Raw genomic sequence first — 72,089 nt, forward strand, 5'->3', positions numbered from 1 at the left:
GAACAACAGATTTACACACATACCACATAACAACGTGGTGCTATCCCCAAAATATATAATAAACATGAGAAGTGGAAGTGAGAATAAATGCTGTTTAACTGCAAATAAATGCTGTTTAACTGCAAAGCAATACAATTACTGTATGGACAACACATGATTGTGTTATATGTACACAAACATTTCCTCAGTCAACCAAGTGAAATCAGAAGTCTTCACTTTCTAGTCTGGTGTGATTGTTTGTAAATGACTTGGCTGTAACGGTTCCCTGCCTCGTTGATCTTGGCTTGATTCAAAGATGGGTTTTTTTAAGCTCAAGACTTTATTCTTTATATACAGAGTTTAAGTGAATAAAGGTCTTATGGGTTGTCTGCTAAATCGCAGTAATACAGGGTATGTTTGGTTATACACTGTGTTTGCAATAGGTAAATACAAATAGCGCAAATAGCGAATAAGGAAGTGTTGCATTAAATTGATACAGTATAATCATCTGGTGTGTGGTGCCTCCTGCTGAGAGACAAAGAAACAGCATTAGGGCATTAGACTTTTGATATGTATTTGTCTTATACATATTTTGATGCATGTTGGTATTCTTATTAGTATATGGTGGCCTGTAAACATGTGAGAAGTGCAATCTACAGAAAGATTTAACATCACAATCTGAATGATGTCTTAAAACCAAGTGTTAAATACAGACAGATTACTGTGATGTACATACCTGCCTACAGATTCACTTCAGGTCTGTAAACTGGAATGATTTAAAACACTGTTTAAGATTTTACTTATATAGACGTTCAGGACATACAAGCACAGACGGATATCCTGCTGTAAGTGTCTCAAACAGAAGTCTTGGCCTTTTGAAAACTGGAAATGTTCAGTGTGATACTGGAGGAAGGAAGTAGAAGAGCAGTAAATCCAGTATATCCAAAGATTTACGTACCCGTACGAGGTTCAGTAGAGCACTTCTGGACCTCTGTCAAAAAGAGAAAAAAAAAGTTACAAGACAGTATTTGGTAAAAAAAAAAAAAATTACTGTAGATATCTATACTTGTATTTTATCACCTGTATGAGACAGCTTATGATGCCTATTAAGAAAAATTATTGAAAAAGTAACCTGATTAAACTTGATTAAAGTTTACAGTAGCCTCATTTAATCCAATAAAATAACAAAAGGAGTGCATTTTCCCATCCTGAAAAAAAGGTGTTACAGGTTTTTCATCTTCACTTTAGCATTTGCCTGTAAGAATTTTCCTTCATGAGTAGCAACATTAACAGCTGAATAATGTGTTGATTAGTGGCATTTCTCAATGTTACAGTGGATACATCTAGCGAGCACCTTGTGGTAAGTTAAATTGTAAAGGAGTTTTTAAACAGTGGGTCTTGATTCTCAGAAAAACTAAAATATTAAATATGTTCAAACATCAACAATTCTGGATAGTTACATTTATTTTCTATATGTGATTCTTCTTAAAAAGACAGTTCATTTAAACAGGTGTAATCCATCAGATAAGAGAAACGAGGAACGCGTACTCACGTTGAGCTCTCCATCTGTAGAACAACAGCACACACAGCAATCCTACCATCAGTGAACCAGTTACCACCAGACGGACAACTATTTTGCAGATCTCTATTGGCTCTGGACCTTGTCCAACAACAGAAAAAAATAGTGAGCTAATCTCTAAAATTAGGAAACACAAGAATACATGATAATTGTTGGTCTTTTAGTTCTCCCTGTTATAATATACTAAACTACATTCAATGTCTCTTTACCTGTCAGAGGGGAATGTACAAATTGAGCATTTCCTTTATTTTGAAACAATAATCATGTAGAAGTAGAGAGTAAAGAAGAAACAAAATGGCAGGCATTACTTGCAGTATTGTGACGGATAATAGGATTGTGAGGAGAGCGCCTGGGATAGTTAATGAACGGGTGGGGGAATTTTCTATAAAACAACAAGCATTAGCCAGTCTGGTCTGGCCTTTAACACCAGACTGTTTTAAGTGTTCAATACGATGTTGGTCAGAAACATCTGTTTTATTTTTTTAGACGTAAAAAAGAGAATTGAAATACAATTTATATTTTTTTAAATGTGTAAACCCTTTACTGTTTTTCCCCCCTAGTTGTATATTGGTTTCTCTTCTTCTTACTTTTGCACCTTTGTGGTCCAGCTAGCCGATTTCACTGTGCAAGAAACTGCACAATGACAATAAAAAGCTCTAAGTCTATTAGAGTTTATTGTTCAATACAATCTGATGTGACACAAATACAAACTTATTCTACAGATGAATTCTCATATTTGATTGTATATCCCAGCAAATATCCCCTATCAGAGCCCTGGGCCATGCACTGGAGGCACTGTGGGGAGCCCCACAAGAACTCCTCACTGTAGCTACTCTTCATGAGCTCCCCATAGGTTTCTGTCATTAACTGTGGATGTCCACAGAATTCCCTCTTGGGAGCCCCAAAGGGCAAAACTGCTTTGGACCCTGTATGTGCACACTCACTTGAGATCCACATAGAATGTGTGGGTTTGCCCTGCTCACACAGCTGAACACACCTACCAGCTGTGGGCATGGGCATCTTTGCTGGGAATATGATATAAAGTATCACGTGTGGTGCATAATTTTGTGTAATAAAGTATACCTGAAGGAGGTGTTAGTCTTGGTGGTGCTGGCATTTCAAATATGATCTCATCCTCTTTGACTCCACTGGCATTTAACACAACACAGGTATACCTCTGGAAAGTGGATCCTCTAAACAAATGGAGTCTGCCTGTGAGTTGAAACAAACCATCGTCTGACTGTGTCACCTCCATTTCAGAGCTTCCTGTCCAGTCATGTTTCTCTTCATCAAACCAGTGAATTGTTCCCTGTGGGTAGCCTCCACGAGACTCACAGATCAGGGTACTGTCTGTATTTGGGACAATTTTCTCAGGGATGGAGTATACAGTCAAGATACTGTATCTGGCTGCAGAGACAAAATGGGAAGCACAATCACTGAGCTGAACATTGCACCTTGACATTAATAAAATAACATCTTTAAAAGATGTGATTATTATAATAGCTGATATGTAAAAGCTGTCAGCAGTAATTTTCTCAGGTGTAGTGTGCTGTATTTGGCTAAAGAAATAAAAACGTAATTACAAAGATGAAGACTGCACTTTGTTTTTAATTAAATAAAATAAGAATAATAATAATAATATGTAATAGCCATAGTCCTTTATATGTGATAAAAAATGTAATTCAATTTCTTATTTAAAATCTTGATTTAATAAGTCTGTGCTAAAATGTTGTAATATATGTCAGTTTTACCTTGGACTTCAAGGTTAGTGACTATGCTGTCATCACCACTATCTGTAATCACCATGCACTTGTAATCTCCATCATCTGCCACTGCAGTGTTGGTGATGAGCAGAGATACATTCATGTTCTTCTCGTCCCATGATGGTTCAGCAAACCTGTAGCCTCTCTTTGGCTGGTCCAATTTCCCTCTATTAAAACCCAACACGAGATCACCTTCGTCTTCTGGAGAGGTCAGTTTTTTCCAAGCAACCATACGAATATTTGGATCAGTTACAAACTGTCCTGTTTTAACGACACACTCCAGCAGTGACTGTTGGCCATAGTGTCCTACATTTTTAGTTTTGCATTCCACTTTTATAAAATCTGTAGAAACAGAAAGTAAAATTAGATGTGACGTTACATGAGTAGAGAGCACACTAAGTTCTCAGATTATGAATAAACTTACCATCAATCTTAACTGCACTGATGCAGAGGACAATGAAAATGAATAAAGGAGTGCCACCGGAGGCCATGATTATTTACCTGAAATGACAGTTAAAATTAACAGGCTCAGTTTGCAACTGTTTTACATCAAAGGGATCTGCTTTTTTTTCCATCCATCCATTCGCTTATCCTTTTCAGGGTCGCGGGGGGCGCTGGAGCCTATCCCAGCTGTCATAGGGCGAGAGGCGGGGTACACCCTGGACAGGTCGCCAGTCTGTCGCAGGGCCAACACACAGGGACAGACAACCATTCACACTCACTCGCACATTCACACCTAGTGGCAATTTGGATTATCCAATTAACCTATCCCCACAAGGTGCATGTCTTTGGATGGTGGGAGGAAGCCGGAGTACCTGGAGGGAACCCACGCAAACACGGGGAGGACATGCAAACTCCACACAGAAAGACCCCGGCCTGATGGTGGAATTGAACTCAGGACCTTCTTGCTATGCGGCAACAGTGCTAACCACCGTGCCACCGTGACGTTTTTTTTTGTTTTTTTTTACAAATTAAACAACAGGGTGCAAAATGCATTTAAGTGATTCAAAGTAAAAGCTACTTTTCCTACTCTCTTATCCAAGAGAAGTGAGAGTGTGTAGCTCTACATATTGGATTTGGCAGAATTTTGTATCTAATGGTGCATCATGTCCTTCTTGATGTAATCCCCAAGTTATTTATGTGTCCTCTTGCACTCAAACCAGGGAAAATTGTGTGTAAGCATACATTTAAACAATATTGATGCTTCTGGTGAAACAGAAAAACTGTTAAATGACTCTCTAACTATGCTAGCACTCCTCTTTATGCTTGTGTCACTTCCACACTTGCTCTTTCACTAACCTCACCTCCCATCTTGCCCATCTTTTAAGCAGAATGAGCAGATGTGGATAATTTCTTTGATTAAACCTGGTCAGGTCAAACCTGTCATCATAATATGTATGGACTCAGAAACAGAAACCTAAGAGTAAGTGAAAGTTCTCATAATGTTCCCCTGCCACTGAGAGTATACCTCTATTTCTCTGGTAAACTTTTTCAAGCGGCTAGCCAAGGCTGTGAGTCTTTGCTTTGCAGTTTCCAAGGCCTCAGGTATGGACAGCTTGCTGTACTTCTTTCTGCAGCTCCCATAGCTGGCTAACCTCCCTCTGTTCTACCTTGAGTTTGACCTCTGGTCTCCTTCTCCATGGAGGGTACTGCTCCTTGTGGCTGTTCAACTTGTAACCAAGCATCTCACTGTTCACTGCTGCCATAGTGTAGATCAGCTGGGTAGTCTTGGTATTGGTCGTGGTCCATAGTGCTGCATACACATCATCTAAGGCATAGGTGTCAAACTCTGGCCCGCGGGCCAAATTTGGCCCGCAGCCTAATTACATTTGGCCCGCGAAGCCATACCAAATTACTATTAGAGCTGGCCTACTGGTATTATACAGCTAATATATATATTGTTTAGTATTAAGCTTTGCTTGTTCCATATTCAGTTTTTCAGCAAAACGTGTTTGAGTCCATAAGAAAAGATTCATTCTTATATCTGGAGGAATAAATATATTTCAATAAATATTAACATTAGCCCGCGACTTTGTTCCAGTTTTGAATTTTGGCCCACTGTGTATTTGAGTTTGACACCCCTGATCTAAGGGTACTTCACGTAGCCTTGGTAACCAGCTACGAAGTATCCAGGTTTCAAGACCTGGATACTTCGTCCTGGCTCCCCCTTGCCATAGCATTTGTGTTGTACCTTGTCGATCTCTAGCCGTTCCTTCTTCTGAATTTTGGAACGCTGAGCTACTAGTTGTTTCAACGTCAGTAGTGTGGTATCGTGTCTACAGCAGTGACAACATATACTGACTTTTTTTTAAACCACAGAACACACACACACACATATATATATATATACACACACACACACACACACACAGGAAAGACAGCGAGCACGGTTTCCTGAATGATTTAATATGAAGTGATGATGTGTTTATTAGAAAGAGCCCTTAATTTATATGTGTAGATAGTTTGTGTCTGTTTAATTTGTTTTTTGGGTTTTGTTTTTTTTTTCAGTTTTGCAAAATTCCAAACACCACAGAGTAGTGGTCATCCCCACACTAACAGGGTAAGTGGTGTGTATATGTTTTGTTTTGTTTTTAACAAAATCTATTAAATCATTAAATCTGTGAGCTTTAACATAGCACATTCAATCTCAGAGATTAAAAAAGGTAAACATGGAATCATGTAATAAACTACATGATTCCAGCTAAGTTGGAATCTAAAGACAAGGAACTGATGTTGTGCTGAAGTAAAGTAAGTAAAACCTTATGAGTTATTTTTTTCATGTGATTATCTCATAGAGTTGAGAACATGATGACACCTATGTTTAAATTCTGTAGAAAACCATTTTCATAATTTTAAAGAAAATAGGTTTAGTGATAAGGATAAAATGCAACAGTGCCCATGCAGTTATATCCATTAGAGGGCACTATAAGTATGAACATGTCCTAAAACATGTACAAGAACATGTGCTTCACTTACTCTTACTCTTCACTTACTCTCTTAGGAATACCAAAGAGTAAGGCAAGACACAGAAAACAAGATCGTTGGCTATTTTAAGAAGGTGGTAGTGCAAGCTGGTATGAAAAAAGTTTCAGATTTACAGTGTTGTGCAAAGTTCTGAGGCAACTCATGAGTGACGTTTACACCTGACGGCATGTCCGTGTGGGTGCCGTCGGGTGCTGAAAGCAGACATCTCACATTATGAAGCAACAACTTTAGTCAGTTTCCAAAATTCACTGAACCAGAAAAAGAAGACCAGAAAAATCAATTCAAGATTTCATCAATCGTTATCGCATTATTCAAACTAAAATCAATGCAATTTTTAAAACCCACCCTTACTGACTAAATATCAGGTTTTTGGAAGTACTCTGTGAGACACATACCAAACATTAAAATTATATTAATTTAAACCACAGGGTCATTATGTAAACAAGGAAATCAAACACAAAATAAACTCTTAAATATATAAATATGAAAAGTACATGTAAGAAAAGTAAATGGACATACTACCTGAATGTCTGCAGCAGTGACAACATATACTGACTTGTTTTTTTAAACCACAGAGTATATAAATACACACAGAGACAGGAAAGACAGCGAGCACAGTTTCCTGAATGATTTAAAATGAAGTGATGATGTGTTTCATCATGCAAGACAAAAGAGTTATATTACTTTTGGCTGTAACCAAATGACACAAAGTTTAGCTGTAAGCACTGGAAGTCAGCATAAGCCGAGAAATCCTAAAAAGAACGGAAGGAATTTTATTAGAAAGAGCCAGAAAGGGACTTATTTACCTGGACGATTGAGCACGCATCAAGAAGTGCCCATGTAGTTATATCCATTAGAGGGCACTCTAAGTATGAACATGTCCTTAAGCAAGTACAAGAACATGTACTTCACTTACTCTTAGATAAGTGAAGGAAGAGAAAACAAGACTGTTGGCTATTTTAAAAAAGTGGTAGTGCAAGCTGGTATGAAAGGAGTTTATGTCTAATCATTGTCAGAGACAAGACAGATACAATGAAATGTGTAGATGAGGAAAAAAGATGATTAAATGATTTAAATTTTTTTTAAAAAAGGAAATGACTAAAATGTGTCAAACAATATAAAAGCAAAAACACAAGAATCAGATCACCATCAATTATTTTAATTCATGTCATTCATTCACATTATGAATTACGTAGAGTGCAACATGGATAATAATAAGGCCAAAGAAGTGAGGCTATTTTAGTTAATCTTTTAATTTACATAGCTTTAAGATCAGAGTTACAGTACTGTGCTGAGTTCTGCATCAGTCTTTTTTTTATATTTTGCTAAGATACATATATATGTATATGGAAATACAGTAAACAAAGCAAAAAAAAATGTTTAAACATTTCTATCGATCTTGAAAGTTATTTTTGGTATGACCACTTTTACTCTTCAACACAGCCTGAAATCTCAGTAAGAAGTAGAATTGTTAAGTGATATCAATAATGGAATCGGAATTGCTAAATTCTTATTTATTCCCATCCCTTGATATAACAGTTCAGTATGTGCATCTGGAATCTGGTGCTTCCTGCAGAGGGGGGGGCATTACAGTGAGATATTAAAAATGTATATGCCTACTATTACAAGTGTCTTACAGAGTAATAATGGAAACATTAATAAAACAAAATGTTATTTTTACACACCTGTTTCATCTTCTGATTCAGTTGTAGGAATCACACACTGATCAGTAGGGATGGGTATCGTTTAGGTTTTATCCGATACCAGTACCAAACCGGTACTTTTGAAACGGTACCGGTGCTTAAACTGTGCTCGAACCGGTGCTTAAAGAATGGAGAGCACACACTTTGTCCAAAAACCTCTCATGTTTAGCTGTTCTTTTTGTAAAAAGATAACAATGTTAGCCTTTTCTGCAGCTATAGGGCATATATGGTATCACTCTTGGCTGGAAGCAGTGCTTAAACAATGGAGAAAAACCACAAACTTTAATCAAAAACCTCTCATGTTTAGCTGTTTCCCTCTTTTTCTTTGGTCATTTTAGCCTTTTTGGCCAGGGTGAAGGGAGCATCTGCCATCAAACAAGAAGACAGCCGCATGTAACTACAACGGTGTTTGCTAGTTCACCTTACATGCATTAATTTAATAACGTGGTTAGCCTACTCAATGTAAATTACACACAGACAACATTAAGCTAGTCACACAGAGAAGAACGGCTGCTAACTCCGGGTCCGATAACAGACACGACACACGAAGTAGATGTGCTCGGTGTGAGGTCTCGCAGCAAGCTATCAAATACGGCGCATTTCTCGGCTTTTAAAAAAACGCTATGCGTCGCCAGGTGTTTCATCAGATTCGAGGTGTTACCTCCTTTGCACAGTATCACCTTAAAGCATTTGTTGCAGGCTGCTGAGTTTGCATCTTTTGCTGTGGAGTACAGCCAGACTTTTGACCGCTTCGCCTTGGGCATTTTTAATCTGTAGCTCTGCTCTAAAAGAACGTACGTACCTGGGCCTGCCTACTACCCTTGGAAAGGTAAAATGATTGGCTAGAATTCAAAGTGTGTGACATCTCAGGGAAAAAAAGCACCGAAATGTGCATTGCTTTTCGGTCTGGTTACTACCGTTTATGTCAGAACCATAATGGCACCGGATACCGGTACCCATCCCTACTGATCAGCTTTAAAGATTTATAACACTATGTAAGTGTTTACCATAGGGAGATGTAAAAACCATGAAAAAACAAGTTCATGACATGCAAAGTGACTGGATACCCACTGTAAGTGTCTGAAATGGAGCCAGATGACCTTTAAGTGTTCATGATATGTGACCAAAACAAAATGTTTTCCCAAGATCAAGAAAGTGGATGTCCAGTGTGAAACTTTACTTTCTGAAAGGACAAATCAGAAGAAACAGTAAAGTTTGTTGCACAAATGGCTTGTTAGTCCATAGTGTCAATCGTTGGTAATGAGCAGCATGTAAAGCTGGTGAATTTAGGGGCTAAATTCCAAACACTTATTTCAAGAAGCTCAAAAAGATTTGAGATCATAAATCTTTCACTTGTGAGTTTAGCTATATATCTCAAAGTGTTACTGAACTAGTCAAACATTTCATGATGTAAAACTGTTCTGAAAATCAAATCAAGCAAAAGACTTTAAATAATTTAAATTACTTGTAGACGGATAAACCCAAACACTGGTGTTGAGATCTGTTTGTTTTTTGTTGTTATTCTATAGCTTTAGTTTTGTTTATTATTGTTGGCTTAATTTTGTTCATGCGTTTATCGTTCTGCGTTGAATAAGAGTCATTTTCTGTCTTGAGCTCATTGCAGAGGTGGCTCTCGGGTGTTGTTGTGTATAACTGTATAATTGAAACCATGCTGGTCATGGCACCAACATGAGGAGCCATGGGTGAACACGGCTGGTGGGGAAAATCACCAGGCTGAAGAAAAAAGGAGAATTTCTGCAGGTTTGCTGCAGGTTTAGCCTTTGTGGAAGCAAAAACTCATGTGTGGCAGGAGTTCAGGGAGGGAGGGTAAAGGGCTTTAAGCCTTAAAGGAGTTCTCGGAATTTGTCTGGTGACTTCAAAAGGGAAAATCAGCGCTTGGCTCAGGCCTTGTTTGGTCAGGGAGGAGAAGTGCTGAGTGGGGATATTGCCCATTGTATATGGGAACACCTTGCTTAGCCTTATGCCAAAACAACCAGATTTCAGATAAGTGATGGATGGATGGATGAATTGTTAAAACATCAGTAGTTCTACATGTGGTTTTGTCTGTCAGTAGATGCAGTTCATTTAATGACATACAACGCATCAATTCATTTTAACCAAAACAAAGAACAAGTGATCTGTACTCACATTGAAATCACCTTCTATAGGAGGGTATAATGGACATACAACTGTTCTGAAATCAAGATTGACTTTGCTGTTGCTAACTTTGTATGTCATTGTTGAAATCAATAAAACAAAGTTGGAAAAAGAAAAAAAAGCAGAAATCACCTTCTATAGAACAGCAGTGCAACCAACCATTCTACGATCAACAATCCAAAGCCTGTTAGGATGCCTGGGTCGTTGACCCAGGGTTTTTGAGTTTATTATATTATTTATATTTTCTAGTCTTTGGTTTCTTTGAGTTCTGTCTTATGGTTTATGTCTCTGTCTTCTTTAGTTGCTCTGTCTCCCCTATCACCTGTATCCCCTTGTCTAGTTCACGTCTCTGTGTATCCTTAGTTCCTATATCCCCGTGTTCAGTCAGTGTTTGTGTCTGCCCTGGTCCCACATCTCTGTTCCCTCTGTAGTGCCTGCATGTGAGTCTGTGTTATGTTTCCTGTTTTACTTTGAAAGTCCATGTCTGATGTTAATGTGTCTGGTTTTGCTTCCCCTTGTCTCGTTAGGCCTGATTTGTCCCAGCTGTGTTTCCCTCCTGTTACCCATTCCCTGATTGCTCCCTCTGTGTATTTAAGCCCTGTGTTTCTTAGTGTCTGCGTCGCGATCTACTGTTTATTTTGCTGTGTGTTTTGTCAATCCGCCGGTGTTAGTTTATTTTTGACCTTTTTCTAGTTATGTTATGTTTGAGTTCAGCATTAAAGCTGTTTTGGTTTAAGTTTCTCTCTGGAGTCTGCATCTTGGGTCCTATCCCTGTCCGCACACAGCCGTCACCTAACAGAAGATCGCGACCAGAACATGGACCCTGCAGACTCCTTTTTCTCAGAGTTCAGCGGCGAGATGGAGCGGCTGGTTAGCCTGCTCGACCGCATCGCCCAGTCCTCGGATTTAAGGACCATGGCAGTGGGGCTGAGCGCGGTGGAGGCCATCATTCGGCATAATCCCCGGCTTAGCCAGTTTGCTAAGGACACTGAGTTGGGGAACACCATAACTGCCTGGAGAGAGCAAGTCAGGGCTAGTGAGCTTGCTCTCTCCCTCACTACATCTTCCCCACCGCTGCCGCAGGGCAACGCACACTCTGCCTCATCGCCACTGCAGGCTTCCTCCCCTTTCTCACGCCAGCCGGGACCTTGTTCGCCTGTCCGTTCGCCTGCCTTTTTTCTGGCGGCTGTGTGGTCGGAGGATGAGGAGGAGGTCTCCGTTTCTCCACCGGTTCCTGTTCCCTCGTCTAAAAGGAAGCGACGCCACCGTCGCTCTTCTCCTCGGTCATCCGTTCGGCCTCACGCCTCGTCAGCTGGAGGACCCGAGGAGCCCGTTCAGTCTCACGCCACGTCACCTGGAGGGCCCGAGGAGCCCGTTCAGCCTCACGCCATGTCAGCTGGAGGGCCCGGGGAGCCCGTTCAGCCTCACGCCTCGTCAGCTGGAGGGCCCGGGGAGCCCGTTCAGTCTCACGCCACGTCAGCTGGAGGGCCCGAGGAGCCCGTTCAGTCTCACGCTTCGTCAGCTGGAGGGCCCGAGGAGCCCGTTCAGCCTCCTGTCTCCGCTGGAGGGTCCGAGGGGCCCGTTCAGCGTCCTGTCTCCGCTGGAGGGTCCGAGGGGCCCGTTCAGCGTCCTGTCTCCGCTGGAGGGTCCGAGGGGCCCGTTCAGCCACCTGTCTCCGCTGGAGGGTCCGAGGGGCCCGTTCAGCCACCTGTCTCCGCTGGAGGGTCCGAGGAATCGCTTCAGCCGTCTCTTCCTGCTGGAGGATCCGAGGGGCCAGTTCAGCCTCCTGTCTCTGCTGGAGGGTCCGAGGAACCGCTTCAGCCGTCTCTTCCTGCTGGAGGATCCGAGGGGCCCGTTCAGCCTCTTGCCTCGTCAGCTGGGGGTCTGGGAGGACCCAGCCAGCACGTCCCAGTGTCTGCTGATGGTTCTGGCGAGGCCGTTCAGCCACCACCGGCTCCACCGCCTGGTCCGGCCTCCGAGTCTGCAGTTCCGTCTGGTCCTGCATCTGCAGCTCCGCCTGGTCCGGCCCCCGAGTCTGCAGCTCCGCCTGGTCCGGCCCCCGAGTCTGCAGCTCCGCCTGGTCCGGCCCCCGAGTCTGCAGCACCGCCTGGTCCGGCCTCCGAGTCTGCAGCTCCGTCTGGTCCGGCATCTGCTGTTCCGCCTGGTCCAGCCTCCGAGTCTGCAGTTCCGTCTGGTCCGGCATCTGCAGTTCCGTCTGGTCCGGCATCTGCAGTTCCGTCTGGTCCGGCATCTGCAGTTCCGCCTGGTCCGGCCCCCGAGTGTTAGGATGCCTGGGTCGTTGACCCAGGGTTTTTGAGTTTATTATATTATTTATATTTTCTAGTCTTTGGTTTCTTTGAGTTCTGTCTTATGGTTTATGTCTCTGTCTTCTTTAGTTGCTCTGTCTCCCCTATCACCTGTATCCCCTTGTCTAGTTCACGTCTCTGTGTATCCTTAGTTCCTATATCCCCGTGTTCAGTCAGTGTTTGTGTCTGCCCTGGTCCCACATCTCTGTTCCCTCTGTAGTGCCTGCATGTGAGTCTGTGTTATGTTTCCTGTTTTACTTTGAAAGTCCATGTCTGATGTTAATGTGTCTGGTTTTGCTTCCCCTTGTCTCGTTAGGCCTGATTTGTCCCAGCTGTGTTTCCCTCCTGTTACCCATTCCCTGATTGCTCCCTCTGTGTATTTAAGCCCTGTGTTTCTTAGTGTCTGCGTCGCGATCTACTGTTTATTTTGCTGTGTGTTTTGTCAATCCGCCGGTGTTAGTTTATTTTTGACCTTTTTCTAGTTATGTTATGTTTGAGTTCAGCATTAAAGCTGTTTTGGTTTAAGTTTCTCTCTGGAGTCTGCATCTTGGGTCCTATCCCTGTCCGCACACAGCCGTCACCTAACAAAGCCAACCAGAAAAGCAACTACTCTGGGTGTGTCTGTGGGTTTTAAACATTTAAAGGAAAGACACATGGACTGCTAACTCTGAAAGGAAATAAAGTGTGATTTAAGTCACTCATTAACTCACAATAATACATGAACTCAGGACACTCAACAGAAACTCACCTCAGCTGCCACCCCATGTGGGAGTGAAGGTAGGTAATGGAGCAGGGCTTGTCTCTGGCTGGATTTCTACCTCTTGGGCAAGATCCTGCAGCCCATCTGTGTCAATATGCTGGCATTCAGTTTGACTATCTCGAGATAAACCTTTTAACTCAACTTTAAAGCTATTCTACAGTTGAATTATGAATTATGGCATTTGATTGTTCAAATCCTTAACCAATACATGTCTATGCAACATGTTTCAAATTTAACTTAAAGCATGGTCTTGAATTTAACTGTGGCTGAAATTATTGAACAGTATTTCATTGTATTACTGAACATTGCGTTGTCTATTATATTGGACACAAAATCCCACTGTCTCTGAAATGTGTTATCAGTGCTGTTCTCCTGTAATGCTCGATTGTCAGAGACATTTGACGATGTCACGGTTTATTGCTGACACAGATCAAGCGCATGGAGTGGCCAGTGGAAAAACGGTTATGGAATACTGTATGTATAAGTAGAAAATATTTAAATGTTTCTTTCAACTATTTAGTAGCTCATAAACCTAAATATAAAGGTAAATAACACAACAAAATCTGATCGTAACCCTGCACTGTAACAACATACCTTGCAGAAATAACTCTGATCAGAAATATAATGCTGAAATACTACATTGACACTACTAATATGAATAATATGAATACTAGCATGTAAATACCATTGAATACTAATGTGAAAACTAATATGAATACTAATACTGAAACACAGTACACACAAAGTTAACTTATAGTTCCATGCCAGCATCAGTCCGACTCTGCCGGAAAATCCAATAAACTTGCTGCAGCTCCGTTACCTACAGACTGAGCAATCAGTTGCCACGCAGGGGAACATATGACAGCCAGGGCTTTATAGCAGTGTCAATAAACTGAACATGAAACCTTAAAAAGATGTGGGTTGGACTGGTAATCTGGGATACCCACTGGTGGACTGACGGGTCAATATCATTTGCCAGTAATCATACAGGCTTAAAGCCTGTTTGAAGAGGCACTCTGCACTGGTGGAGAATATGTGCAGATATTTAAATGGACTAAAAAATACCAGGACATGTCCCAGCCCAGACCTGGTGATAGCGATAGTAGCTGACATGTAATAAGAAGTTGTCACCAATCAAACTTCATTTCATCTGAAGTTGTTAAAAGGTTTAATTTCTTGTATAAATTATTCATTTAAAAAGATAATTAGTCTGTGCTAAAACCTTGTAAAATGTTTCAGTTTTACCTTGAACTTTAAGGGTGGTGACCGCTTTGTCATCACCGCTGTCTGTGATCACCATGCAATTGTAAAGTCCTTCGTCTGCTACTGAGGTTTTGGCGATGAGCAGAGATACATTCATGTTTTTCTCGTCCCAGGATGGATCAGCAAACCTGTAGCCTGGCTTTTTCTCTAATTTCCCTTTGACAAAAGCCACTAAGGGAAGGCCGTCTTCATCTTTTGGAGAGGCCAGTTTTTTCCAACTGACCACACGTATAATTGGATCATGTACGTCTTTTGTTGTCCGGATGATACACTCTAACAGTGACTGTTGGCCGTGGAATCCCACATTTTCAGTTTTGCATTCCACATTTATAAAACCTGTAGAAAAAGACAGATGGGGTGATATGAGCAGGACACACCTTTCATGCTTGTTCTCAAATAATGAAAGAACTTACCACCACTCTTGACTGCAGTGACACAGAGGGCAGTGAAACTGAAAACAAGGATGCCACTAGAAGCCATGTTTCTTTACCTGAAATAATAGTTTAAAAAGTAACAGTTATCATATGGTGATAAGTTCACATTTGTTTTGATGTACAGCGATCTGCCCCTATGAATCAAACTGAAGGGTGAAAAATTACTTTTGATGTTTTGTGTCCTGGGATTTGGAGAGATGGAGATAAATCTATTATAGTTAATTAATACTATCTTTTGAAGACTAGTAAAGGTCTAACAAATGCAAGTGCATAAACACACACACACACACACACACACACACACACACACACACACACACACACAAAGAATATAAGGAATTCTAACTTTATTCCTGGACTCTACCTGTTTGCTGCTACCTCAGATTTCCTGATCCCTTCTAAACATCACAGGTTTCATTGCAAGCTCTGAAAATATGTTTCAGTAACTTCATTCAGCTATTGCCTGAAATTTAGCTGATTCGCTTGGTTATCAGGAGCAAATGTTTTTATGCATGTAACACAATGTAAAACTTCGCTTTGAGGTTAGTGTGAATGCACCACCAGCCATTTTCACACCTTGAAACCATGAAATGTGCAAAATGAGTTTGTCTTTCATGAAAGAGAAAGACTGTTTGAACAGAGGGTGTAAATATATAATAAGATAGACATCTGTCCATCAGAAAGATGTCACTGATTAAATATCAGGTTATGGAGCTACTATGTGAGACACATGTCAAACATTAAAATGACATTAATTTAAACCACAGGGCCAGTATGTGAACAAGGAAGTCAAACAAAGAGGCACGCTTTAAAAAATCCCTGTTGGCTGGTCTTGTGAGGATTACAAGTACACTACATTTAAAAAGTACATGTAAGAAAAGCAAATGGACATACTACCAGAGAGATATCGTAGCTGCAGCAGTGCCAACATATACTGGCTCTTTTTTCAAACCACAGAGTATATATACACAGAGACAGGAAAGACAGCGAGCACGACTTCCTGTATGGTTTGTGTAATGGAAATGTCTTTTTGTTTTATAATATTGGTTACTTGTTTTGTAATATCTCTTTTGGGTCATTTAAAGGGTACACATGTGGAAGAGCATTGAATTTTAACTTTATTGCACACACAGCTACGCCTCTGAGAAAGCGGGTGACACCCCGTGTGGGGGAATCCCACAGGTTGTGAAGCCTCTTGATCATGTATATGAGGATGGGAGAAGAGGCAAGGAGCAGTCTCTAGATGACCCTGTAAGAGGAGACAGGGGACTGTAAAATCTCCCCTGTTTCTATAGAGGGTCAAAGGTGTAAAAAACAGGGGGCGCCAGTGAGCACCGAATAGAGTAGACGTGTTTCTGTGGAGCTCTTTATACTCTCTTTACATCTTGGACTTTTATTGCTTTATACTTCACTACTCCCAGTTTTACTGAAGAATACTTATGCCAAAATGTTTGTGCCTCTATTCTAAGCTCATGAAAAAAAAACAACAACATTTGCAATGGGATGGCTGTAGCTCAGGAGGCAGGGTGCTCAAGTAGAGTAGAAAAGCACTATGTAAGAGTTAGTCTGTTTACCAACTACATTACTGCTAGATTGACCCCCGATAATCAAAGTCTTCAATATTTTTTAGCTTGAAGATAAGTATGACAAAGTCATTTAAATGTTTGATTCTGATATTCCCTCATGACAGAGAAGAGTCATCTATAAAAGATGCATTGAAACCATAGTTCTGTGTAAAGGTCTTGGTAGCAGTTGTTTAACTCGCTCTGTAGTCTGTTGGTATGAAACACAAGCAAGACGATGAACAAAATGGATTGTGACAAACATTTAGATGATTGGCTTTTAGTTGCTTTCTGAGTTTTGTGTTTGCTTTTTCCTCTGTCAGCTCGGCTCTATGGAGATCCAAGTCATCTTCTTCAGGCAAGAAACTCAACTGACTGGTTCGGTGGATTAACAGCTTGAACGCTAAGGACATCGCCACCCGAATCTTTGAAGAGTTAACATTGTCATATCCGTGGATCATCATGTGTGAACTTAAGCTCTGAAATACTTTATCACATGTTCTGTCTTAATAAGAAAACCAACAGAATACATTCACTGACAATCATTCTTCTTAACATGCGAATATATGAGTATTTTAGTATACTTGTCAGTGATTTCAGATAATGTGTTTGTTATCAAAAAGGTCCCAAGCTATTATCTAAAACATGTGGTTATCAGCATATATTTACCACCCTCTTCATAAGGAACACCTGCACAGTGTAATTAAATTCAATAAGAACCTTGACACGAATTCTGCTTTTACATGATCTCTGCATTTCCTTTTTGCCATGTAGGTTAATAATTTGGAGTAAATATTAAGAGCATTTTTCAGTGCAAATACTCTACTGCCCTCACAATAACCTCAGCAGCCAATATAAAATGTTACCTATTGGACAGTGCTAGCGAAAAAGTAAATGGTACCAGTAGAAATTGTGGCAGAGGCTTTGTATGAGATTGCATAAGTTGGATACATGTGAATGAATATAACATCTTTGTTATGGCTTCATTTTCTCTTTAAAATTGATGCTGTAATGTCTTATAAATGTCCTAACTGTCCCTCCATCCTGTCCACCTGTCCTGTCTCAGTGGTTTGGTGAAAGCCAAGCTTGTCAGTCTGTTGTATGCGCTGCTGTTGGGGTGCTTATCTTTGGAGTGTCGGCCGCTGGGGCTTATGGTAAATACTCACCTGGATATTCACCTGTGTTTAAATCAGCCACACAGAGATGCAGGGATGTCTGGATGCAAAGAGGAACTAGTTATTTTATCTCTTGAAATATAAACTGTCATGGTCCTAGGTCTTTTAACCCAGTGTTTTGAGTTTCTTGTGTTTTTTGTCATTTTGTATTATGTTAGTTTACTGTGTTATTCTAGGGTTGATTCTGTAGTCCCTTGGTTATTCTGTTTAGCTTTTGTTTATTAGATTCCCTTTTGTGTCTTTGCTCTCTGTGTTTCCCTGTGGGCGTCTGTATTTATTTAATTGTGTGAGTTCTTGTGCCGTGTTTCTCCTTGTGTTTTATTACGTCATGTTTATCTATGTTCCCCAGCTCGTCATGTCCTCTCTCTCCCTCGTGCTCCTCCGTGTTCTCTCTCCCCCTCCAGTCAGCATCTCCGTGTACTTCCCGTATAACTATGATATTCTCCCATCAGTCACATGGCGTTTGCTCTTCCCCTTTCTCGTTATGACTATTTATATCAGCTGTGTTCCCCGTGTGCTCACATGTCCCTCGTTATCTTTCTGTGTATTTATGTCAGGGTCTCCCTCAGTTTGGTATCACGCCCTCCCTCATGGCTGTGTGTCTCTCTCTATGCTTCCACAAGTGTATTATTAGTAGAACTTTCCCAGTTTAGTTTTGTATCGCCTTTCATCCAGCAAATAAAGCTCAGATGTTTTGAGTTCATGTTCTGCCTCAGTGACTCTGCTTTTGTGTCCCATTCCTGCTTGCACACAGCAGATCATGACACAAAGTGAGTGAGTTAAATGAAATAATTTTGCCTTCAGATTTTTTTTTCCAGGAATATGGCACTGCTCTTGGGAATATCAAAACTACAAAGAAAACTCTGCTGCCATCGCTACAATTGGATTGACCACAATTTTCCAGAGTTATCTGGAAGTCCAAGAGACATTCTGTCAGTGCCATTATAATGCTATATAGTTCCAGTCTTTGCTTGCTTTCTCAGTCTCGTCTTCTTAATGTACTCAGAGGTTGAGAGAGAGAGAGAGAGAGCTGTGTGTGCATTAATAAGCTAATTGGGTCAAATGCTGGATATAAAAGTAAATAATATAGCTCTGGAAATGATATATCTACACTAGAAAATAAAGCTCCCTTCTTTATGCACAGCAGCTATACTGTGGTATTTTACAAATAGGAGTAAAGAGGAAATGAGATTTAGGAAATGGAAATAAACAAGAACCTTCACAGACAAATAAACAAGGACAATATTGGCACATATTGTGTGTACTGAAATCTCTGCATCTAAAACTAAATGCAATAAAACGATTGTTGGCATGTAGGAATTGCATGTCATGTTTACAACATCTCTTGATTAATGACATTGTAAAACAGAAGTAGTTACATAGATTAATAATACACATGATGAAATATTTAATAGCATAATAGCAGTTTTCACAGTTCTAAAACTGTTGGTTTTTAAACAACAATTAACTTTAAGGTCCTCCAGCTTGTAGAGATGTTGCATCCAAATAATCCGTTCCTGCATGACTACATTAGGTAATGCATCATCCCATCCAATCTTTCTTCGACATAGTTTTTGCAGAATCTTCTTAGCAATCAAATTACTGGTGCCAATAGGGGGTCATAATCAGAGCTGACCGCAGAGAGGATCCCAGAGAGAGGATCCCATGAGAGAAAGAAGATCCCATGTCAATGTCAAAGGTCAATCTTCCAAAGTGATTCTGAACTTTGGGCTCAACACACCATTGCACACCCAAAACTCTTTCCCTTGGAAGCCCATCACTGTTACGGGCAGGCATCAAGTCTAGACCCTTTATTTCGTTTGCTCTGTTAGTTCAGGTATTACAGCCAACACATTACGACTGTTACTTATCCACTTGTTGAGTAGAAAGCCAGCTTTCAAGCATATTGCACAGAATTCATGATAGGGAGCTATTGCATCCTCTTCTGTGGCAGCTGAGATAATCGTCGACGTAAAAGTTGTTCAAGATGGTATCCACAGCTTGAAGGTAAAACTGTAGTTTATGATCTTCAGCACATTTCCTTAGTGCAAAATGTGAGTTTTGCACTAAGATAAAAGATGATGTTGCTCCAAACACATGTACTGTCGTTCTATATTCAACCATTGTTTAAGTGAAGTCTCCAGCGGGCCACCAAAGGAACCTTAACACATCTCAATCCTCCTCTGGCACTTTAACCTGGTGAAACATTTAAACGTTTAATTGATTTAATGTCTGCTGCAATGACAATAGGTTCTCTATGGAATCTTGTTAGAACTCTGATCAATGTGCTGGTCAAGTCAAGACCTTCTAAAAGCTGGCTATTTAGTGACACTCCTCTGCTTCACAGTCAAACACCACTCTAATTTTTTGTGGATGCAGAACACCATGATGTGACAAATATCATTTCCTGCCATCATTGCGTTCCAAGTTTCTGTCTGAGACTTTTTCTCCATAATAATAATAATAATAATAATAATAATGGATTGGATTTATATAACGCTTTTCAAGGCACCCAAAGCGCTTTACAATACCACTATTCATTCACTCTCACATTCATAACCTTTACAGATTATATCTGACATGAAGCTTTTCTTCAGATTCTGAAGGCATTGTTCAGCAACACTTCTATTATCTGGCATGCAGACTTTTAAATCTTTAAATGGAAATTCAATGTAATACTGAACATTAAGTAGCTTGGCAGTACTGGAAACTTTAATCAAAAACTGCTGGTCTTCTTTAGAAAGTTCCTTTTCATCTCTGGCACACTCTGGAAATCAGTTTTAAACTGCTGATTCCACAGATTGTCAAGTTTCACCACAGATAGAGGCACAGAGCAAAGAAACAAGCTTGTAGACCACAATTTGACCTCTAAGAGCAGCAGTAACAATGAGCAACTTGTTTAGCTTAGTAAAAAGTAAACAGCTGGTCACTTAGGTGAATGTAAAAAAAAAAAAAACTGGAACAGGATATCATCACAAGTTTAAGCTCTAAGATAATTTTGAACAGTACCATATCACAATTATTCTGCATGCTGGCTAAAGACGTATGCTCCAATCATAAGAACTGAACAGGAATGCAGTGCTTTTTCAGATACCAGCTGCAAGAAGTATTTAAAACAGATGTGGAAACTTAAACCAGAGTAGAAACTGGTGGCCCTAGTTTTAAACTTAGTTATTAACTTTGAACAAGCATGTGAGCTTTACATTACAAAGGGTCCCCACACCTTCAATTACGCTTAAAATAAATTATATGGCACAATATACATATAATATGAAACAAAGCACAAGGGTTCAACAAATATTGGCAACACATTTTTGTTTTATTGTACAACTTTATAGTCATTACATTGCATTTTTTAATGTTCTGAATTGTTTTCTTATAAACTGTTTTGAAACATGACATTTTACAATTTTAATTTTATATACAAAAAACAAAACGAAAATAAACAAAAAACAAAGACACTTAAGGCTTAAAAAAAATAACAAATGCATTGCAATAAAAATCCAAAATAACAATTAAATGTTGATTTAAACAGAAAGTACAATAACAGCAAGGCCAACATTTCCTCACTGCTCTGCCAAACCACACATCAAACATAGTCTCAGACAGTTCTACATATCATTGTCTAAGTAAACGTATTATATTTTGTAAAGGATTATAAAACCATAAACAGATCATTAAGCTCCATTGGTAACATTTGAGAACAACACACACAGATTGACACACTGTTAATGGAAAATTGTATTTAGTAGTCAGTATAATCTTTTAGTGATATAAGTTTGCATATGGTAGAATACTGCATGTAGTTATTTGTATTAGGAAATATTCAACCATGTAGACTTAGAGGCATATAATCAATTGTGTGTGATCTCTAACAGGCTGCAGGCTTGGGGTGCACTCCAGGAATGCGCCCCCACACCCTGGGAGCATGGGAAAGTTCGTACCTTGTTTTATTGTTTTATGGTAGGATTAACGTAGTTACGTCTGTTTTAGTCTAAGTGCTTTAACTGTTTGACTTCCTCACCAATGTTATCTAGGGTGAGGGAGGTCTACCCTCTTCCTGACCAAGGATGTGCCTTTTATGACCCTTTGATCACACACACACACACACACACACACACACACACACACACACACACACACACACACACACCACTGAAGTATAAATAAAGACCAGGGCAAAGCTCAGCGCGAGTCTCAGTCTGGAGGCTGCCCTTGCTAGCAAGAAGTTCTGTGTGTTTCTCTTCTCTGAGTCTTTACTGAAGAAGTGTTTTAGAATATTGTCCCTAACACACACATACATAAACACATAACAATGTGGTGCTATCCCCAAGATATATTATAAACATGAGAAGCTAAAGTGAGAATAAATGCTGTTAAAGTGCCAAGAGTTACAATTACTGCATGGACTCAACACAACTGTGTTATATGTACACAAACATTTCCTCACTCAACCAAGTGAAATCAGAAGTCTTTCATTTCTAGTCTGGTGTGATTGTTTGTAAATGACTTGGCTGTAATGGTTCTCTCATTGATCTTGGCTTGATTCAAAGATGTTTTTTAGCTCAAGACTTTACTTTATTCTTTATTACAGAGTTTAAGTGAATAAAGGTCTTGTGGCCTGTCTGATAAATCACAGTAATACAGGGTATGCCTGGTTGTCTTATACATACAGACGCATGTTCTTATTCTTATCGTTATACGGTGGCCTACAAACACGAGAGATGTGCAATTTACAGAAAATTAAATTTGAGGGGAGAGAATGAGAGAAGAAGAGGCAGCTGACAGCATAAAGACGCAGAAAAATTCCAGCTTTGTGTTTTTTTCCATTCTAGCTGAAGTACGGGACAAACTGCATTCCTTTTCAGCTCAATACGAAACGCGTAATATTTTCTCTAATTACGGGACGATTCCGTCTTTTACGGGACGGTTGGCAACTCCCCCCCAGCTGTATAGAAACTCTGTCATGCTAGCTAGTACGCATTATTGTAACTGACTGTAAAAAGTCAACGCAACGAAAATAAACTCCACCTAAACTTGGTTTATATCTGACCCAGATAGACTGCAGGTCATAACTTTTTACCTGAAGTTCAATTCACCTGACACTCGGACCGGGGGCCGCCTCGGGTCTCTCCTCCTCCTGCCTCCCCTTTCCCTCATCCACCTGCTGGCCTCTGTGGAAGCTCTGCCATAGCCACCACCAAACAACTGAGTTATTTTTACACATCTCCCAGCATCTGGCCAATTCTCCACCTTTCATTGTTTATACCGTTACAAAAAATCCCAAAACAACAAACAAAAAACCAAACCATCGGCCCATAAATACGAAAAATCACATCGGCCCACTGGGCATTTGCCCGGTATGCACGATGCCTAGTCCAGCTATGGTCGCCGGGCATAAAGGCTGTGGTAACTGGACTCCACTTTCATACCTGACTGCTTTCTATCCATCAGCATCCCCTGAGTTAAAGGCAGAGGTCCGCACCTTGAGCTTAGCATGAATGTCTTACCCAGGGTTTCTGATTTGGCTATTTGCAGACGGTGGTTTTGGCGATGATATCATCTATGCATTTTCCAATATATCCATTGACAGAGTCTGTGAGTTCATTAATGTTGCCATCAGCTGCATCCTCAAATATCTGCCAGTCAGTGGTCTCAAAGCAGTCTTTAAGTATCTCATTAAAGTTTGAAAACAGTTTTCTGAATCTGACCACATAACAACTACAGCCACTCACCACTGATTATCCCACTTTCTTTGCTTTAAAATTACGAATGGCAATATTAACACTAGAATAACAGGTGAATAATGTGTTGATTAGTGGCATTTCTTAATGTTACAGTGCATACATCTAGCAAGCACCTTAAGGTAAGTTAAATTGTAACTGAGTCTTTAAACAGCTGGTCAAACAAATAAAATGTCAAATATGTTCCAACATCAACTATTCTGGATAGTTACATTTATTTTTCTATTCAGTTCAATTCAATTTTATGTATATAGCGCCAAATTGCAACAACAGTCGCCTCAAGGCGCTTTATGTTGTACAGTAGATCGTACAATAATAGATATAGAGGAAAAACCCAACAATCATATGACCCCCTATGAGCAAGGACTTTGGCGACAGTGGGAACGAAAAACTCCCTTTAAACAGGAAGAAACCTCTGGCCGAACCAGACTAGGGGAGGTGTAGCCATCTGCTTTGACCGGTCGGGGGGAGAGATGGAAATTAATAAGATCTTCTGTGGAAGAGAGACAGAGATTAATAACAGGTATGATTCAATGCAGAGAGGTCTATTAACACATAGTGAGTGAGAAAGGTGACTGGAAAGGAAAAACTCAATGCATCATGGGAATTCCCAGCAGCCTACGTCTATCCGGTTGTTCAGTGATGACACGACGAATCCTACTTCCGGGCCTAAAGTAGTCTGCGTTTAATATGGCTTTTGTGTTGTTAACATGTTTAATGTTTTGTACTTTCTTCTATTTAATCTCAAAAAGCTCCTAAAACAGTCAGTGATCACTGTTGACCTCCCTCGGCTTTTATTACCGCTAATCATTTATTTAAGCTCAGTTTTTAAAACCTTAGGATGTAACTACAGCCCAGCCCATGCAGCAGTATATGAATGACTAACCTCGTATTATGGATGGATTATCTCAGTTGTTCTCCTGGCTGAAGTTTGGTCCTTTTACAGCATCCTGCCATGCAATTACATTTGTTCCTGACCACCGAGAACACTCACGTTAACTTTTATCGAGTGGAAAAAAAAGTTAGCTTGTTTATGTTATGCTAACATAGAATAGAATAGAATAGAATAGAATAGAATTCAACTTTATTGTCATTGCACATGCACAGGTACAGGGCAACGAAATGCAGTTTGCATCCATCCAGAAGTGCTTTAGTGATATAGATATATTACAATATATATTAGCAATAGTATAGATATGTAAGTATATTCCAGAAATGGGTCTATTATGGTATGTTATAATGTACACGATATGAAGTATGTTGTGAATGTTCTATAACTATAAGTATGTACAGGCTGTAGTGAGTACAAGCTATGTACAGGCTATGAACAGGATATAAATATGAAAAACTATACAGAATATGAAATAAATAACTTTACAGAATCTGAGATATACAGCTATACAGAAATGGGAACTATGCAAGTTGTAAACAGTTGTAGGATTAAAAATTATCGAATGTACAGAATGATTATTTACACAGAGCTATACAGTAGTGCAGTTAAGATAAGTTAGGGTGTAGATAGTTTCTACAGAGGCTATATAAAGTGCTAGTGGTTGAGAGTGGTGGTTCAGTCCATGTTATTATTGTGTGTTTGAGGGTACAGTTGTCCATTGTGGGTGTGTGTATGTTCAGTCCGTGTGTTAACGTGGGTCAGATGTCAGGAGGCAGAGTTCAGGAGTCTGACAGCTGTGGGGAAGAAGCTGTTCCGGTACCTGGTGGTCTTAGTCCGGAGGCTCCTGTGGCGCCTCCCAGAGGGCAGGAGGGTGAAGAGTCCATGTGATGGGTGACTGGGGTCTTTGATGATTTTCCCAGCCCTTTTCAGACACCGCTTCCTGTAGATGTCTTTTATGGCAGGAAGTGGTGCTCCGGCGATGCGCAGGGCAGTTTTCACGACCCTCTGCAACGCCTTCCGGTCCGAGGCAGAGCAGTTCTCGTACCAGACTGTTATACAGTTGGTCAGGATGCTCTCGATGGTGCAACGATAGAAGTTCACCAGGATGTCTGAGGACAGGTGGTTCTTCCTCAGAGTCCTCAAGAAGAAGAGGCGCTGGTGAGCCTTCTTGACCAGCTTGGAGCAGTTGGTCGTCCAGATGAGATCCTCGGAGATGTGGACTCCCAGGAACTTGAAGCTGCTCACACGCTCCACAGCCGTCCCCTTAATGTGGATGGGTGGATGTGGGTCAGCATTCCTCCTGTAGTCCACGATGAGCTCCTTGGTCTTCTCGGTGTTAAGCAGCAGGTTGTTCCTGTCGCACCACTCAGCCAGACGATCCACCTCCTCCCTGTAGGCGGCCTCATCGTTGTCACTGATGAGGCCAATCACCGTGGTGTAATCTGCAAATGTAATGATGGTGTTGGAACCATCAGCAGGTCTGCAGTCGTGGGTGAAGAGGGAGTAGAGGAAAGGGCTCATCACACAGCCTTGTGGTACACCGGTGTTCATCGTGATGGTAGATGAGCAGTGGTTATCCAGCCGGACATGTTGGGGGCGGTTGGTCAGGAAGTCCAGTAACCATTTGCAGATGAGGGAACTGATACCCAGGTCTGTCAGTTTCCTGATGAGTTGTGAGGGGTGGATTGTATTGAACGCTGAACTGAAGTCTATAAACAGCATTCTGGCGTAGGTGTTGTTGTTGTCCAGGTGTGAGAGGACAGAGTGCAGTGCGATGGAGACTGCATCCTCTGTGCTCCTGTTCTGGCTCCTGTTCTCCTGAACATAGCTGTGTCGCTAGTGGTCATGTAGCACATCATTATATACCAGCTAGCCCAACTTCAGTAACCCTACAAACATCACTGCTGTTTAGTTTTCTGTCTTCATTTATGCTGGAAGTGATAACGGAGCTGTACGTTTTAATTTGTTTCCAAAACCCGGCAGTCAGGACATGCTATATTGTATTTAGATAGAAGCTAGCGAGCTAACTCCCTGCTAACTTCTAACTCCGTTAAATGTCATAAATTCCGTTTTCATGGATGCCTGGATGTTAAACTCAATTGTTACACCTGGTAGAGCAGAACGCTGATCATTTTATTAAAGATGAAAGACTTTAGACAGTTTTTCAACTCTCAGTAATGCCATAGTGATCGTTTGATATATGGACCTGCAGCGGAGTTTAGACCCAGACACGGCTAGTGACGTCAGACTGAACAACCGGATTGCAGGATAACTAAGGGAGGATTCAGGGTCACCTGGTCCAGCCCTAACTATATGCTTTAGCAAAAAGGAAAGTTTTAAGCCTGATTTTAAAAGTAGAGATAGTGTCTGTCTCCCGAATCCAAACTTGAAGCTGGTTCCACAGAAGAGGGGCCTGAAAACTGAAGGCTCTCCCTCCCATTCTACTTTTAAATACTCTAGGAACAACAAGTAGGCCTGCAGAGCGAGAGCGAAGTGCTCTAATAGGGTGATATGGTACTACAAGGCCATTAAGATAAAATGGGGCCTGATTATTTAAGACCTTGTATGTGAGGAGCAGGATTTTGAATTCAATTCTGGATTTAACAGGAAGCCAATGAAGGGAAGCCAAAACAGGAGAAATGTTAATCCAAAATGCTGCAGCATTTTGGATTAACTGAAGGCTTTTCAGGAAGTTTTTGGGACTTCCTGATAATAATGAATTACAGTAGTCCAGCCTAGAAGTAATAAATGCATGAACTAGTTTCTAAATGATGAAGACAGGATATTTAAAGAGGTATAATCCATCAGGTAGGAAACGAGGAGCATGTACTCACCTCGAGATCGCCATCCGTAGATCAACAGCCCACATACGATCAGTGAACCAATGACCACCAGAGGGACAACTATTTTGTAGATCTCTACCTTATATGAGCATTGTTCTATAAAATAAATAAAAGAAAAAAATAGTGAGTTCATTTTTAAAATTAAGAAACACAGGAATACATGATAACTCTTTGTCTCCCTGTAATACTACAGTGAACTACATTCAATTTCTCCATTAATTTTAAAACAATAATCATGTAGAAGTAGAGTGTAAAAAAGACAAAGGGCAGGCAATACTTGCAGTATTGTGACAGATAATGAAATTATAGATTGTGAGGTGAGTGCCTGGGATAGTTACCAAGAGAACCTGAAATTCTTTTCATCAGAAACATTAAAACATGTATGTGTGGGGGGATTTTCCATAGCACAGCAAGCATTAACCAATCTGTTTTTTTTCTTGTTATTTACAGATGTAGAAAAAAAAAATAGGGCACACCTGTGGGACCCAGTATTGTGGGCCTGTTAGGGTTGAAAATTTTTCATTTTTGATTTCAATTATTAAATAAAGCTGTTTTAATTATTTTATTTATGCACAATGCAATTGTGCTTATAACAAGTTGGCGCTCCGTGTTTTGAGGGTCATGAGCTTCGTCTGGTGTTATGACTAGGCTGAAATATTGCAGGGACACGTAGATTTTTGCAGCAACGCTTACATACACACTGATAATGGTTTTCTACAAGTCTCTGTGTCAGAGAGGCAGAGCAAGATATACTGAACCAGACCGTAGAATCAGTAGAAGATAATATTATTATCAAGGTTCGGCAGGGGTTGTTTTTTGTTTTGTCTTTCAGGTTCCAGGAGGAGCAGATAGAGGCGAGGTCAGACTGAACAGAGGAAGATTTGCAGCAGACTGCCACCTCCGTGTGGGAGCAAGATAGCCATAATAATCTTTGTTATTGTCATAGTTCATGCTGTCAAAATCAATGTGTTAATGCAAATGAATGTGTGATTAAATTAGTGCATCTAGAGCGCAGAATGACTCAAAATCTCTGAAATATCTCTGTCAACGCATTTCGGGCAGTTTGTCCAAGTAGAGTTACATTTGCACATGCGCAAATGGGCAGTAGATCTGGTAGTGACGAGCAGCTGAACCCATCAACTCAATTTGGAAGACGATAAATGCACAGTGGCCCTCTCGATGGGAAATTTGAGTATTAAAAAAATAACAAGACGGAACAATCAACCGATAGAAAGTATTATGCACATTGTGCAAGAAGGAATTTTCTTTTCACCAAAGCACTTCCAGCTTAAAATATCATATTGACACGACGTATGCGTTAGTCAGGGATGCTGCTAGGACGTTGGCTAGCGCGTCACCCAGCTTGCAACAAACTGCTCATGGAGCATTGGGGACTCAGTAAGTCTACCTCAGACATATTGACTGACACAACGCCAAGTGGATTGCAACAAACTTCAGGACTTTTAATATCGTTGAGAAAACGCGCTTTACATAACATGGTTCCTCGTTTCAATTCAGCCCCCATTAAATCTCCCATATGCACAAACAAAGTGTTTAATGGTTACATAATATTTATGTAACTCTGACATCTTTTGGGGGTGGGGTGGTGGGGGGCTGGTTCAGATTTAAATTCTCTCTGATTCCACTTTGGCTGAAATTACTAAACAGTATTGTGAGCAGTAAGATGGTGCCAGCAGGCATAACAACTATCATGTGTGGTGCATAATAGCGTGTCATAAACTATACCTAGAGATTCTCTGGGTGATGATTTGTTGGTTTCAAATGTTTTCTCATTCTCTTTGCCTCCACTGGCATTGAACACAGCGCAGGTATACTTTGAGAAAGTGGATCCTCTCAACAAAGACAGTCTACTTGTGAGTTGAAACAAACCATCGTCTGACTGTTTTGCCTCCATTTTAGAGCTTTTTGTCCACTCATGTTTCTCTTCATCAAACCAGCGAATTGTTCCCTGTGGGTAGCCTCCACGAGACTCACAGACCAGGGTACTGTCTGTATTTGGGACAATTTTCTCAGGGATGGAGTATAGAGTCGAGATACTGTATTTGGCTGCAGAGACGAAATGGAAAGCACAATCACTGAGCTGAACATTGCACCTTGATGTCAAATAAAATTACCTCAATTAAGTATCTTAAGATGTGATAATCATAGTAGTTCACATGCATTAAGAAGTTACAAGTCAAACAGTACAAGCTGCTTAAGTAAATGGCTGCAAGTACTTGTACAACTAGTATTTAGAGACAGGACTCTTCCAGACACTAAACCAAGGCACAATGTACATTTCAATTCCTTTCAATTCCTTTAATTTTAAATATGTTTATATTGTCTATCCTGTAAAATAGTCAGATTCTATTCATATTAATGTACAGAATTCACCTGCTTGCTGCTACTACTGCACATTCACCCAATGTATATACTATATGTATGTATATATATATATATATATATATAATGTTCTTCCTCTACACCCCCCCCCCCCCCCCCCCCCCCCCAATTTTTGCACATGTCGAGGAGCGTGTCAGGCTACATTTCACTGTGTGTTATACTTGTATAACTATGCATGTGACAAATAAAGAACCTTGAACCTTGAACCTTGAACCTTTCTAGATGTTACTGCTGTCACAATGAAGTGAAAGTAAGCAGACAAGCCTAGAGTTGCTCAAGGGGAATACCAATCTGATTGGCCTGGAAAGTCCCCACATCTCTAGGCAATCTTGATTGCTTACAAGGTGTTTAAAAAATGTAAAAACATTCTTGATTTAAAAATATAAAAATGTTTCAGTGTTACCTTGGACTTTAAGGTTAGTGACCATCCTGTCATCACCACTGTCTGTGATCACTATGCACTTGTAATCTCCATCGTCTGCCACTGCAGTGTTGGTGATGAGCAGAGATACATTCATGTTCTTCTTGTCCCATGATGGTTCAGCAAACCTGTAGCCTCGCTTTGGCCGGTCCAATTTCCATCTATTGAAACCCAACACGGGATCACCTTCGTCTTCTGGCGAGGTCAATTTTTTCCAAGCAACCATACGGATAGTTGGATCCTTTATATCTGTTGATGTTTTGATGACACACTCCAGCAGTGACTGTTGGCTATATTGTCCCACATTTTCAGCTTTGCATTCCACTTTCACAAATCCTGTAGAAAAAGAAAGTAAAAATAGATTTGAGGTTACATGAGTACCAAACACCATTCCATGCTTAAAGTTCTCAGATTATGAATAAACTTACCACTCTTGACTGCAGTAACACAGAGGGCAGTGAAAATGAATAAAAGAGTACCACCGGAGGCCATGATTATTTATCTGAAATGACAGTTAAAATGAGCAGGATCAGTTTGCAGCTGTTTTACATCAAAGGGATTTTTTTTGCTTTTTTACTAATCAAACAAGAGGGTGCAAAGTGCACTTAAGTATAACAAAGTGAAAGCTACTTTAGCTACTCCCTTAACCCAGAGGAGTCAGAGTATGTAACTCCACATATTGGATTTGACAGATTTTTGTAGCCAATGGTGCATCATGTCCTTGATGCACTCCCCAAGGGATTCAAAGCTGGACTCAAAACAGGGAAAACTGCGTATAAGGATATATTTAATCAATATTGATGCTCATTGGGGAAACAGCATCGGTCTTAAAAAACATTAGAGCCTCCTGCTATCGTAGCACAGAGGTCCAGTTGACATGAAGAAAGAAAATGCTCTCAGTTATGGAAACGGCCAGTGGGTTTATGTTCTGTTTGATGCATGGTGTACGTGTGTGTTTGCTGGCTGTTAATAAAGTTGCGCTCTCTCGGGGGGCGTGTTCATTCATAAAAAATGGCTGAAGGCTGATGTGTGTTTATTCCTCCCTAATCATTGTCAGTGCAGTTTACTATTGATGTCAGACTTCTCTGCCCATTTTCACACTTCTGCTGACGGGCTATGGGCCCAGATAACTACGACGTTTCTAAAGGAGTTAAAGTGTTTTTGCCACCGAGAGAAGCGTCGCAATGTACAGTGTACCCGTTGAGTATCAGTATACCATGCTAGCGCCATGAGTCGACGAGCCGCTGAGTCAAACAGCCGTTGGTTTCGGCTAGTTTTTGATGGGGACGAAAAGAATTGTGAACTGTGGGAGACAGAATTTGTGGGCCACCTTCGTTTGCAAGGACTAAGAGACATTATTTTGAAGCAGCCTACCAACATGGAGGAAGAAGAAGACGCACCAAAAAATGCAGAGGTATACGCAGAGCTGATCCAGTTTCTGGATGATAAAAGCCTCGTATAATTAGTCTGTATACAGAACTGACTTCGCTACAAAAGTCCAGCAGTGAGAGTTTGACTATGTTATAGAGCAGAGACAGCTATCACTGCCCTGAAAAATGCTGGTGAAACACTGAGTGATGGGTTATTGGTTTTGAAGGTACTGCCAGAATCATTCAAACCACTTGCTATTCATATTACTGCTGAACGAAATTGGCGCACACTCTTTGATATGGCCAGGTGTATGCTAATGGAGAAAGAGTTACCAAAGGAGTTGTGGACCTATGCAGTGCAAACAGCAGCTGAAGTGAGGAAGAGATGTTTTAACAGATGCAAAAAACAGACATCATATTTAATGCTGACAGGAAGAAGGACAAATCTGCAAAGATCTGGGTCAGTGTGTTATGCCTACAAGCAGAACAAGAGAAAACTAAACTCACGGTGTGAGAAAGGAATCTTTGTTGGATATGACAAAAACAGTTCAGACTGTATGGTCTGCTACCCAAACAGTGGACAAGTACAGAAGCATTGACTCATGAAGTTTGAGACCAAAACAAGAGCAGAGAGACAAACACAACCTGACATAATGCCAGATGATGACATTGACTTTGAGATACAAAACAGGTCCAGCAGGACCAGAGAAATGACTGATGTGAGTACAGAACACACAGATACTCAGGATCAGCTGAAAAAGTCACTATATGGGCTAAAACAGTCAGGTAGAAATTGGGACAATGTGTTACATGAATATCTGAGGGAGAACAACTTTGTGCAGAATCCACTGACCATTGTGTTTACGCAAAGATGACAGAAAATAAGGTGATTTTGATCAAATGGGTAGATGACTTTATCATTCCTGCCAGTGATGGAAGTGAACTGTTTTGAAGAAAATCCTTGCAGCAAAATTCAAAATGAAGGATTTGAGTAAACTTGGACATTTCATTGGTATATATTTTGACCATGATGCTTACACAGCATGATAACTGTGTAAAAATGTAACAAAACAAAATGTAGAAAAAATACTTCAAACGTTCAACATGCAGGATTGCCAAGCTAGACTGACACCTTGTGAACAAAAACTGAACTACACTGATGGTGCAGAAAAGATGAATGATGTCAAAAGGTACAGAGTGGCAGTGGGTAGTGTGATCTACCATGCACAAGACCAGACTTGAGCAAGGCTGGACTGGGACAAAAAATCGGCCCGGGCATTTTGACTAGAGACCGGCCCACCAGGATAAAGATTGAAATGTGACGTCATTCAGGGATAAAACCGCAAAGGATTCTGGGAACTTGTGGCAAGAGGTACTAGCGCACGCAGGCTTTCAATTGAACTCACTTACACAGCGATAAAAAGAAACCCAAAAAATGGCAAGAAGCTGTTGTATTATTAACTGCAATAGCCGGTCGCATGACAGCCACGGGAAGCCGATGGGTAAAGAGATCGTTTTTTTTTATCGGATTACGTCGTTGAAGTGAAAATTTTTAAGCCATGTTTCCGAAGTAAGAGCCGACGGATGGTCTGGATATACCAAATATAACGTCGCAGAACACTCCAGCTCACATGTTAGTCTGCTCCAAGCATTCCCACAAAGGTCAGAGTTTTGTAGTAGTTAATGCGTCATTTTTCTTAACATAATTGGTGATATAGGTTACAAGCAAGTCTGGCGCTGAACAGAAATTGTCGCGCTATGCTCCTTTGTTTATTGTGCATAAATAGTGAATTGTCCTGACACAATATTGCGTTTCGCTTCTGTTATAACCATGGTACACTGACAAAACCATGTACTTTTATTCACAAGATAAAACAGTTGTTTTGTATCACTAATTGTCCATTGCGATTACAACATACAATATTATTGTCACTGCTACATTTCTGTAATGCTACTGTAACCGGTTTCTGCTTCATCCCGCTGCAACAGTTCGGCCCAGACTCCTCGACTCTGCGTTGTGTAGTGTTTTTAAAAAGACAAGGAGTCTCTGATCGATCGTTGCCACTTTATTTCCTGAATGGAAACAACGGTGTATTATCAGTGCACAGGCTCGCCACACACCACTCCGCACAGCACACTACGGCAGAACATCTCATTAGCATTCCGCTTTAGCATGCAGTTTCACACATTAATAAACAAATGAAAAGTACATAAAACTGGTGTTGGACATGTGTCCACTAAGCACTTATTACACTCGGTGCTCTTCAGCTAATCAAACATGTTTTATGTGTCTGTACTACTTAGCTATATTGTGTGCGGAACAATACAACTCACCTCTCGTATGGCTACGGCAGACTGGCAGCGATTACTGCAGCCAGCCACACCGAGAGGGGGGGCGCTGTTTCCCCATTACACTGATATTTGTGGCAAGTGGAATAATACCACATAAACACTGTTACACTACCAGAAATTATTTCCACTACTAATTAATTACCGTTGAGCTCAAAGGTCCTATTAATAAACTGTTAATGAATGTGTATTTATGAAGACGATTTGTGAGACTGGTAAACTTATGATATGTACAATGGTCTTTCGTTCTACACGGTGCGTTTCAAGGTCCTGTCCGTCGGTAAACTGTACCTGGGCTTGTTGCAGTGACCTGAAGTTACTAAACTTCATGAGTGTATGCACTCACTCCAAGAAGCGTATAATTATAAATCTGAGCGTGGTGAAAGTTGGGCAGCACGCTGACGTCTTTTGTCCACTCTTTCACTCCTTTGATTTTTTCCTCGTATCTTTTCTTTGTCTTTTCGTCGAGTCTGTCTTTGTACGGACTGGCATTGTTCTCCTTTTGTTTTGTACATTCCTTTTTTGTGCGGCAAAGAAAAAAAAGAAGGTATTGGAACCGGAGAATGAACGTTTTGCGGTGCTGCAAATGTTTGCATTTGATGCGGTACTTGGATTGTTTTGCCACGAGTTCCCGGCATGCAATGCGCGAAAATCACGTGATTGCTAAACAAGGGGGAGGGTGCATCCAGCCTCCTCGGCTGTAATTGGTCCAGCCCAGAGTCGATCATGACCAATTGGCCAATCCAACACCTTTCATTATATATACCCTTCCTAAAAAAAAAAAAAAAAAAAAAAATCCATCGGCCCATAAAAACAAAAAATCACCAGCGGCCCACCGGGCAAATGCCCGGTATGCCCGATGGCCAGTCCAGCTATGGACTTGAGTTTTATACTCAGTAAACTGTCGCAGTATTTTAGTGAGCCAACTGAAGACCAGTGGACTACAGTAAAACATGTACTGAGATATCTGAAAGGGGCATCTGAGAAAGAACTGTGTTACAGGAAATGTAACAATGAAGAACTGAGGTTGTGGGCATACAGGGATGCTGATTGGACAGGTAATGTAACAGACAGACTTAGTACAACTGGATATTGTATAAGTATGGCTGTAAATGGTTCTTTGATTTTGTGGAAAACCAAAAAGCAACCTACTGTTGCATTATCTACCTGTGAAGATGAGTTCATGGCTTTATCTACAACCTCACAGGAGTGCCTGTACTTAACTCAACTGTTACGAGGTATTGATGAACAGAAATATGCGCCGTGAAAAGTTTAAAAAGATACATTGATGCATTGGCTAAGAATCCTGTAACAGATGTAAACATGTTGACATAAGGTATCACTTTGTAAGGTCAAATGGGAGTTAAGGAAAAATAACTTCAGATTATTGTAAAACAGATGAGATGGTAGCAGATGTAATGACAAAACCTATAAGAAAACCTAAGTTCTGAAGGTTTGAAAAATGTATGTTTGGACATTGTATACGAACATGTATGTTCATTCATCCAAAATGGCCGAAAGGTGATGTGTGTTCATTCCTCCCCAATCCTCGTCTGTGCAGTTTACTATTGATGTTGGACTTCTCTGTGTATTTTCATACTTCTGCTAACAGGTCCAAGGGATCTTCTGCGAAATGGGGGCGCTATTTTGAAGATCACTTAAGTTCATTGAATGGCGATTTGGTATCTTTTCATCTTTAAACCCAACCTCAGTATAAGCCACAGTGATCCTTTATAGCAGTGGTGGAGCGGGGGGGGGGGGTGGCTTACTGGGCTTAAGCCCGGGTTGTTTTTTCAGAAGCCCGGGGTCTTTTGGAGTGTAATTTTTTCATAGTTAGATGCCTGGTTGACAACTGTATAAAACAAAAACTACACACAATATTCGAAGCACATAGTGCACACTGTGGGAATTTACAACTGTGCGTAAATCCCCCCTAATATTGGTATGATCTGAGCTCAGACACTAAGCGACTGAGTGAGGGGGCGGGGCAGCTGCTGCCTGCGAGAGCGCTGTTGGAGAAACGCAGCCAGGCAGACAGAGGAGAACTGAAGTTTGACCAGGTACCAAAGCAAATCATTCGTACCAGTGGCGGAGCGGGGGGGTGGTTTACAGGGCTTAAGCCCGGGTTGTTTTTTCAGAAACCCGGGGTCTTTTGTATGTAATTTTTTCATAGTTAGATGCCTGGTTGACAACTGTATAAAACAAAAAACGACACACAATATTCGAAGCACATAGTGCACACTGTGGGAATTTATGACTGTGTGTAAATCCCCCTAATATTGGTATGATCCCTCAGGCACTAAGCAGGGCAGCTGCTGCCTACAAGTGCGCTGTTGGAGAAATGGAGCTAGGCAGACAGAGGAGAACTGAAGTTTGACTAGATACCAAAGCAAATCATTCGTAGTCGAAGGAGCTTGCAAAGAAAAGCGTCTGGACTTCTTTAAGTTGCTTGAAGACGTTTCACCTCTCTGGCTGATTGGGTCCCACACCTTGGCTCAGGCGATTAGAGGATCATCAGGGGGTCCTTTTGTCCCTCTGTGGGGGGTCACTCCCACTAGGTTTATATCTGGGACTCTCCACCATTTGACCTTAGAACTGAAGAAGCTTCTCGGATGAGAGGTGAAACGTCTTCAAGCAACTTAAAGAAGTCCAGACGCTTTTCTTTGCAAGCTCCTTTGACTACGATGACCTGGATGACTGAGAACCTTCACAGACAAATCATTCGTACTGTACAAATAATGTAAACATGACGGTGTATCACGAAAGATTGATATCAAACTGATCACTTGACCCATATTACGTTACCGTACTTGCTCTTCAAGTGAATCAACAAATGGTGAAATGAAAAGCCGAACAACAACAATGCTGTTTCTTTAGAGAGTCTTAGCTTACATGTATGTTTATTTCATATTTTCAGTTGTTACCCTCCACGGCTAAATAAATCGGTTTCAGTAATGCACTGATATACAAGAATGGACATAAGTGGCTTCTTTCAAAGAAAAAACTCAGGTAGGTGTTATTTTATATATTATGCTTTGTATGTTGTTCAGTATATTTCTATGCAAAACAAGAGGAACTTCAATACACAGCAGTATATTCACAGTTGAAACCAGATATTTACATGCACTTTATGGAAAACACAAGAACATTTTTTTTACTGTACAACATCAATTTAGACTAAACTTGTTTTGTTTTGGATAAATAAATATTGAATTAAATTTGAATTAGTTAAATGTGAGAATAAAAAGAGGGAGCTGTCTATTTTAATCACTTTCATCAAATTTAGGAGTACATATACACTAAGTTTATTGTTAATTAATAAGAAAGCTGCAGACGATTCCATTCTGAGCTGAAGAAGCTTCTGATAGGTTAGTAGAGTCCATGTGAGTAAATTGGTGGCACAGCTGTGGATGCATATAAGGCAAAACACAGAGCCTGTTTCTGTGACATGGGAACATCAAGAGATGTCAACCAAAACACCAGGAAAAGAATTGTGGAGCTCCATGAGTGTGGCTCAATTTTGAATACAATTTGGTGCCATTTGCAATTAAGAAACACAGATAGGTTCTCTCTTTACTCTTAAAGTTAACAAATATGTTTTTTATATTTATCAATCTAAAAAAAAACATTTAGTCTGATTTGATGTTAAAATTAAAAAAGTGTTTTTATCTGAAGAGTATGTAAATATCTGGTTTCAAGTGTATATTTGATGATGTTGGTGTTTGGCTTTATTGTCAGCACAAAGAGGGAGAGAGGGGGACAGAGAGGGAGATGGAGAATGAGGACAGAACAGAGATGAACAAGAGCAGGTGAGACACACGTTAGTCAAATGGTTGTTTACCAAAAGTATCACCGTATCATAGGTCCTCATGTATCTCGTACCTAGTGTTTCTTTTTAGGTTTGTTATTTTTCAAATTCTATATTTATTAAGTTATGCAGGCTTGTTTGCACAACAAGGCTAAATAATTGTATAAACTTTTCTCAATCTAAATAGTGGACTTTGGTAGAATTAAAAAGTGTAGTGCAGGTCTATGATGATTTTTAGTGCTACTATCATCTAGTTCTGATTCTTGTTCTGTCTTGGTTAAGTCCTCAGTAGTCCTGCTTTTGAACTGTTGCAGTCCTGTTTTAATTGCGGATCAGTTCTGGGTCTGGTTGAATTGGGGTTTAGTCCTCGTGTCTTGATACAGCCCCGACTTTGTTCTGCTGTGCTGCTTAATTAAAAAACTAGTTTAAAGTGTCCTGCATATGTGATATATATTTTTCCCTATATGAAGTCATTCTTTTTTGAACAAAACTCAAAACAGAGCCTATTAATCTTTCAGTCATTTCAGACCAAAAACAAATGTCCATTACAGAGGACATATATGAAAACCCAGAGTTAACCCTCAATTACCTGGATAAGACGAAATCCTGCTGCGTAATACAGGTCCCAGTGTGATCTCAGATGGCAGCGCAACTGACGCCTGTAGTTGGGAATTTTCTCTTTTTTGGTCCACTTCTTCACCCGCATGAAACTGATTGAACTGCCACGATCAACTCCCTGTTTTACATTTTCTGCCACTTCACCGGACTAAATCACGGATTTACACACACACAAGTCCCAAACACCTTTCCCGAGAGTAGGAATACGTTGGCGGCAGTCGATTATGGCGGCCAACCAAACCGGTTTGACAGGTTTCGTACCTGTATGCATGCGTGTTCAGATATCTCCGGGGTTATCTGAGGTCATGGCGTGTCTCAACATTCAGTTATGCAGACATATGTGTTCTTAAAAGCAATTCTTTGTTTTTGCGTGGAGGAGTGGAAGCTGTTTTGTTTCACTGTGCACCTTAACAAAGCTGGAATGCTTTTTATTTACATGTAGTCAAAAGTGTTACTAATTGTGTTTTAATCACACTAATTTTGTGATTCTCACAATGTCTCAGCATGCAGTGATGCATGCATTTTATTTTAAAAACAGCACAAATGGGAATTTCTTCTGTACGGGTAATTTCAGCCTGTTCATTTAATCAAACCACTAGTTTTAATTTAACTAGTTTGTACGCATCTACTGGGGTTTCTTTCGCGGGGTGATACGATCATTATATTTAAAAATTGGGATTTCGGAATGTTGAACTAAGAGGGAGACAGAGCCAGCTAGGTTTTTATTTAACACAGTAGATGGTCGCAAATAACATTCAGGCCCTTTAGAAAAAAATACTGCAGTGATAGTTCTAAAACCAGGCGCACAGGCCCATAATAAGTCCAACTGGTGTTGGGGGCACCAACACCAGTTGGACTTATTAAAGCAACAGCAGCAGCACACAGGCAGCATCAACAACAGGCTCAGAATGAGTTGGACAAGGAGATGCTTCAAGTGTTACAAGAATCTGACATAGATGTGCATGAGAAAGCTAAAAAATATGGTGATATTCTCCAAAGATACCTTACGCATGTAAGACAAGGTACCCGTGAAAAGAATGTATTGTCTTTATCACTACCCGAATAATTTAACAGGGATGCGCAAACCCAGCCGGCGGACACTCTGCCTGTTTATGGTGATGCAGGGGTGAGGGATTTTGCTGCGGAGAATGTTTTGACACACATACCTAAAAGGAGTAGGAGGAATGCAGAACTTGCCGTGAGCAGTAAGCCGTTCGCCAGACTTCATTTCTTACAATGACAAAGGTGAAATTGTTGTTGATAAACACACCATCCCAGGTTCACATATTCATGATCTGATTAAAGCCATCACAACCACGCACACACCTTCTGAGGGTTTAAGATCTATGGGCTGGACAGAGTTTTTAAAGGCTGTTTCAGATTTAAACATACCGTTATCAGCCATATCCAACACTGGCATAAGTAAGACCATCGCCATGTATAAAACCAATCACACACTGCCTGAAGACACTAGTTTTTTTAAAACACGCCAAAAAAGAACACCCCTGGCGGACCACTGTGACATAGTACATAAAAAAAAAGAATAAAAAAAAACAAATTAAAGGGGTGTCCTGTAGAGTGGTTAGATTTTTGAATTTAGACTTTTTTCTTATCACAGCTGAAATGGGTTTTTTTTAAATTTCTTTATTATATTTATATTTATATCTACTTGGGAAAATAATGTACAGCCGGGATAATTAACAAATCCTATGTCAGCTTCCCTGCTGTTTTTAGGTGGGGTTTGACTATGCTGACTCCGTTTTTAAACAGTGGTACTGTCATGGTCCGGAGTCTATGACTCTATGTTTATGTTAAGTTTATTATTATTCTGTGGTTTTGGTTATCTTGGGTTTTTGTACTCTCCTGTTTCACGTTTCATGTTCCTATGTCGGTGTCCCCCAGTCTGTGTTTAGTTGGTGTGTGTTGTGTTCAGTCGGTGTGTTTCCTGTTTTACTTTGAAGGTCTCTGTCTGATGTCAGTGTGTTCTGTTTACGTTTCCCCTGCCTTGTCAGCTGTGATGTCTTCTAGGTGTGTTCCCCTCCTGTTTCCCATCCCCTGATTACTGGTGTGTGTATTTATAGTGTGTGTTCCCTCGTCCTCGTTGCTGGTTCGTCTGCTTCTCTCCGTCCGTCTTCCCGTGTATTTTCCTGTGCCTCCCTGCATCTTCATTTCTGGTTAGTTTTGCCCAGTTTAGGTTTTCTTAGTTTCATGTTCACCCTCGCCATTTCTGTTTGTATCGACTTTTGTTTATTAAACTCACTTGCACCAGAGCTGCCGCTTCCTGGGTCCTAAATCATTCTCACACGGTACAGCAAATCTAAACATGCTGCGGAACAAGCCCCCCCAGCCCTGCCCCATATTGCATCCTGGTCCCGATATACCTTTCGAGCTCTCCTCCAGCCTGCGATACGTAGTATTTTACATATTTTGCTTCATCTGGGTTGTAGACGGCCATCCTTTTTAAAAAAATGCTGGGTTATTGGTCGGAAGTGGAGCTTGACAAACACCTTGCTGTATAAAAAGGGTATGTGTTGATTTTGGTGTCTTTCAAATCAATTTCTATGTCTATGTGTAGTGTGGGCGGTCATCGTCTGTAATATTTATAGCCCTTAATAGCCACGTGTGGGCGACGCCCACAAGCTGGTAACCAACGATATCTGCATAAATAAAGATGTTATATTTTCCACCGTATATGGATGCGGGGCGTATGTGTTTTTGTAATGAAGTACAAACGAGTCTCTTGTTTTGAATCCTAGGATTTCTACCAGCCTCCCTCTAAATGTGAGAATGGTCCCCCCAAGATGGGGGCAAGATGGCGGCGCGTGAATAACGCAAGGCTCAGTGTCTCTCCAGAATCTGCTATTTAGCGGTTTTTTTTTTTGTTTGTTTGTTTTTAATCTACTTTTATCTACTTTTAACCGGATTATTCATCCAGAATTGCTGTGCGTTGCTGACCTACAGCAGACAAGAGCTTCTGGACATCTGGACTCATAACTCCAACAGTTTTATCGCCGATCTCCGACTCATCCCAGAGATCTCCAGAACACCGGAGGCTACCCACTCTCCCCGGCCGGGCGGAAGTGCAGACGACGCCGAGAACGTAAACAAAGGCGAGGTAGGCACGGAGGGCTACTGGCTAAGCTAAAGCTAACACCACACCGGTTGCCTTTACCCAGTATTTTCCTCGCCAATGTCCGTTCTCTGGCAAACAAAATGAATGAGATACGGCTCTCCATCACTAACAACAGACAAATTATGGACTCAAATGTCATGTTTTTCACCGAAACATGGTTGAACAACAGCTGCCCGGACAATGCTATTGAGTTAGCAGAATGCTACACACACCGAGCCGACAGGCTAGCAGATGACTCCGGCAAGACCAGAGGTGGAGGTTTGTGCATTTATATTAACAATACTCACTGCAGTGTATATCCCCCCTGACACTAATGCTAGGTTGGCCATGAAAGAATTTTCTGCAGCCATTAAACAGCAGAATAAACACCCCGAGGCTGCTTTTATTGTTGCTGGCAACTTCAACCACACCAACTTAAAGACAGTCCTCCCCAGATTCCACCAACATGTCTCCTGCCACACCAGAGGAGACAAGACTTTAGACCATGTTTATTCCAACCTGGCTGGAGCCTACAAAGCAACACCCCTCCCCAACATTGGACAATCGGACCATCTCTCCCTGTTCCTCACACCTCGGTATTCTCTACTCATCCAACGTGTGAAACCTGCTGTGAGGACAATTAAAGTGTGGCCAGAGGGGACAGACGCAGTGCTCCAGGACAGATTTAAAAACACAGACTGGAATACGTTCACCCACACAGACCTGGACCAGTACGCCTCATCTGTACTGGATTACATCTCCAAAACCACAGACAGTGTCACCACCCTGAAATGGGTCACCATGTACCCCAACCAGAAGCCTTGGATGAACCGGGATGTTCATCTCCTCCTGAAGGCCCGCAACACCGCCTTTATGTCAGGAGATGCACACGCCTACAGTACAGCCAGGGCTAATCTAAAGAAGGTAAATAAATGGTAAATGGCCAGTATTTGTATAGCGCTTTACTAGTCCCTAATGACCCCAAAGCGCTTTACACATCCAGCCATCCACCCATTCACACACTGGTGATGGTAAGCTACATTGTAGCCACAGCCACCCTGGGGCGCACTGACAGAGGCCGGACACTGGCGCCACTGGGCCCTCTGACCACCACCAGTAGGCAACGGGTGAAGTGTCTTGCCCAAGGACACAACGACCGAGACTGTCCAAGCCAGGGTTCGAACCGGCAACCTTCCGATTACAAGGCGAACTCCCAACTCTTGAGCCACGGTATCAAAAAAGCCAAACACCATTACAAAAAGAAGGTAGAAGAACACTTCTCCAACCCCCGACGCATGTGGCAAGGACTCCAGACCATTACAGACTACAGGACCACCAACCCCTCCCCCGCATCCTCTGATGTCTCCTTCCTCAACGAGCTCAACAACTTTTATGCTTGTTTTGAGCGAGGGAACCCCCAACCACAACCAAAGCAGACATGACGCCAGACCACCAACCTCTGACTCTCTCCCCCACCGATGTAGGAGTGGTGCTGAGCAGGATCAATGTCCACAAGGCTGCAGGTCCTGATGGCATCCCCGGGCATGTTATCAGAGTGTGTTCTGGGGAGCTTACAGGAGTGCTGACAGACATATTCAACCTGTCCTTGGCCCACGCTGTGATACCGGCCTGCTTCAAATCCACCTCCATCATCCCAATACCCAAAAACTCCAACCCATCTAGCCTAAATGACTACGCCCAGTAGCACTGACCCCCATCATCACAAAGTACTTAGAGCAGCTGGTCCTAACACACTTCAAATCCTGTCTCCCCCCCACCTTGAAACCCCACCAATTCGCATACCGCCAGAACAGGAGCACAGAGGATGCAGTCTCCATCGCACTGCACTCTGTCCTCTCACACCTGGACAACAACAACACCTACGCCAGAATGCTGTTTATAGACTTCAGTTCAGCATTCAATACAATCCACCCCTCACAACTCATCAGGAAACTGACAGATCTGGGCATCAGTTCCCTCATGTGCAAATGGTTACTGGACTTCCTGACCAACCGCACCCAACATGTCCCCTGGATAACCACTGCTCATCTACAATCACAAGGCTGTGTGATGAGCCCTTTCCTCTACTCCCTCTTGACCCATGACTGCAGACCTGCTGATGGTTCTAACACCATCATTAAGTTTGCAGATGACACCACGGTGATTGGCCTCATCAGTGACAACGATGAAGCCGCCTACAGGGAGGAGGTGGCTCGTCTGGCTGAGTGGTGCGACAGAAACAACCTGCTGCTTTACACTGAGAAGACCAAGGAGCTCATCGTGGACTACAGGACTGGACATACACATACACATGGACTGGACATACACACACCCACACCCACAACCACCTACACACACACACACACACACACACACACACACACACACACACACACACACACACACACACACACACACAATGGACAACTGTACCCTCATACACGCAATAATAACATAGACTGAACCACCACTCTCAACCACTAGCACTTTATATAGCCTCTGTAGAAATGATCCACATATCTCACTTATCTTAACTGCACTACTGTATAATTCTGTATAAATAATCATTCTGTAAAATACGATAATTTTTAATTCTACAACTGTTCATAACTTGCATAGTTAATATTTCTGTATAGCTGTATGTCTCATATTTCTGTATAGTTTTTTTTTTATATTTCTGTATACAGGGAGTGCAGAATTATTAGGCAAGTTGCATTTTTGAGGAATAATTTTATTATTGAACAACAACCATGTTCTCAATGAACCCAAAAAACTCATTAATATCAAAGCTGAATGTTTTTGGAAGTAGTTTTTAGTTTGTTTTTAGTTTTAGCTATTTTAGGGGGATATCTGTGTGTGCAGGTGACTATTACTGTGCATAATTATTAGGCAACTTAACAAAAAACAAATATATACCCATTTCAATTATTCATTTTTACCAGTGAAACCAATATAACATCTCCACATTCACAAATATACATTTCTGACTTTCAAAAACAAAACAAAAACAAATCAGCGACCAATATAGCCACCTGTCTTTGCAAGGACACTCAAAAGCCTGCCATCCATGGATTCTGTCAGTGTTTTGATCTGTTCACCATCAACATTGCGTGCAGCAGCAACCACAGCCTCCCAGACACTGTTCAGAGAGGTGTACTGTTTTCCCTCCTTGTAAAGCTCACATTTGATGATGGACCACAGGTTCTCAATGGGGTTCAGATCAGGTGAACAAGGTGGCCATGTCATTAGTTTTTCTTCTTTTATACCCTTTCTTGCCAGCCACGCTGTGGAGTACTTGGACGCGTGTGATGGAGCATTGTCCTGCATGAAAATCATGTTTTTCTTGAAGGATGCAGACTTCTTCCTGTACCACTGCTTGAAGAAGGTGTCTTCCAGAAACTGGCAGTAGGACTGGGAGTTGAGCTTGACTCCATCCTCAACCCGAAAAGGCCCCACAAGCTCATCTTTGATGATACCAGCCCAAACCAGTACTCCACCTCCACCTTGCTGACGTCTGAGTCGGACTGGAGCTCTCTGCCCATTACCAATCCAGCCACGGGCCCATCCATCTGGCCCATCGAGACTCACTCTCATTTCATTATTCCATAAAACCTTAGAAAAACCAGTCTTGAGATATTTCTTGGCCCAGTCTTGACGTTTCAGCTTGTGTGTCTTGTTCAGTGGTGGTCGTCTTTCAGCCTTTCTTACCTTGGCCATGTCTCTGAGTATTGCACACCTTGTGCTTTTGGGCACTCCAGTGATGTTGCAGCTCTGAAATATGGCCAAACTGGTGGCAAGTGGCATCTTGGCAGCTGCACGCTTGACTTTTCTCAGTTCATGGGCAGTTATTTTGCGCCTTGGTTTTTCCACACGCTTCTTGCGACCCTGTTGACTATTTTGAATGAAACGCTTGATTGCTCGATGATCACGCTTCAGAAGCTTTGCAATTTTGAGACTGCTGCATCCCTCTGCAAGATATCTCACTATTTTTGACTTTTCTGAGCCTGTCAAGTCCTTCTTTTGACCCATTTTGCCAAAGGAAAGGAAGTTGCCTAATAATTATGCACACCTGATATAGGGTGTTGATGTCATTAGACCACACCCCTTCTCATTACAGAGATGCACATCACCTAATATGCTTAATTGGTAGTAGGCTTTCGAGCCTATACAGCTTGGAGTAAGACAACATGCATGAAGAGGATGAAGTGGACAAAATACTCATTTGCCTAATAGTTCTGCACTCCCTGTAGTTTTTCATATTTATATCCTGTTCATAGCCTGTACATAGCTTGTACTCACTACAGCCTGTACATACTTCATACTGTGTACATTATAACATACCATAATAGACCCATTTCTGTAATATACTTACATATCTATATTATTGCTAATATATATTTGTAATATATCTATATCATGGCTAAAGCACTTCTGGATGGATGCAAACTGAATTTCGTTGCCTTGTACGTCTGACATGTGCAATGACAATAAAGTTGAATTCTATTCTATTCTATGGTTACTAACTGCGTTGTATTGCATTTTAATGTCACCTGTGGCTTGGAGCTGCTGACATTTAAAATTAAATTATTTTATTATCTGTTCCACAGATGCATAATGACCCACAGACAGCTCAATCACGGTCACGGTGATTGAGCTGGTGGTTTCATCTTTGACTGAGTCATAAATTTCCACTCGTGAATCTGATTGTGGAAAGGTATCCATATGCGTGGGTACTGTATCTCCCATACGGCTGATTCAAAACAACAGGTTTTGCTAGCTTTGTTCTAAAATTAGATATCTTATTTCTGGAATCCACGAATTAAAGCTGTCGGGCCATCCTAGCCATTTCAGTAGCACCTGCTTTTTCCGACCCACTTTTTTTCTAGCCAATATGTTTTCAATTTTAAATGTTTTGTTTTTATCAACAACCACACGCTGTATCTCAGGCTCATAAAATGTCCCTTTCAATACCTCTCCTACTAGATCTGCTAGTCTGTACACGGGGGGCTGAGACAGCCCCCCGATGAGATTTTCACAGTCAATAAGCGTATAGGGTCTCCCTATACGCTTATTGACTGTGAAAATCTCATCGGTGTAGGTCTGCTCGTATCCTTTTCGAAACACTTCTCTCAGTTTTGATATTCGTATCACCAACATTAAATTCATAGCGCAGTTCCCTCTGAGGCCTCGTTTTGTACAACGCGTTGAAGACTGACTTCTCATTATCCTTATTCACCTCTGCCGGAGCCATTTGGATAGACCTGTGATAAGCATTGTTATATGCTTGTGTGAGATTGTGTATGACATCTACATATCTTCGGGAGTTGGTAGATGTTAAGTACTTCCACATTCTACCCTTGAAGCTACGATTGAATCTCTCGACAATACTGCATTTAACCTCCCTAGCTGCTGAGAAATGCTTGATATTATATCTCTTCATTAGCTTGTATTATAAAACTCTTTGCCTTCATTGTAGTTTGTAGTTTGTTTGTTGTTTCATAGGGATCCTTCCCTCACTAAGTATATCCTTGAAAGCGGCTGATACAGCGGTGCCTGTCTTGTTTGTGAGGCATCTAACCCATGCGTATTTTGAGAATACATCTATACATGTTAGCAGGTATCTCACATTATCGTTATCTGCCACATATTCAGACACGTCAACCAGATCGGCTTGAAACTGTTTGTCGAGCCCATTCACCAATACTCTATTTCTGGGGAAGTGGATCCTTGCTGGTTTATGGCGTGTGTAAGTGTTGTCTCGTTCTAAATAATGTTTGACCTGAGATAGTGGAGGCGTTACACCTGATGCCTCCCCTGCCGCTATATGTAGCTTATTTAAACTGGCCAACCCTTCAGGATGGGCAGGATCATGATATATTTAATGGAATGTGTTTTCCATGATTGGTGCAAGCCACAAATGACTAAGATGTTGATGTTAACACGTCTTTTTATTTAATTATCACACACACACCCACACACACAATGAATACTGAACAGCACACATTAAACCAGATGTAACCCAGCCCAGTAGTTTCCAATCATGCGAAGCATGGCTGGTTTAACACGGCAGGCACAACGACTTGATTCTAGCAGGTGCGCGATGTTGTCGTTAATGGCGCATACTATATGTCGCTCTGATCTCAGTTCATACATGATGTGTTCTGCAACCCTGCGGATTTGTGTTCCAGTCCCATCTATGGTGTATGAGCGTACAAACAGGCGAAAGAAATACGAAGAAATACTCAGGCAATTCCTGCAAGCAACTGTGTTGCACCTGACTGGGGTGTCCTGCTTCACATCCGTAACATGTCTCCTGTAGAAACTCATTCCGCGCCAACATCAGCAGGTGGAGAATTGCAAGCTTGATGTCGATTACTGTTTCCTCACACAGGTCTGATACGAGGGGGTCCTGCGAGCATTGTGGAGAGGGTGAAGGAGTCTGTGGGGTCTGGATTAGCAGCGCTGATGGTGGTGACTCTGAGAGGTCCCACGACTGCATGTCATGCTCTGTAAAATGAAAACCAAAAGCTCTTAATTTGTCACATAAATATATGCACAAATGCACACACCCTCACATTAAACCTACCAGTTCATTGTTTAGTTGTCGAACGGTCTTATGATTTTAGGTTTGCACAGGGTAGCAGGCAAACTAGTCTTCGGACAACTCGCCAGATCGTCAAAAACAAGGTGCTGTCTAATAACCTCATACGCAGTGTTGAGTCTGTCCCTCTTGATTGCGTCATCAATCTGGCTAAACAGACGCGACAAACCTCTTCAGTCACACCACTGTATAAAAAACAAGTCCTTAAACAATCTTGTGCGCTCGTCGAGGTTTAGAGGGTAAGGATTTAACCTCCATGGGCGATGTCCTGGCTGGGCGTCATGGTTGATACCGATGTCATCCTGAGCTCGTTAGGTTGAGGTATCGGGGCTCCTTAGGGCGATGTGTCGGTGCTCCAAGAATGTGAAAGGACCATTTTTATACCTATGCAACCTAGACCATCCCACTAGGAGGAGTCGTTACCATCCAATGGGTGTTTCCACACATGAACATGCATAACCCACACCTGAACGCGCATACGTACACGCACGAAACCTGTCAAACACATTGTCAAACCGGTTTGGTTGGCCGCCATCTTATTGCTACTCCTGAGGCCAATTATATCCATAGACCACAGATTTTAATATTTAGATGCGACATTTTCTCTTGTTGACGTGCACACTGAGAATCCCAGGACTTTTTCCCACGTAAGAATTTTGAGTTTTAATTAATTAATTTTAAACTGGTTATTTTCTGCACTTAGAGTGATGCTGCGTTTCACTTACAGTGGATGAAAGCGGTTGGAGCTGGGAGTTATGAGATATGAATTACGAGCATAATGAGATATTTTCTGGCATCCCGAGAATTATGAGCAACTCTGAGTTTTCTGTGCTCTGAAATTAGTTCTCTGGGATGATCGCTTTGGTAACTTATGGTATGCTCCGAACTTATCTCCCAGAGACGGAAGAATGAAATCACCGCCTACTGACCACAGTTCTCCGGAAAACAGTTGTCTTTGAGACCGTCACTTATTTTCAGTTCTTTCGCTTTTCACAGTTAAAGTCTAATTTGACACCTCAGGTGGAGCGCAGGATGCATCCAAAATGTGTTACAGCCTACCTGTGCAGTGTGTAGAAGAACGCAAAACACCGTCGGTTCTTGGACCATCTGTCATGACGGAAAAGGAAAAGGGAGGTCCTCTTCCATTGCTGGTAGCCAAGGAGTACAAAGCAGTCAATTTATTTACAACAACACAAGCATTAAAAAACAATAAAAACCAAAACCAAGCTAGAAGTTCAATTTATATATTATATGCACAGGTGCAGCAGCCTTGAAACAGATGCTCTAACACCACAGAAATCATCTTTTTCTCCGAATGTCTCGTTGGAAATGATCTTGTTACTGGGTCTAACTCCTTCACCGCATCCAACAACAACCTTAGCATCTGTCTGGCCTGTCAGGCCTATCCATCCTGTTGGTCCTGTTACTCTGCTGAAGCTGTGCCCTCTTTATGCTTGTGTCTCTACTGTACATGATCTGTGACTGAACTCACCTCCCATCTTTTATGCAGAATGAGCAGGTGTGGATCATTTCTTTGATTAAGATGGGTAAGAGGCAAAAAAAAAAAAGGTAAATAAATAAAAATAAAAACATTCAAACTAAAGACAAATATGCATAGAATCATACTATACAGCAAACCAATAAAACACACAGACTAAAACAATAAAACAACTTCCAGCCCATAACACATCCAGGTAATGAAATTACAGTAACTGTCTTTCTCTCTTGTCTGTCTCTCTCTCTCTCTCTTGTCTGTTTGCCAGGCAGAGGTGTTGTCCTGTCAGACTGCAACGCCACAGTCCTTTTCTTTTCCCAAGAGATGAAATGAAGTAGTCACAGTCGTCGTAATTGGAAAAAAAAGTATGTTTATGCAAGAAAGTTCATAAAAGCAAAATGAGTGGTCAAACTGTCATCATAATGTGTATGGGCTCAGAAATCCCTACAAATACATATGTAATGAGGGCAACTACAAAACTTAGCCAGATGTACTAATAAAAAAATGTGTGTTTTATTTAATTAAATCGTTAAATCTATGAGATTTAACCTAGTACATTCAATCTCAGAGATTAAAAAAAAGTAAACATGGAATCATGTAGAACTACATGATTCCAGCTAAGTTGAAATGTAAAGACAACAAAGTGATGTTGTGCTGTCGTTAAGTAAATAAAACCTTATTATGAGTTTTTTTTTCATGTGATCATCTCATAGAGTTGAGAACATGATGACACCTATGTTTAAATTCTGTAGAAAACCGTGCTCTTAATTTTAAGGAAAGGAGGTTTAGTGATAAGGATAAAATGCACCAATGTCCATGTATATCCATTAGAGGGCACCATAAGTATGAACATGTACTTAAGCACGTACAAAAACATGTACTTCACTTACTCTTAGGAAGAGTAAGTGAAGACATAGAAAACAAGACTGTTGGCTATTTTAAAAAGTGCTATTGCAAGCTGGTATGAAAGGAGTTTATGACTCATCATTCTCGCAGACAGATACAATAAAATGTGTAGATGAGGAAAAAAGATGGTACAAAAGAATAAAAACAAATGTAAAAATGAAATGAATTACCTGTGTCATACAATACAAAAGCAAAAACACAACAATCAGATCACCATCAATTATTTTAATTCATGTCATGTCATCCATTCATGTTACTATGAATTATGTAGAGTGCAACATGGATATTGAGGCTAAAGAAGTAAGGCTTTTTTTAGTTAATCTCTTAATTTGTGTAGCTTTAAGATCAGATTTACAGTAATGTGCAAAGTTTTGAGCCAGCCTTCTTTTTTATATTTTGCTAAGAAATATACATAGAAATACAGTATATAAACACAAAGTTTAAAAACAGTGCTTAAACATATTATCAGTAGATGCAGTTAATATAATGAGATACAATGCATCAATTCATTTTAACCATAACAAAAAACAAAGTATCCGTACTCACATTGAAATCTCCTTCTATAGAACAGCAGTGCAGTCAACCATTCTAGGATCAACAATCTGATGCCAACCAGAAAAGCAGCTACTCTGGGGGTGTGGCCCAATCCTGGAGCTCCTCCAGCCTCTGAATAAAAAACAAAAAACATAATTATTGAGATGAATATTGCACCTCGGTGTTAGTAAAACATCTTAATCAGATGTCATAGCCATTATAACATGTAACAAGAAGTTTTCAGCAATCCAAACTTTCATACACGTTATTAAAAAAATAACATTTCTTAGCTAAATTTACCGTGCACTTTAAGGGTAGTGACACTGGTGTGATTGCCACTGTCTGTGATCACTGTGCACCTGTAAACTCCATTGTCTGCCGCTGCAGTGTTGGTGATGAGCAGAGATACGTTCATGTTCTTCTCATTCCAGGATGTTTCAGCAAACCTGCAGCCTGACTCTTGGTCTAATTCCCCTCTGGCATACGCAAACACGCTAAGGCCATCACTGTCTTCTGAAGTGGTCAGTTTTTTCCAAGTGACCATCCTAATGGTTGCATTCCACATTTATTAAACCTGGGAAAGCTATTTAAAAAACACATTTGTCTGTGAAAAAGTTCTAGAGTTAGGTCCAGAAAGTCAGCGACAATGAGGAAGTTCAAGGGTCTACAGGTGAAAGGTTCGTCACTCATCCAAGTGACTTCTTCAGTCTCAGCTGACTGAGACTGAGTACATTTGCATAAAGACTGAAACCAGCCCGCTGAATGAACAATAGGCTGCGAGGTCAGTTCCTTCATCGTGATTGTGCAAATTCTCTTGACCATTGATCAACAACCACTGATCAAAGACCACTGATCAATGGCCATGAGTACCATGAAAGATGTACCCTTAGGCCCCCTCCTCGATTCAGAGATGGTCTTTCCCTTTTCACGTAAATGGCCTCCTTGACTCCGCGCTCAAACCAGCGTTCCTCCCTGTGCAGATGTGTACATCCTCATCATTGAAAGAGTGTCCACTGGCCTGTAGGTGTAAATAGGCTGCAGAGTCCTGGCCTGACGAGGTAGCTCTTCTTGGAGTAATCCAAGTGACTTCTCTTCTGCTGATTCCAAGGCTAAGTTCAGGACATCTTGTTCGGGCGTCATGACCCAGAGCCTATTCTACTATGTGTGTGTCAGCATGCTGCACTCTACGTCATCCTGCAATATTTCAAATCGGACGAAGATTTTGACCCTAAAAATCCGTAGCGCCTACTCGTTTATGAGCCCATTTGAATTGTGTTTATATTATAATAATAAAACAGCTTTATTTAATGATTTTATTAACGATTTAATATTGTTTCAACCCTAACACAGTCAAGAAGAGAACAGCTATTTTTAGTTGTGAACAAAAAAGGAAGGAATTAGGAATTGCTGTGTTGCCACCTGACATCACATCAACTGCCTAGCCAGTTTGAACTCATACAGACTCAGTTTGACATCCCATTTTAACCAGTCGGGTCGGATATGATATCAGCCCTCGCTTTGCAGCTATAAAAGCTTCAACTCCTCTTGGAAGGGAATTAGGTATATGTTTATGGGAATTTTTGACCATTCTTTCAGAAGCTCATTGGTGAGTTCAGACACCAATGTTGGAACAGAAAGCCTGGCTTGCAGTCTCAGCTATAAATCATCCTGAAAGTGTTCTGTCTGGTTTAGGTCAGAACTCAGTGCATTGTAAAATGCTGCTCTCTTGTGGTTAAAAAGTGACACTGGCAGTAGCTGCTTCACTGGCTTTTTCTGGGCTGGAGACCAAAAAGAAAAAAGAAAATCAAAATGCAGTGAGTTCAAGTTGATTGAGGCCTTTGTTAGTCACAGTTATACTTCTTTTATTAGAATTTATACATTCCTAATCAATTTTACACACTGTATATCATAATAATCGGAAGTAGCACTCCAATAGGAAATATTAGAACATTATAGGTACTGAATATGAATAAGATAAACAAAAGGGTTTTCTGCTTGTGCTTTGCACATCCCCTGCTGCATGCTATGATTACACCATCGTGGTACAAACAGATCTGACAGTTAAAAGTATGTCAGGGCTTAAATGACTCAAACATGCTGTGGTTACATTTTTATATGAGTCATCAGCAGCAGCGTGTGAATGCTTAGAAGATGCTGAAGGTGTGCAATTGCCTTTAAAGACATGAAGTTTTAAAGTTCCAGGGGTTCTCACAGCTTTGATGACCGAAGGGCTGCATATCGGACACTTTTGTTACATTTGTTATCTGTTCAGAGAATGGTGCTTTATGTTGGCAACTTGTGAGCAAGATGAGATTCCTGGTTCTTGGAATTAGGAATAGGAAAAAAAAATTAAAGATCCCAAACACACTGTCAATGCAGTAAAAGCTTGTGTGGCTAGACAAACACACACTGTCATTATCAGTGAACACTATCAATCATGGATTAACCTCCCCAGAGCCTGGACCTAAACATTCTTGAAGCATCTTGAAGCCAGAATAACTTTTCTTCAACACTTTCTAAAGAAAGTAAAGAAAGCTTGTGTAACCCAGTTAAAAAGGTTGAAGTTAAAAACTTCTAAATGGGACAATGGCACCACCTTGTGTGAAATTGAGGGATGGATAAGGATTGTGGGCAATAATCAGAAGGATTACCCACAAAGCATTCCGTGAGGATTTGTGTACAGGTAACGCTTCTGTGAAGCTCTGGACAAAAAGTGTGTTACTAAACAGTAATAGATATAGAAGTTAAGATGACTATTCTTGGTTTAATGTTAACTGTTGTGGATAATGTTCTGCTTTGGTTTGATGTTCGTTTCCTTACCAGTAAAGAGTCTCTGAAGTGTTGCTTGCTAATTTTGATGAGCTTCTCAGACAGAACTTGCACTGTTTCTCTGCAAGAGTTAGCTATCCCACTTTGTTATACATGCAGGTGAGTGACTGTGCACCACTCTTAATTGTGTGATATGCATAGTATTATGTGCAGTTATTAATCAAGTTATTAATTTGGCAAAGATTTTATGATTAAATTAAATTTTAGAAAATGTCAATGATGCCCATTAAACATTTTAATATTATAAATATTAAAGCAACCATAGGATTTAACTTCCTGGTATATTTTCAAAATAAATGCATCATTTTTACTTTTTAAACTTGTTATTGTGTAAGTATCTTCCGTGTCTTTTGTTTGTTTATATAGCCAGTGTTTGTGTGTGTACACACACACACACACACACACAAAAGAAAGAATCACACATTAAACATCTCATTCGACTGAATTCGATATTTATTACATAGCTCAAACATTATATAAACAACAATGACAAACATGATAAAAAAACAGTTTTTCATTGCATTTCTAATATAACAGCTTAATCACTTATTATTATGTGTTCATTGTGCTTGTATTTTGTTAATCTTTTTTCCAAATATCAAAATAACTTTATATGAATATGTATATATCTTTTTCAAAGTACTTGTGCCTGTTTCCCAGTAAATAATAGATACACAAAAATACACTTGCCCTATCTTAGGTCTTAGTCTCTTTGTAATGTTGTCCGTTATCCATTATTGTTGCTTGTTGTTAAAAAGTTAAAAACACTATATGAATTCTATCAGCTCAGTATTTATATAGTGTGTGACATCAGAGTGGATCAGTTCTGTAACACTATATACATATGGACAGTATTAACAGAAAAAACATTTAACTCTTGCTGGCAACTATTGGCTCTGCTGCAGCAACTCCTGCAGCGGAGCAGTTTCACCTGTCAGTAGTAAAACATCACTGTAGAGGTTGTTTATATGTATAGGGCCTGACTTTGTTCAAATTTTAAAGTGCATCCCGTAAAGTTACAAAACTCTGTATTTTGCAAAAATATTAATAATAAAAGATGCTTTTCACAGTGACTTGGTAAAAAGCTACAAGATTTGAAGATAACTGTAGATACACATGCTAAATAAAGTTCAATGTTAAAGAAGAGAAAGAGTGTTGAATTATCATTAATCTTGGTTTATGTAACAAAGAGATATGCGGTGATGTGTGGTGAAACTGCTGATGCATATCACAGCTTGCAGAGCTAGGTTTTATTTTGAGAAATAATTGAACTCACCGTCTGTATGATCAGTAGGATGAAGATCACGATCAACAACATGCTGAGGAAATAGGTACTGATGTTTAACACTACTCTTCTCCACAGTGGTCTGGGGCTCTTGACTGGGACGTCATGCCAGTACTTTGTGAAAACAGAAAAACATTGGTTCCACTAAATGTGCTGTCTTCATGTAAACTTACCATAATCCAAGGAACAGCATTTAGCAATAGCATTTGTGGAGTGTCATTAACATATTTTTGTTTTGTGTACCAATAAATTGGAAATATGGTACAGAATTCTTCATAAACGTGAAGGAAACATAAGGAAAAAATAAAAAGAAGGCTGATATTCTCTCCGTATGTGTGATATACTGTAGACTCACATGTACATATACTGGAGGACTACAGTATGTCACCTGTGTGTCACCTTTTCTGGATATCATTTCTAGACATGCATATCAAAGGTTAATGTGACATTAACTTGAACCACAGTGTTTCTATGCAGGTAAGTAGTAAAAAGTACAAGAATCTTTATTCCAAGGAAACTTAAAAAGAATCAGAAAACAAAGATAAAAGCAAAATAAATGGAAATACCTGAATTAGAATAACAACAAATCAATAATACGGCCCAACACAGTGCCATTGTCACTGCAATTGTGGCCGTAAATACTGACTTTGTTTGCCAGCACTATATTTACACACAGACAGGAAAGACAACGAGCGGTGTTTCCTGTTTGGGTAAATGTGGGGTGATGGTATGTGTGATCCTGTGAAATAAGAGTGATTTTTATCTTTGGCTTGTAAAGCTCGATGGTGTGATGTTATGTGTGGGGTGCTATAGATGGCATGTGTTAGGATGGATTCCATCAGACAGGACTGCATTTGGGATGGCTGTAGCTCAGGAGGTAGAGTGCTCAAGTAGAGTAGACGAGTTAGTCTGTTTCACTCTAATGAGTTCGCTCAGTTCAGCAAGAGTGAATGATAAACACTGTGAAAGTCAATATAGATCTGGAAAATGTAGAAAATGCAGAGATGCTAAACACACAACACGAGAATGGTTAGTGAAGTGTAGGACACGCATGCTTAAACGATAAAACAATGTAAAAGACATTTCTCCATCATCCACTGGAGCATAAACTGGGTGACATCAGGATGCTACAACACAGAGTAAACACCATCCCCACAGACACAGTGGCCAGGGAAGCAGAAGAACAAGGTTCAAGGTTCAAGGTTCTTTATTTGTCACATGCATAGTTATACAAGTATAACACACAGTGAAATGTAGCCTGACACGCTCCTCGACATGTGCAAAAATTGGGGGGGGTGTAGAGGAAGAACATTATATATATTTATATACAGACATATAGTATATACACTGGGTGAATGTGCAGTAGTAGCAGCAAGCAGGTGAATTCTGTACATTAATATGAATAGACATCTGACTATTTTACAGGATAGACAATATAAACATATCGTTAGCTTCATAGCATAATTGCCTAAGTCATTTGACTAAGTCAATGACTTAGGCACTTGTGCTATGAAGCTAACGATATTTAAAATTAAAGGAATTGAAATGTACATTGTGCCTTGGTTTAGAGTGTCTGGAAGAGAGTCCTGTCTCAGTCAATTATAGATGATGTGAGAGGGCGGGTGTGTGTGTTTAGGGCACGGATGGCTTGGGGATAGAAGCTCTTCTTGAGTCTCTCTGTCCTTGCCCGGAAGATGCGGAACCTTCTACACCACATCAAGAAGGCCCTGAGTACATGTGGTTATCCCAGCTGGACTTTTGTGAAAGCTGGGACGGCGCCAAAAGAAACCTCCAGCCAATCCAGGAGAGAAGGACAACCGCTGCCAAGGTGAAAACCCGTAGTGATCCCATATGTGTCAGGAGTATGGGAACAGTTGAGACACATTTTTTCTAAACACTGGGTCTCTGTGGCTTTTAAACCCCAAAACAGGCGCCAGAATTTGGTCCACCCCAATCAGAGTAACACAGTGTACGCTGTTAAGTGCCAGGAGGATTGCCAGGATTTATACATCGAGGAAACCAAACAACCTCTGGCGAAGCAGATGGCACAACACAGAAGAGCTACCTCATCTGAGACTGAAGAAGTCACGTGGATGAGTGACGAAACGTTTCTCCCACAAAACGCTACGTCCAGATGAACAGAATCAACTTGGATTTACTTACCTGGATGATTGAGCGTGCATCAAGACTGTGATTGCTATTATTTTTATTATTATTATTGTTGGTATTAACAATTTGCTCTTCTTTTGATATTTGTTGGCATGTTCAAATATAATTGAAAATATAGTTCTGTGTAAATGTCTCGGTAGCAGTTGGCAACTGGCTTTCGATCTGCTTGAGAAAAAAAAATTCAAAAGTTCAAATAGATCAAGACGTTTATTAGTCACGGTTATGATTCTGCCATTAGAATTTCTACATTACTGACCAGTTTTCCATGTAAAGTTGTTGAGTGACACTCACAAAACATGCTAACATGACTGAAGTCAAACAGGCAAAACCAATCCAAAACTAGAAAGGCACCCGGTAGCAAAAATCAGAACACAAAGTACTGGAGTTGTCACAAAGTAGGCCAATAGCAAACATCACAAAAGGAAACATAAGAATATTATAGGTCATACAAGATGAACAAGATAAACCTCCCTCCCTTGCCTTCCGGTGGTTTGCACATGCTATCATGGCACTATTATGGCACACACAGACCTGACAGTAAAAGGTTAGTACACTAGGGCTCAAATGATTCAAATGTTAGCATGTTTTATTTAGGTTTTCACAGTATATAAGCCATTAGCTTTAGGGTGTTAATGTCTTGGGCCTGTGAATGGTCTCTAAGTGTCATTATAGACGCATGAAACTGTAAAGTTTATACTATTTGTGCTGCTTAATACACCAATCAGGCATAAAATGATGGCCACCTAATGTTGTGTTGGTCCTCCACTAGACCTCTGAAGGTGTGATGTGGTATTTGGCACCAAGATGTTAGCAAAAGATCGTTTACTTTTAAAATGATCACCACTGATGAGGAGGGGCTGGTGCTGAATGCCACTAAGGAAATCACTGCGGATGTGAGAAGATCTGTACACACCACAAAATCCCCACTTTACATAAGTAATGAAAAGGCAGAGATTGTGTAGATTATCTGGTTGTTCACAATACTAAGAATTTTAAATGGTTACTGAATATATCACACATGCAAGGGAAGCACAAGCGAGATTGTTCTACAAGAGGAGATTGAAGTGGGCCATAATAGCAGCTAATAAGCAGCTGCTAGAAGCAGATACTTAACACAACCAGGTCACCAGCTGTTTAAACCCTTTGTGATCAGGGAAGAGATAACAAACCAAAAACAGACTAAAGGGCAGTTTCTTCCCCAGTGGTCCTGTTACAAACACGCATGCAAATAACTGTTGGGACAAATGCACAATATTGCAATATTTGCATTGATGGAAATACCAAATTCGTGATGTCTTCATTATACTTGCTGCCATAACAATCAACAACGGGGTTTATTATGGTATATTCCTGTTTTTTGTATGTTTTTATTGCAATTTTTATAGTTCTTTTCATTTTTACTATTTTAGTGTATTTTTAAAAAGCTGCCAAAATGTGTAGGTAACTTTCTACAACAAATAAAGATGGATTAATTAATAATGAGAGTCAGCTGGGTAGCTAAATGGCACTCCACTCACTCAAATGCCCCTATGTGGCTTGGTGGTCAGATGACTGCAGGAGAATCATAATTTAAAAAATCCCTTGCGATTGCAGAGTGAACTGCATAGTCTAGTTATTGTTCATGTTTCAGTGAGACTGTGTTTTTGCAATACCTGTGGTCTGGCATAAACTTCCTGTCTTTTACCGGAAATTTAGTTTAGTACCATGTTGAAAAGGAAAGTTTGACAGATAGGTCAGTTGATTGGAATCTCAAAAATACTTAATTTTTTCCATACTTTTGACAGCTTCACAGAAAAAAATCTAATAAAAAAGAAACACTGAAATAAACTAATGATGACAACTAGAGATCACAAGAAGAAACTGAAATCTTAGTAGTTTGATTGTTCCATAGTTTGCATGTTTACACATTTTATTAAAGTACATTTATTCATATAGATTATTGCTTAGAAAAAAAATTAACAACATGATAAAAACATTTTATTGCCTTTCTATTAACCAAATAGCTTTTTTTCCCTTCGAAATACCTAAAAAAAGAGTTTAAAAAACTGTAATAAAAATAAAAATGTATATATGAATTCTGTCAGCTTGTTAATATTATAGCGTGATATCTGTCATCCATTTGCACCCACTCATTCCTACATTCTTAGGTGATTTGTGCTCGCAGAGCTGGCAATGCATTCCTATTACAAATAATTAAGTCAAGTGAATTTTGTTTTCTTATCCTTCCCAATTCAAATGCGTAATATTAGCTAAAGTGGCTGCTATAGGACAAACAAATTGTAGTCAGCCAAGACTAAGGCTTATGTTTCTACTACTTTTTTCTAGGGGTGCAACAATACTCGTATCAAGTTCGATACAGGGCTTTCGGTTCAGTATGAATATGTATCGAACAATACAAAATTTTTTATTTATTTTATCAACTTTTCTTCTGACGATGCTGTCTGTGTTGAGCGCTCAGTGGATCTGCGTTCAAATACTCCGCCTAGGCTGCACCGTCGAGTGCAGATCCACTGAGCGCAGCGCAAGCTAACAAGACAGAACCTAAGCTCGTTGCAACATGGCAACTGCCTCAATGCTACCCGAAATTGAACCGCCCCCACCCTCATTCAGATCTGGCGTTTGGAACTATCTTGGTTTTCATGTGAAGTATGACCCTGATGGTAAGCCCGTCATGGACAAAAGTAAAACAGTATGTCGGACGTGCCACGCAATGCTCAATTGGTGGGAACTAGTGCGTTAGCGCAGTTAGCTCATTAACGTGTTGACACCGTCCAGCCCTACACACGGGGCGATCCGCGGTAAATCAACAGAGATTTGCCGCGTTATGGCGTTAATGTCATTTTAACGAGATTAACGCTGACAGCACAACGATTATGACTGCACATTTACGCCGACATCATCCTAGTGCAAAGACAACTGGAAGCAGACAAAAACAACAAGCTACAGACTTTACCCGAGTCATTTAGACAGCCGTTAGCACATGATTCTCCTTATGGGACCTGATATGTTTAATATGCTGCTGAGAATATACTCCAGAAGAAGCGTATAGTATAGCTTTTATTTTGGAAAGAGCCATTTCTCTGTAATTAACTCTCTTTTCCAAAGATGAGTGATTTCTTGATCAAATTGATTTTTTTTCTTACTTTGTTGTTTCAGCAACATTGAATTTAAAAACTGTACTTTTGAGTTAAAATATATATTTATAATTTTAATGAATGACAAATTAAAAAGGCATGAACATTTTTTGTACCGAAAAAATTTCAAACCGTGACACCAACCGAACCGTGAATTTTGTGTATCGTTGCACCCCTACTTTTTTCCCCTGTCTGTGGCATCCTGTCAGGCCACTGTTTACCTCAGCTGTCAATGCAAAGTGAAAAGCATGCCCCTGTATTTACTGTAGAAGAGGCTGTAAAACTTTGTGAAAGGACTCTGACACTGGTCAATGAGTCAGAGAAGCTCACTTCTGACTGATATTAAGCTTAATATTAACAGTTCTGGGGCGACCGTGGCTCAGGGGATTGGGAAGCGCATCTTCCCCAGGCTCTCTGTCCTGGTCGTTGTGTCCTTGGGCAAGACACTTTTCCATATGTTACAGTCCTGACATTTTATTTAGATTTTCAGGGCATTGTCTCTTTCCTTTACCTTTTTGTTTCTTTGGTAACGGGGACCCCCTTATGCTTCATATCTTGAGCCTAAAGGTGCAGGCCCAAATTTAAATATCATAGCACACTAACACCGATGACTTCTCCTTGCCTCCATCTTTGACGTACTACGTATGAGGCCAGTCAAACACATAAAACGCTATGAGTTGGAATGTCCTTCCCAGCTACTATATTCAAATATGGCGGGGAACGTGGCAGCTTCCACAAACCTCAAATCTGGTCCTATGTATTTTGGCACCATTGTATTTATGTGTACAGTATACTTTTTTCAATTTAAGAACTTCATAAATTACTGACTCTACCCTTAAACTTGTTACTGTTTGACATTTTTACTAACGTATTGAATTGCATGGTTGAATTTTGAATAAAGAGAAAAAAAACCATCCAACCAAAAAGGTTGGATGGTATTGCTAAGCAAAGTTATAGGGGCTTTGAGTTCATTGTTCTAAAGCTGCGACAGAGTAGAAGTTATTCTTCATCATAACTTCATACACACAATCATTTGATTCTTCCGGGGAACTGCTGGATAATCGCCTGCAGCTACTCCTTTGTTTCACCTGTCAATAGTAAAACAACAGTGTAAAGATTGTGTATTGTAACAGTAACAGATGTTTTCCACAGTGACCGTAAGAAGCTAAAGCATTTGAAGAGACTGCCAACAGTGAAAGTGTGAACACAGAAGATTCGTTTCCAAGAAGCAGCAGGCCTACCATAGCAGCACTTCAAAATGGAACCAGCTCATTTAGTGGTTTAGATCTAATCAGCATGTCAGTGAAAGAAAGCTTAGAGCAGTCATATCACAATATCTGCAGACAGTAAAGGTAACCACTGTTGCATAGATAGATAAGTTAGCCATAAGTAGAGAGGATTGAACTCACCTTCTGCATAATCAACAGAATGAAAATAATGATTAACAGTGTGCTGATCACACAGATACAGATGATCAACAGCATGACTAGAAATCTGTCCTCCACAGTGGTGGGGATCTGGGGCTCTTGGCTGGGACATGGTGCCAATCCTTTGAGAAATACAGAAAACAAGAGTTACAGCAGGTGTGCTGCTTCATGCACCTGCACAAGAAATTACTTGTATGTATGATATAGAGAAAAACATCAGTAAATGTACTAAAGGACTATATATGCCACCTGTGAGGTTCCCTTTTGAAATCATTTTACAAACTGGAAAAAGTAAAACAATGGAAAATTAAATATATACATAATTAAGTTTCAGTGATGCTGCTTTTCTCATATATTTCTGTAATTTATAACATATTCATCAAAGATAGAAGCAGATGGGGGCCAAAAAGTAAGGGTCAGATCTTGAATCTCTAATTAGCCAGTGCATGCAGTCCACTGTGCTAGGCTGATACTACAAGCACGTGAGCTGCAGGACGAGGTCGCAGAATCTTTAACGAGGAAAAAACAGAAACTCACCTCTCACGAAAACTGTGTAGACATTGCAATTGACACCTTTGTCAGCTGATTCTTTGTAGACACAAGTGTAGACACCAGAATCATCCACGGTCAAGTTGCTGATGGTGATGTTGTGGTTCATGGGAGCGCCGTTTGACTCAATCCTGCCTTTGTATCGTGGTCGCTCTATGATTTTGCTGTTGGCATAGTTACCATAGAAATACACCTCTTTCTGTTCAATAAAGTTATGATACAGATACATCCCAGCATATCCATCATTGTTTTGGGGGCATCCTTCTGATGAACACTTCAAAGTGATGCTCTCACCAGGCTCTCTGATGATTATAGTGCTCTCTGTTATAAAAGAGGCAAAATGTCTGATTACAGGGTGTAAAATATAACATAAGACATTTAAGTGGTTACAGATACATATCAGTGATAAATGATACAAAAATTTCTACAGGTACAGGTAAAAAAAAAAAAAAGTTTATTTTTTAAAAAATTCTCTCACCTAGTCTTGTTCCAAGTAGACTTGAAACTTTTAAATATTTTAAAAGAAAAAAAATGGACATACCTGAATGAGAATAACAACAAATCAATAATATGATCCAGCACAGTGGCATCATCTTTGCAGCAGTGACAGCATATACTGACTTTGTTTGCCACACACTGTATTGTACATAAACAAAGACAAGAGAGCTAGTAGGCGGTTTTTCCCTGTACGGTTTGACTGATGATGTGTGCATCCTGTGAGGTAAAATCTTTACATTCAGTCATTTCCTGATTGAAATCATGAAAAGACCTTTGAATTGTTAGCTGAAGATGGTACAAACATATACATGTTTACCTGTTCAGGTGGCACATCATAATAGAGGAAGGTGAAACTTGTGTCAATAAGATCAACTGTCTTCACTTTAATCCTTAGATTTCTTACTGTGGCAATTAATTTGTCTACCAATCAGAAGGCCACAGGATTGTGACATTTCTTTCTTGCTTATTACCATGCAGTATTACAGTTTTGTTATATGTGTGGAAAAGTATGATGTTCAAATGTAAGCTGGAGTCTGGAAAACAAACTCAAAGAACTCAATACTGTACTTATGCAAGTAAAGATTCAAGACTTAGAGACTTCAGTCTTATCAAAAAAGTGACATCTGGCGGCCGAGGCAAGTCAAGGCACCTGAAACCCTGACACGACGTACAGTTTCAATCTCATGTCACCAGGATTTCATTTCTAAAACGACTGTGTTCATTTCATGTTACTAATGTTGTTGCTCATTTATACTAACTAATGAATACATCATCAAACGTCTCTGAAACTGATGGTAATAATAAAATTATAAAAAGGCATCAATAAATTGACTGATTCACCAAGAACACTTTTAACACATTCCTGACTAAAATTAACACAAATACGTCAGAACACAAAGAGTAAAATCTCTGTGCGGGCTCATTTCAAATTTCCAGAATGTATAAAGTATTTAAAACACAAAAAAGAATCAGATAAAGTTCTTGCTGCAGCTTTACAAATGATGATCACATCGTCAGTTCACTCCTCTGGTTCACCAGCAGATATTTGGGAACCTCATCAGTAGCCACGCCACTAAACTTTTCAGCTTTTTCCTACTGATCATTAATTCAGCAGTAGCTCTTAATTTAGCAGTAATATATTACATGTCCAGCTCATTCCAGCCATAAGGCAGACTTTTCTTTAACTGTTTGCAGACAACAGCTGTTCTTCTGTAGCTTCTTCTTCGTTTCACCTGTTGGAAGTAAAAACGCTGCAGTGACTGACTTTACATTAAGTATTGAAAATTGTTCAAAAGTAATTTTTGGACTGAATTCTGAGCGGATTTAAAACACTTTTGAATCAGTACAGCTTTGAGAAAATGGGTTACCAACTGGAAACATTTATACAGTAAATAAGTCCAGATTTCTTAAAATAAAATTAGACTTCAGATGGGAAAGGGATAATGTTAAATTATCAATAATTTTGAGTTATGTATCAAAGAAACACTTTTTTAAAATCTTGAAATAACAATGAGAGAAATGTGGATACACTACAGTGTTTTTTAAGGAACCAGCAGCATCTCCACAGCTGCACTTCATGATAAAAAGCTCAGAGTGGTTTTTAAAAGTAATCAGTGTGTCAGGGCCATGAGGTTCATCATGTTTACAGCAGTTATATGTGGTTTTGGTAAGACTGATAAATGCAGATAAATAAATAACATGTCATAACTTGCAGAGCTAGGGTATTTTAACTTAGGTATAAAACCATAAGTCAAGAGGACTAAATAACTCACACTCAGTAGGATGAGGATGACGGGCAACAGCAGGCTTATGACATAGGAGCTGATGATCAGGACCTGTGGGAACTACAGGAAAACAAGAGTTACACCACACATGCACCATACAGTTTGTCATAATGAGAACAGGTTTGCACATCTTTAATAATGAATAAAAAGAAATGTACATTTTAAATAAAATTCTCTTTTTGTGATACAGACACAGAGCTGGATGCCCTTCACCTTCACAGCTGCATTAATGCTTTGTGGCACAGATTCAACAAGGAACTGGAAATATTCCTCAGAGATTTTGGTCCATATTAGAGCCTTCCATTAGAATATTTTTTAAACCCACTCCCACTGTCTTAATAAAATGTTTCTCGACACACGTTGATCTATTTTTTGGTTCCTGCTCAGCCCCGTGGCTGTGTCCTGTGAGATTTGTGTTTTGTCCCAATGCAAGGCTCTGGTCTATACTGACATGTTAGCATCACATGGTTGCTGCAGACGTGCCAGTCATACATCCATGATGTGAATCTCCCATTCCACCACACCCAAAGGTGCTGTGTTGGGTTGAGGTCTAGTTACTATTAAGTACAGTGAACTCAGTGTCATGTGAAGAAGTCAGTTTTAGATGATTTGAGCTTCATGACGTGGTGTGTTATCTCACTGCTCACAAAGTAATGGACACGATGAACAGCAAAACATGTAGGCTGTTAGGTTTCAACAATGTTCAGGTGGTACTAAAAAATATTCCCCACACCATTACACCACCAACATTAGAAGTGTTGATACAAGACAGTATGTTGGTTGTAACCAGGGTATCCTGCTGCTCACTGGACAGTTTCTCTTTTTCAGACCATCCTTTGTTAACCCTACAGATAGCTGTGGTTCAGCCTATTCTGAAATAGTCTAATAAGGTCGTCTGGCATCAACAACCATGTCAAGTTCAAAGTCGCTTAAACCATCCATCATCCCTATTCTGGTGCTCAGTTTAGATCTCAACAGGATCTAAATAAACTGAGTTTATTCCATGTAATTCGCTGATTAGATGTGTTAACAAGCAGTTAAATATTTATTTATACATTTATTTGCTGTCTGTTACTCTGTTGTTCTTTCTTAGATTTTTCTGTATTTTCTTGCTTTAACTCAATGTGAAAGCTCAGTTTGTTGTAAAGATAACACTTATCTCTCAACTACACCTTTCAATGGAAATTTTAACTCTTAAACGCTGCATTTCTGTTCTGAGTTACCGGATGAGACTGTGGAGTTTTGAGAATATAAAAGAAAAACATACCTCTCACAAAAACTGTGTAGACTTTGCACTCAACACTCTTGTCGACTGATATTTTGTAGACGCAGGTGTAGACATCAGAATCATCCACAGTCAAGCTGCTGATGGTGATGCTTGGTTCATGAGAGCTCCATTTGACTCAATCCTGCCTTTGTATCTCGATCGCACAATAACTTTGCTGTGCGATCATTCTGTTCAGTAAACCTATGATACAGATACATCCCAACATATCGACCATTGTTTTGGGGGCATTCTTCTGAGGAACACTTTAAAGTGATGCTCTCACCAGGCTCCGTGATGATTATAGTGCCTTCTGTTATAAAAGAGGCAAAATTACAGGGTGTAAAATATGACATAAAACAGAGCCATTCGCACTAGCAGTGACTAAACATCCTTATTTCTTTTTAGAATCTGTCAAGGGTACATATAGTAATACAGTAACAAGGCAAAATTTAAAAAGAAAATCCTCTAGTCTTGTTCCAAGCAGACTTAAAATCAAAACCTTTAAATATTTGGAGAAATAAGGAAAATAAATGGACATACCTGAATATGCGTCATAACAAATCAATAATAAGGTCAAACACAGCATCATCTTTGCAGCAGTGACAGCATATGATGCTTAATTAGTTTCTCACACTCTGTATATACACACACAGAAGAGACAGCAAGCAGTGTTTCCTGTATGTTTGATGTAGACTGAAGATGTGTGCATCCTGTCAGATAAAGCCATTACATTCAGTCAGTTACTGATTTAGATTACAACACGTAAAGACTGATATGGCTCAATGAAAACGCATGAAGAACAAGTGGGTGAACAAGTGAATAACACCTTCAAAATAAAATAACTCAAATTTGTCAAACATTAAAAAACAAAAACAAAAATATTGTATTCCACAGACCTATACACACAGACGAGTAAGATTACTGTAGCTAAGGAAAAGCTAAATTGATGCCCCGTACTTTGTTGACACACCTGTTCAGGTGGCCTGTCACAACAGAACAAGGTGGAACTGACATCAGAAAGAACAGCTGCCCTCCAATGAATGCTCTCATTGTTTACTATGATGGTGAATGGATCTAAGCCATATTTGTTGGCCAGTCTGAAAGGCGCAGGTACCTGAAATGTTTGTTCCCTTATCTTCATCCTGAATTTACTTTTTGCAACAAAATGTGATGTTCAAATGCAAGCTGCAGTCTGGACAACAAGTTCAAAGAATAAAGGATATACTTAACAAGAAGAAGAGAAATAATATCCCCATAACTGAATAATAAGCAGGAATCCACCTTTCTTTTCTTTTTTCTTTTTTTTCTTTTTTTTGCTCACAAACCTCCTTTTTTTGGTTTATTTATGATGAGAAAAACACCCAGAACATCTATATGTTATCCTATTGAAGTTACTTTACAGGTCATCTGTTTGATATAGGAAACATCCATAATAATGGCACAATATTACAAATCTTCACCTGAAATTGAGCAGAAAAAAAAAAAACTTGTCCTGACAGCTGTGAGGAAGTTCAAATCTCAACTTGATGAAAGCTCTTGTGCAACAAACGGCTGTAAATACACAACTTTGTGGGACAGTTTGTTGCATGGTTATAAATCTGTGCAGCTCTGACATTTTTATTGCACTCACAGAGATCTTGTGTCCATATGCAGATTTCTGATGTCATAAGGTATTTAGGATTATCAGAAGAATAAATGATGACATGTTTTAGTCTAATTTAGTTTAAGTTAACATTTGGTTCACGTGTGTTTATTAAGAAAACGAGCAAAAACACTGACTGTTTTTGACCATTCACAAGAAAATTGGACATGACAGCAGCTATGAGGAGGTGAAAACAAGGTCTAATGGAAGCAAATATATCTGTGGGAAGAGATCAGGAGGTAATAACATCTATATTGAGTTAACTGAGTTTACATGTTGTAGACGGAGCTTCAGTCATGTCAGTGTGTGAAAGGGAAACAGATCCGTAAAGGTCTGTTTCATATTAAGGGGCTTTTTTCTGGATACAGTCACAAATGGAACCAGTAGCTGTTCGTGTAACAGCGCATGTTATTTTTTACACAACAAATCCTGCCTGTCCTGGTTATTCTTGTTTTTAATCCATTTTTATTAAAGTAAAGTGAAAAAAATCCTCAAATATGTACAAACAATAATACATTTTGTCCACAAGCTAATATTTTGTACACCACATGCATGTAAGTTACTAACCTTTATAAGTAAGGCTGTCCCATATATTGTTTTGTAATTGAGATTAATATATTTCATAAAAGCATAATAAATTATTTTTTACATTATAAATCCTTCTTTTTACTCTTTTGATTTGATTTGATTTGCTAACAGCAAGAATAATCTGCAATCTTTTAGCATGTCGACAGTTATTGGGAAAATCCCATGCTGTTACAGTTGAGAAGTTAAAAATGCAGCATCTGCAAGATCAGCTCAGTGGAACTTAATTAGTAGCATTTAATAGCAACACACAAAGTCTTACACACACATACACAAAGACACAACAACTTGCCACCATCCCAGAAATTCAAGGGATTTAATTTTTCTTTAAAACCTTGACCGACAACATAAAAGTAGAAGTAAGAAGATACATCTATACATATCAGATACTGCTTCAGCAAAGGGCATCAAGACAAACAAAGCGGTTCCCACTCCCACATCTTCCTGTGGTTTGAATATGCCCCACTGCTTGATGTTATTATGCACACACAGACCTCAGAGCAAAAGGTTAGTATACTGGGGCTTAAATTATTCTCTGCCTGTACTCTCTGAATGTGTGCAGTTGCTTTAACAAACACATGAAGTTTATACCACAGATTCTCTGCCGAGGTTCTAGGAACAGGCAGAACTCAAATGCAGGACTCAAATGTGGACTCCGGGTCAGAGTTCAATGCATTTACAGTGAATTTTCAATAACATCCAAATGAAAAACAGTGACAGTCCCAGTCTCCTTTTAGACTCTCCACAGTATCCAAAAAAATTCAAATCCAAATGCTCACTTCAAGACAAGAGGCTGCTCACAACTACGTGTCCATGGGTTTTAAGGTTTCAGGCAAACCCCTGCACCGCAAAAGCAGGTAAGAAACTCTTTCACAGGCAAGGGAACAACATTCACAGTGTCAAAGAGCTGGGAAACACTAGTGCAATGATCCAGTGAAGACTGACGCTCAGCCATTTCCTCAGCATCCTGAGCCATGATTTCCATCTCAGAATGATCTGTTTTTTTGTTGTTTGTTTGTTTTAAAATCCTGTCATGTCTGACAGCTTTTGCAATCAGAGTTATGATCTGAATGCACTGTTGTGCCATCATATTTTGTTTTTACAAGGGGAGCTCTATAAGTTTTCTACAGGCTCCTCTTGTGTGTGTTTCTTTTATCTGTTTATTTATGAATTTTTATTACTGTTAATTCAATTATGACATTATAGTTGTAGTATGACAATTTTTTAAAAAGGGAGGGGGAGAAAATATGAGAATTTATAAGCATTTGTAACACAAAAACATAAATACGAATACATGAATCAGCAACTGAACAACATTTACAGAAGCTGAAAGTCAGATCAGACCAAAATCTAAGTCTTTGAATGCCATAATACACACCAGGTTTGTAGGTCAATAGGCACTGCATATCACCCCAAAAATACTACACCAAGAGTGAGGTTTGAGGTGGGATTATCACAGTGTGGGGCTGTTTTCCAGCATGACGACACTGGCACACTTCATATAATTAAAGGAAGAATGAATGGAAAAATGTACCGAGACATTCTTGATAACAATCTGCTGCCATCAACCAGGATGACGAAGATGAAATGAGGGTGGATGTTTCAGCAAAACAATGATGAGAAACACACAGCCAAGGAAACTCTCAGGTGGTTTCAGAAAAAGAAAATAAAGTTTGCTAGAATAGCCGAGCCAATCACCTGACCTGAATCCAGCTGAAAATGTAAAGAACTAAAGCTCAGAGGGCCCACAAAACTTTTGTGTGGACAAATGAACCACAATCAAACCAGAGCAATGCGTGGTTCTCCATACAGCCAACAAGGTTTTTGTATGAAATGTTAAATACATTTCATTAAGCATTTTCAATACTTTTTCTCTGTGATTTCTCATTATTGCACATTAGTGGTTTGATTTCTTATTTTGTGGATTGTATGGATTGTTACTGAAACCTAGTGAGACTTTCACATCAATAGCACCTTTAGAAATATATATTTACTTGGAAAAAAGCATGTTTTTTTATTGTACATTTATTTGTTTTATACACCTTTTTATGGTAAAAAAAAAATAATTGTCTGTAATAATATATCGTGCAAAATCTGCAGTTAGTCATGTAAACCATTTACCCATCTGCTCCTGCCCGTCTTCTTAGTTGGTTTCTGCTCACATCTCATCCATCCCTCCCCCACAAACCTCAAAAATGTTTGCCCTATATTGCAGTAAAGAAGCCAGAAACACTCACCAATTGCATTCATGTTGGAATTGAACAAATCAGTAAGCTTTATTGTGCAAATGTTGTGCTCCACAGTAATATAAATTCTATAGATAAAGTAATAAATAGCTTTGGTGATCAGTTTGCATACTTCCTGTGGGACAGTCACTGTGCCTCCTGCATGGCTTTCATTCATTTCTGAGAGTTTAATAACTTTTAAACTTTAATTTTTAATGAGACTTTATGGAGCATGATTGATATGGTCCATGAGTCCAGGCAAACCATTAACCATTATTAACAAAATCAATAAGACACAATCAGATTCCTAAATTCTATTGTTAACCACAATAATTATACTGTAATTCTAAGAAAACTCATAAGGACTTTAAGATTGCTGCGGTGAAGTTGCCAAAGTGTAGAGGCTGTTCTTGGTCATAACTTCATACACATAATCATCTGGTTCTTGCTGCGAACTCCTGGATAATCTTCTGCAGCTCTTCCTTTGTTTCACCTGTCGGTAGTATGTATGTCAAAGGGGAAAGTAAGTCATAATGTTATTAATAATTCATCTGTTATATAACCTGTGCCAAAGTGTGAATAGTTTATAGTCTTCCAAGAAGCAACAGAACAAGGAGTATATATAAAGTGGTGGTTTTAGATGTTATCAGTCTCTCAGCACAACAACATCTATCACGGTCACAGCAGTTACATCAAAGTGTTGTGAAACTCTACAGACAGAAAGGCAGTGTGTCATAGCTTGCAGAACTGGAATAGATTATCTTGCATACTGTAAAAACATTTTAACTCCTTGAGACTCTGTGTTCTCTCATGGGGACATTACTTTTGTGACTTTTTTGCACCTTAAACTCTTTTCTGATGCAGTAAAAATAAACTCACTGTCCCCATATAAGGGCATGTTCTTGTTTTTTAAAATACAATATAGGACAGCTATGTAATCAAGTCAACTCACCCTGTGGACTATCAGTAGGATAAAGATTATGATTAACAGCACGCTAAGGTACGTGCAGGTAATGACAACTAACACCGAGGTGGGAAGGTCATCTTGTCCCAGGCATGGTGCCACTTCTGTGAGAATAAAGGAAAACAAATGTGTTGTTGTCTTGCAGCTGCACAAAAGATTTGCTATAATTATTACATTCGTGGAATTTCTTTAGCTTGCAGACCACTCACTAAGAGTAAATTTGCAATTCCTGATAAACCTAAAGGAGAGAGCATATAAACTAAAACTCCCTTGTATGTATCACATAGACAAGAAGAGATGTAAATGTACTTGTGTATGATGTTTCAGTTCATTTAAAATTTTGTAGAAAATTAACTATATTAAAAGCAAACAACTGTATTTTACATAAGTCAAAGAGCTAAATCTAGCCACTGTTGTGTTAATATAGTGATTAGGCTTTTTAATAAACAGTGTTTATATATAGTGCTACCTCTGCCAAAAACCAAAAGACCCATTTAGCTGTAACATCATGACTGTATAGGTAAAAAAACAAAAACAAGTAGATTAATTAAATTGTTGCTTTTTCATACATGTTTCTGCATTTTCTCAAAAAGTCAAAAGGTAAGGGTTATCTATTAAATATGTAACAGGTACAGGGTATGCACTGCACTGCACTTGGCCAACTCTTTTGTGAGTCACTGGACAAGATTGTGGCGTTTTTAACAAGAAGAAAACACACGTATGAAAACGGTGTAGACGCTGCACGACTCTATGGTCAAATGATTTTTTGTAGACACAAGTGAAGACACCAGAATGATCCACAGTCAGACTGGTTATTGTGATGCTATGGTTCATAGAGGTTCCTTCAGTCTCAATCTTGCCTTCATATCTTGCCACTGATATGATTGCTATAAAAATACACCTCATTCTGTTCTCATATATTTCTGTAATTTATCATATATTCATCAAGATAGAAGCAGATTTGGGGCC

The 72,089-nt window shown here is 40.0% G+C and overlaps 4 protein-coding genes and 1 pseudogene across 5 annotated transcripts in view; all 5 read right to left on the reverse strand.

The window, feature by feature from the left end:
• Positions 1–459: 459 nt before the first annotated feature.
• Positions 460–3,812, reverse strand: LOC147328041 (CD276 antigen homolog). The gene is made up of 6 exons (XM_086297417.1): positions 3,746–3,812; positions 3,310–3,663; positions 2,642–2,965; positions 1,532–1,639; positions 938–970; positions 460–745 (listed from the first exon to the last, which is right to left on the reverse strand). Exons 1-6 carry the CDS (start codon positions 3,810–3,812, stop codon positions 720–722), a joined length of 912 nt encoding a protein of 303 aa, XP_086153543.1. The 3' UTR covers positions 460–719.
• A 17,180-nt stretch (positions 3,813–20,992) lies between these two features.
• On the reverse strand, positions 20,993–38,336 carry LOC147328042 (uncharacterized). Of its 2 annotated transcripts, XM_086296168.1 has the most exons (7): positions 38,086–38,336; positions 30,398–30,471; positions 29,952–30,305; positions 28,892–29,212; positions 27,137–27,241; positions 24,297–24,383; positions 23,764–23,903 (listed from the first exon to the last, which is right to left on the reverse strand). In XM_086296168.1, the coding sequence occupies exons 2-6, from the start codon at positions 30,459–30,461 to the stop codon at positions 24,319–24,321; spliced, it is 909 nt and encodes a 302-aa protein (XP_086152294.1). In that variant the 5' UTR covers positions 30,462–30,471; positions 38,086–38,336; the 3' UTR covers positions 23,764–23,903; positions 24,297–24,318. The 2 variants fall into 2 exon arrangements, with proteins under 2 accessions (XP_086152293.1, XP_086152294.1); XM_086296167.1 differs by lacking the exon at positions 24,297–24,383 and having other exon boundaries at positions 20,993–23,903.
• An 8,893-nt stretch (positions 38,337–47,229) lies between these two features.
• Positions 47,230–51,306, reverse strand: LOC147328043 (uncharacterized; annotated as a pseudogene).
• A 9,841-nt stretch (positions 51,307–61,147) lies between these two features.
• LOC147328044 (uncharacterized) lies at positions 61,148–62,868 on the reverse strand. Its single transcript, XM_086297626.1, has 4 exons — positions 62,697–62,868; positions 62,144–62,476; positions 61,589–61,728; positions 61,148–61,267 (listed from the first exon to the last, which is right to left on the reverse strand). Exons 1-4 carry the CDS (start codon positions 62,866–62,868, stop codon positions 61,148–61,150), a joined length of 765 nt encoding a protein of 254 aa, XP_086153752.1.
• A 7,410-nt stretch (positions 62,869–70,278) lies between these two features.
• Positions 70,279–72,089, reverse strand: part of LOC147328045 (uncharacterized) — a 2,577-nt gene continuing 766 nt past the window's right edge. Inside the window, exons 3-4 of the mRNA XM_086297627.1 lie at positions 71,109–71,224; positions 70,279–70,649 (exon numbers count right to left, since the gene is read on the reverse strand). Of these exons, the coding sequence (XP_086153753.1) occupies positions 70,524–70,649; positions 71,109–71,224 (242 nt within the window). The 3' untranslated portion in view covers positions 70,279–70,523. The remainder of the gene's footprint in view (positions 70,650–71,108; positions 71,225–72,089) is intronic.

Source organism: Aulonocara sp. 'chitande type north' Nkhata Bay, linkage group LG6, assembly GCF_057382095.1.
Source record: "Aulonocara sp. 'chitande type north' Nkhata Bay isolate Kocher_YH1m ecotype deep benthic linkage group LG6, A_spYH_male_GT1.1, whole genome shotgun sequence".
Taxonomy (NCBI): Eukaryota; Metazoa; Chordata; class Actinopteri; order Cichliformes; family Cichlidae; genus Aulonocara; species Aulonocara sp. 'chitande type north' Nkhata Bay.

What these genes read in the sequence shown, in the direction of transcription:
- LOC147328041 (XM_086297417.1), bottom strand. Translation starts at nt 3,812, where the DNA reads ATGGCCTCCGGTGGCACTCCTTTATTCATTTTCATTGTCCTCTGCATC. An exon ending in CAGTGCAGTTAAGATTGATG is followed by an intron (nt 3,664 to 3,745) that starts GTAAGTTTATTC and finishes CTGTTTCTACAG; the next exon opens with ATTTTATAAAAGTGGAATGC. An exon ending in CTCTACTGAACCTCGTACGG is followed by an intron (nt 746 to 937) that starts GTACGTAAATCT and finishes AAATCATTCCAG; the next exon opens with TTTACAGACCTGAAGTGAAT.
- LOC147328044 (XM_086297626.1), bottom strand. Translation starts at nt 62,868, where the DNA reads ATGCACACATCATCAGTCAAACCGTACAGGGAAAAACCGCCTACTAGC. An exon ending in TTGTTGTTATTCTCATTCAG is followed by an intron (nt 62,477 to 62,696) that starts GTATGTCCATTT and finishes CTTTTATAACAG; the next exon opens with AGAGCACTATAATCATCAGA. An exon ending in CTACACAGTTTTCGTGAGAG is followed by an intron (nt 61,729 to 62,143) that starts GTGAGTTTCTGT and finishes TATTTCTCAAAG; the next exon opens with GATTGGCACCATGTCCCAGC.
- LOC147328042 (XM_086296167.1), bottom strand. Translation starts at nt 30,461, where the DNA reads ATGGCCTCCGGTGGTACTCTTTTATTCATTTTCACTGCCCTCTGTGTT. An exon ending in CACTAACCTTAAAGTCCAAG is followed by an intron (nt 29,213 to 29,951) that starts GTAACACTGAAA and finishes TCGTCTCTGCAG; the next exon opens with CCAAATACAGTATCTCGACT. An exon ending in CTACGGATGGCGATCTCGAG is followed by an intron (nt 23,904 to 27,136) that starts GTGAGTACATGC and finishes TCTCTTCCACAG; the next exon opens with AAGATCTTATTAATTTCCAT.